Source organism: Trachurus japonicus, chromosome 2 (genome assembly GCF_045865225.1).
Source record: "Trachurus japonicus isolate A0001 chromosome 2, Traja_1.0".
NCBI lineage: Eukaryota > Metazoa > Chordata > Actinopteri > Carangiformes > Carangidae > Trachurus > Trachurus japonicus.
Window position 1 is genome coordinate 4,965,128 of NC_140908.1, and position 58,835 is coordinate 5,023,962.

The 58,835-nt window shown below is 43.7% G+C and overlaps 2 protein-coding genes and 1 long non-coding RNA gene across 6 annotated transcripts; 2 read left to right on the forward strand and 1 right to left on the reverse strand.

Annotated features, from left to right (window-relative positions):
• The first annotated feature begins 15,418 nt into the window (after nucleotides 1–15,418).
• On the forward strand, nucleotides 15,419–27,423 carry mrps9 (mitochondrial ribosomal protein S9). The gene is made up of 11 exons (XM_085796633.1): nucleotides 15,419–15,533; nucleotides 16,676–16,858; nucleotides 20,483–20,545; nucleotides 20,790–20,820; nucleotides 21,197–21,276; nucleotides 23,965–24,050; nucleotides 24,128–24,203; nucleotides 24,298–24,466; nucleotides 25,321–25,429; nucleotides 26,135–26,304; nucleotides 27,053–27,423. Exons 1-11 carry the CDS (start codon nucleotides 15,435–15,437, stop codon nucleotides 27,142–27,144), a joined length of 1,158 nt encoding a protein of 385 aa, XP_085652759.1. The 5' UTR covers nucleotides 15,419–15,434; the 3' UTR covers nucleotides 27,145–27,423.
• A 948-nt stretch (nucleotides 27,424–28,371) lies between these two features.
• On the forward strand, nucleotides 28,372–46,035 carry LOC146990651 (SLAIN motif-containing protein 1-like). 4 transcript variants are annotated; one of them, XM_085796648.1, is made up of 10 exons: nucleotides 28,375–28,997; nucleotides 31,020–31,156; nucleotides 35,376–35,537; nucleotides 35,646–35,765; nucleotides 37,277–37,426; nucleotides 38,771–39,181; nucleotides 41,557–41,568; nucleotides 42,125–42,274; nucleotides 43,863–44,190; nucleotides 44,886–46,035. In XM_085796648.1, the coding sequence occupies exons 1-10, from the start codon at nucleotides 28,570–28,572 to the stop codon at nucleotides 44,959–44,961; spliced, it is 1,974 nt and encodes a 657-aa protein (XP_085652774.1). In that variant the 5' UTR covers nucleotides 28,375–28,569; the 3' UTR covers nucleotides 44,962–46,035. The 4 variants fall into 4 exon arrangements, with proteins under 4 accessions (XP_085652768.1, XP_085652774.1, XP_085652789.1 ...); XM_085796642.1 differs by having other exon boundaries at nucleotides 28,372–28,997; nucleotides 35,376–35,765; XM_085796655.1 differs by lacking the exon at nucleotides 41,557–41,568 and having other exon boundaries at nucleotides 28,378–28,997.
• A 5,620-nt stretch (nucleotides 46,036–51,655) lies between these two features.
• On the reverse strand, nucleotides 51,656–57,608 carry LOC146990652 (uncharacterized). The gene is made up of 3 exons (XR_015037907.1): nucleotides 57,417–57,608; nucleotides 57,247–57,321; nucleotides 51,656–51,807 (listed from the first exon to the last, which is right to left on the reverse strand). It is a non-coding gene; the product is annotated as an uncharacterized LOC146990652 (long non-coding RNA).
• Between the last annotated feature and the right edge of the window lie 1,227 nt (nucleotides 57,609–58,835).

Consider the following 58,835-nt stretch of genomic DNA (forward strand, 5'->3'; position numbering starts at 1 on the left):
TTAATTGTTATTGTTGTCAACAAAGCCAGTTGGCTCATATTTGAGTTAATTTATTTCAATAAATTAGCCAATCAGGAGTGTTTAATATCTGTAACGGCTGCAGCCATTATTATTACTATTATTATTATTATTATTATAGCTAGCTCATTATTAATTATATTTATTTGCATTTACACAGGAGTTTCTGTGGATTTGAGACGTCAGAATATTAAAAAGACATAAAAGCATGCAACACAAATAGTAAATAATGTAAATTAAGAGCTTATCAAGTTGTGGCTGTGGCAGGAAAAGAAAAAGAAGAAGAGGAGGAGGAGGAGGAGGAGGACGTTTTTAAAATATGACGTGACTCTCGGGGGTTTCCTCTCTATAAATTGTGAAGGTCATGGTTTTGTGAGCAGCAGGATGGATAGGTAGAGGAGGGGGGGACTGGAGTCTGAAGGCAGCTCAGCCACACAGAGGTAAATGTGCTTCAGCATCTCATCTGCCTGTCTGCATTTCTAAAGCACTGAAAGCCTCGTGCACTCTCACTCTGTGTGTGTGTGTGTGTGTGTGTGTGTGTGTGTGTGTGTGTGTGTGTGTGTGTGTGTGTGTGTGTGTGTGTGTGTGTTTTTCTCTGCTCCCTTTTCCTATACTGCGCAGTGAACGCCTCTAAAGCGACAACAGGAGTCATTTTTTATCAACTTTACCACACAATTCAAACAGTTATGTATGAAAAACAGGATGTATCTTTATTTCTATATGGACTTTCAAAATAAAGTGAAATTAAACACTTAAAATCAATTTTCAGCCTCAAACTGCGCATGAAAAAGGCCCCAAAAGATGGAAAATAAATTACATTCCTATAGATGATTTTAATGTTTTATTTTAAATGAATGCATAAACAAAACACTGGGTTTATTTTCATTTTGTAGTAACTTCACAGTTTGGCTATTCCCATAATAATCCACATATTTTAATTCTTATGTCTTCGTTGTGAGATGAATCTGTAAGACGAACGAAACGTCTCTAATAATATATATTATTAAGACTTTTTAGATTTATACTTTTAATTCCACACAGTTTGAATCAACGTGTTTTTATTATGGGAACTTCATAATGTGCTCACACTGCTGCGTTGTAATGAGTTGTGTTTTCTACGGGAAGTTTCTTTGGCCGGAGAAATAATAGTGCAGGACTCTGCTGTGGGTCAGCCCCCCTCACACACACACACACACACACACACACACACACACACACACACACACACACTGATGGAAGAAATACAATAAGATAAATCACATAAGCTTCACATTTATTTACTAATTCATTATTTGTGGTCATTTTGTCCGCAGCTCGTGTTAAGTGTAAGCGTGTGTGTGTGTGTGTGTGTGTGTGTGTGTGTGTGTGTGTGTGTGTGTGTGTGTGTGTGTGTGTGTGTGTGTGTGTGTGTGTGTGTGTGTGTGTGTGTGTGTGTGTGTGTCCTCTCGGCCTCTGCTGTGTCCCACTCGTGTTGAGACATTTTCGTGACTGAGGGAAAGTTGCAGCACAGACACAAACACTGACCTCAGATCTGCAGCTGCTGCATCACCATTTCCCTTCATGCCCAGAGCCCAACACGAGTAAACCTCAGAAAACATTAGAGTGTGTGTGTGTGTCTGTGTGTGAGGCCTGTTTGTTTGCAGGAAAACACACAGTTTATTTATGAATGCAACATTTAAAGCAGGTGAATCAAGTGGTTTTTATCTCCTTATTAATCTTATTTACAACATTAAAATCATTAATTGCGTTATTTCTTCATTTATATCTGGATATTTCTGTCCACAGTAAAAACTCCTCTGTAGATATAACCCAGATATTTCCTCCACAGACTCTCTCTGTCTCTGATGAGTCTGTCTCCTCTCCTGACCTTACAGCGCCACCCAGTGGCTGCGCGCGCCGCATCCGCGCCTCCAAAACGCTCCTCCTCATTATCTCCAACCAGAATCAGCGGCCTTAATTAAAGCCACTTTAATAAAGGTGACATTTTCATGTAGGTTTGATTATGGAGATTTAGATTTTTTTTTATTTTTTTTGCAAAAGCTTGTAGTGTTTTCATGAACTTTACACTGAAAAACACAGACATGCACACACTCACAGGAAGTCTCTTCTCCACTTACATGAATGTAGAATGTATATAGGATATATTCTAATGAAGTTGTTGCTCATATTGTCGGTCCCAGTATCAACCATGGCCTGATTTCAACCACAATAACAATATTGTTATTTATCTGAGGAGAAAAAAAACATTGAAAATCAATCAATATGGAAGTTTGTGTTTTCTCTGCAGCACAATTTCATCTTAGCAACAGAGAAGTTGCATATTTAAATAGAAAAAGGCCTTTTAATGTGACGCAGAGAGAGTGTGTGTGTGTGTGTCTCTGTGTGTGTGTGAGAGGAGATGCTGCTCAGATATATTCAGATTGTCTGCTTTGAGTAAATTGTCCCACTTCTTAAGCTGAATAAACCATTTCAAATGCCTTGGATTATCTAAACATGCTTTATTAACATTGACATTTTGGAGCGACTTTAGTTTTTCCAGAGCCACAGTCCTGCTGCAGTCTATTTTTGAACTTGTATTACCACCTTAATTGGTTTCCTGCAGAACTCTGTTGTGCAACTTTACTTTTTTTTCCCCTTTTGCTGTTTTTCTACAGTTTTCTTGTGCAAAATTAAATTCCTCGTCTTTTTTTTTCTCAATGCAGTCTCACACATCCACCTCGTCTCGTTTCAGGGTCAAACACGTGCTCTGCCCACGCTGATGATCCCCCCCTTACCCTATCCTACCCTACCCACCCACCCCTACCCTCCGTGAAAGACGGCCCAGGCCCTGCTTTATTGGTTGCCATGGGAACCAGGAAGCTAGTTAGTGATCTTTCACATCTTCTCCTGCTGTTTATTCGTGTGACATGATGAGAGAGGCATGCTTTTCACTCGGAGCACGCGTCTCTCAGGCGGAGCAGGCATTGTGCAAAAAAAGAAAAGCTGTAACACCCTTTGAGGATTATTCCAAAGCAGGGACCACTCACTCTATTGATGCTGATGGGATCAATAATCACCACCCGTGTCTTAGCCTACATGCTGCAGTTTAGTTGCATTTTTGTTTTTGCATATATTGGTAGTCAGAAGTGAAAGCATCAAAGTTTAGATGCTTTATCCTGACTCATTTGTTCACAATTCATTTTTTCAAGCTGGGTGACTTGAATTGAACAATATAAAGGCTTTTTTTTGCTTTTGTTGATCTCTTATTTTTGAGTTGCAGTAAAAGAAAAGATGCATTTATAATAGAAAAACTCCTACTGAGGCTTCATCAGGACCCAGGGCCACGAGTGGCATCTGCACACAAAGTTATCTTTGAATAGATTGCCCGGGCGAGCATATTAAGTGCAGCCTGTGATGTAAAAGAAAAAAAACTTCTTGGTCTTTACCCATAATCCTCCTCTCTCTCACCCAAGAAATTGAACCCATCTCCACTCCTGCATCCAGCCGGGGCCTTGCGCGTCGTCTCCGAAGCCTCGTGTCAAAAAGCTGGTCAGCATTTCAAAGGAGTCCCAAACATCTCGTCGGAGACTGACGCCCCCACAGCGCTCCGCCGAGCCGCTGCCAACAAGCCCTGTTTATGTTGGCTCCGGAAAAAACCAGCGTACGGTGGGAGAGAGAGAGAAGGGTGCAGGAAGTTGCCAAGTAATTACTTTGCTAACCTCAAAAAAAAAAGTAGAAAAGAAGAAGAGATCCTCCAAAAAGAGGAGCCAGGAGTCTCTGCTCACATCACATGGAGGATGACTTCTCTCCAAACAGAGATAGGCCCAGGCAGATGTTTTTCTACTGCGGGCTTTGAGTTTATTCTTCAGGGGACGTTTTTTGGCATTTAGTGGTTTGCTCTTGAGTTTAGTTTGGTTTCAGGAAGAAGTTAAGTTTTGACATCACCTCTCTGAGATCAGTCAGATCACAGACGGAAAGACGGATGTGTGTTTAGAAGCGCAGGTCTGTGTCTGAATGGATGCTACAGCACACTGCATTTTGTGTGTATGTGTGTTTATGTGTGTGTGTGTGTATGTGTGTTTATGTGTGTGTGTCCTCTCCTGGATCTCCACAGCAGACGGATCGATGGAGACAGGGGTCGGCCGGTCCTCAGGGGTCCGGCGGTGACATCTCCTGCCGCAGCTCGCCACCGGCCGGCCGCCAGCTCGGGTCAGCCGCTACTCTCTCTCTTTCTCTCTCCTCTCTCTCTCTCTGGCAGCAGTTACCAAGGTGACAGCATGTCAGCGCTGCCCCCACGGCGCCGCCGAGGGGAGCGAGCAGGGAGCCCGATGCATCACCACCTCTGATGGGTTTGTCAATACCGCTTAGATCCGGGGGGAGCCGGGGCCGCCGTGACACACACCGGGCCCCCTCCAGGGACACACACACACACACACACACACACACACACACACACACACACACCTTCACCTGCAAACACATTACACACACACAAACATCCACATGTGCATGCACTTTGTGTATCACATAGATTTAGGTTTCAATCATGTTTTATGGCTCATAGAAGAAACACTCAGAGTTATGAATGAACATGAACACAAACTTGTTTTTGTTATTTAAATGACAATAGTGTTCATTTAAAGCAGAAGTAAGCGATCCGGTGGTTTTGGCTAACTTCCTGTCAGCAGATGGAGTTAGCAGTCCCCGCCCTCGTCCCTACGTCACCACATTCACACGCATCCCTTGGCTGCACACACAGAGAGGACTGCCCCTTTATACCGTTCTCTCTCCTCATTGGATAAAGGTTGTAGGATACAAGGAAAGTTTTCTTCTCGGCTTACAGCAGAGCAGAGTGACTGACAGACCCGTGTTTCAGACCAAACACTCTATGTAAGTGATTGCTGTCGGAAGATAGAACTATTTAAGACTTGTATTAACAACCTTCTCAACAAACCTTCTTTACCCAAACCCAACCGTACAGTATTTGACTTCAGAACAGCAACCACACATTAAAAACACACACTTCCGCTGCAGGACACACACATGATCTTATGTTATTGTGTTATTCACACATCAACATATTCATTTTTATTCACAGTGGGTTGCAGCATCGCCACAATATGAATGGATGTATGAGACAAACTGTCTGTGCAGCTTGTTTATATCCACATAAATGTCATTTACACGTCCACACAGTCACTTTTTTTTTGCCATAAAAGCACAAGAGAGACACACGAAACAAATCACATCACATTCCCCGGAGACTTGTAATAATCTTCCCCATAACCGCCACATCTCTAACCCCGAAAACCCTCAACCTGAAATTTAACTGAACCCTCCAGTGTAATAAGTTAAACCAGTAACTCCACCCATAACCATAAGTATGCACATTAAAGGACGCACTGTCGCTGTGAAAATCTTGATGAATTGCACAACGCTGGTGAGAAAACTAAATATAAATATTCATAACATTTGACTTGTATTGGTTGTGTGTTAAAAAAGTCACTGTTGTATTGCATCATGTCCTCTTTCTGTGTGTTTTGATCTGCAGAACGGGTCCATTTCCTGTCCACTAACTAGGACTGAGCCACCAGTGGGTGAACTTCAACTGCTTTTTGGTAAGTCGACACATTCTTGTCCCAACAAAATGAAAGTAAACCTGCAAATAAACACTTTTACTCATTGAATGTGCGCTTTGGCTCAGAAACATGGATCATACACACATAGCTGCATGCACAGGGATAATTAGCTAACACATAAAAGACATGTAGGTTTTCTCGGTAGACACGCGCAGCCATATGCTCCTGACAGACACTGATAGCCGGAGAGGAGGCTGCATGGATGCATGGATTAAGCCGTTGGTGCAGGGAGTGGAGCTGATAAACATTACTGTACTCTGCTGCTGCTGCTGCTGCTGCTGCTGCAGGAGCGAAGGGAAGAGGTGAAGGAAGAGAAAGCACGCTTGGGCCATCTGACTCTGTATCTCATTAACCAGAGTGAGAGAGTGAGGAGGAGGAGGAGGAGGAGGGAGGGGAAGGAGGGGGAGTTGGAAAAGCAGTATCAGCCACGTTTGGCTCAGAGGAGGGCTAACGGTGTAACCATTTCTAGGCGGTGGATTTAATAGATTACTAATGATCGGCCACAGGTATTTTCAAGTTAGACATTACAGGCAGGTGCACCGCAATGAGATCATTTGCTAATCCGTGCAATTTCTCCCTCTCTTGAAAACCCACTTTGATACAGGAATAAGAGCAGGGTACACATGTTTGGATTCAAAGCAGTTAGAGTCTTGAGTGAACGAAGGGGTGAGGAGGGAGGAGGGGGGGAGGAGAGGAGAGGAGAGGAGAGAGGGTTTTACAGCTAATCTGGTGCCGCTATCTCGGTGTGGCGAGGTGCTGTAAGTACAGTCGAGGGAGGTGCGAGGATAGACGGAGCACTCAGGATCCCCGTAGGCTCTATATCCAATCTGACCAATCCTCTTAGCGAGGAGAGAGTTGAGCTCTGCCCTCCCCAGGAAAAAAAAAAAGAAGTCTCCTTTTCATTCAACCTATTATGTCAATGTTTAATGCCTGAGGAGAGGGAGAGGTAGAAAATATTATGACTGTAGCCTCCACAGAGCTTGTTTGCAACTAATACCAGAGTGCCGAACTGCTCCTGTCAATTTCTCATGGTTGTTTTGAGCATCTGCTACAGCCCCCCTCCCTCACCAACCCCACCCCTACATTACACAGTGTGTGTGAGCTCTACAGCAAAGTGAAATGCCTGATTCTGATTTAAATAATCTGTATGTGTGGCGCCGTAACGCTCGCCGCCGCCACAGCAGCAGCAGCAGCAGCAGCAGGGCACAACTTACACATTAGCAAACACAGAGGTTGCTTGCACTCAAACACGGGCGCGCGCCATTCGAATGGCTTCCGCCGCCGTTTAAAAGCTTTGCTCACTGAAATAAAAGTAATTAATTGGTGTTATACACCAAGGACATAATTATCTTTTCCAGTAACTGGCACATATTTAATTACCAGTAATTGTTCCCCTAGCCTTGTTCAAAAGTGTTGCGCGCCAGACAGTTCTGATATATTATACACTAATCCTGCACTTGATACTCAGTCAATTAGGAAATGTGTGTCAAAGACCAAGCATGTAAACAGCATTGCAGAACACACACACACACATCCTTCTGAGACGCCTATGTGGGGCCTTACACACGTACACAATCATCTGCTCTGCACTTTGTTTTCCTCCTCAGGGTAGGACTGTCTACCTATCCCGTTCCTCCCCTAGGTGTTAATGCCTGCCAGATTGGAGGAAAGTAATTTGAGATCGCTTTGCAACAAAAGGCCGCAGATACTGATTAACACGGGGGGCTACTTTCTTCGCCAAGTGGCGCAGTCCCATTTAAAAAAAAAAAAAAAAAAGGGCGTCAGGAGCTAAATTTACTCCCATGTGCCTCGGGGGTGTGTGGGGCCAGAGGCTGCAGTGGGGCCCTTGAACATGAGAACAGGGTTTAATAAGTAAACAGGAGAGGCAGAGAACAGTGCTTCTGATCAGAGCTTATTTGCCCAGCCGAGCCCCCGGTACGCGCTACTAGCTGATTAGCCCTGCCGATTGTACCTTGTAATTGCAGTGCCTTGACCCCCTCTAGGCAAATATTAGATTTTAGTGGTTTAACCTTTCCAGTCGTCAGAGCGGGGTAAATTGCCCAACCAGATGTTAAGGAGCCACAGCAGTAGTCCGCAGCCCTTCTGATCAGCAGGGAGGAAAAAAAAAAAAAAAAAAACTCGCAGATTGAACCTTTTTCTTTTTAATATTGTCTCAATTTCCTCCGGCCTTTTCAAGCTGATTTTTCGCAGCGGTTTTCCCCCCTTTTCCCGGAGAAAGCGGCCCGATCCTTATCCCATCCTCTGATGTCAGGTTACCAACGAGACATATTTAAAATCAGTCCGGTCACAGTCATTAGCGAAGGACAAATGATCAATGAAAAAGATCAATGACAGATATTAACCCAGCAATCAGTCCTTCAGTTCAATCACTCCAGCAATTTGTCAGCTGGTTACCTGCAACACATCCACACAGGACAGGTTCTCCTCAAGTCTTATGGGAGGAAAATGTTTTTAACGACAGGTTTTTTGTGTTTTTACAGTGTTCTGTGCTTTGTTTTATAGTGTTTTGTCTTTGTTTCTTATCTGTCTGCAATTTGAGATTCCCTCTTATGATAAAAAGATGAGATTTGAATCAGAATCTTAACTTATCTCTGTTGTTTTTGCAGTTGGCCATCGTGCAAAAGAAGACTCTTGTTTTGGAGGGAAAACGGTAACTGATACTATTATTATTAATCCTCTTTCCTCATAAAAAATGATCACATTTCAAACAAAATAGTTTGCGACCAGCTGCCAGGACTGTTGTGGTCAAATCTTTTGCATGCAAGTGCTTCACTTTTTCCTTTTTTCGTCATCCGGCACAGCTCGGGGGAAAGATTCCCTCCAGTGAGCTGCTGCTGCTGCTGCTGCTGCTGCTGCGGATGCAGGAGCGACAAATTGCAGACAAAGCAACGGGGCGTAGATGTCGTCGAAAAACGGCCTCGCGTTCCAGCTCCGAGCCGAAACACGAGGTCAAACGAGCGGCAATTATACAATCCTGTTCCTCGGATTAAAAAAAAGAAAAGCATTATTCCCCACCAGATCCCTCTCTGTAATAAGGCAGAGATTGATGTGTGACTGTATGCGAGAGCTCGCTCGAAGCGTCCACCCGGATGAAATGGAAACAATATGAAAACACTCTCTGAAGGGTGGAATTCCTCTCCCCACCCACCCACCCAACCCACCCTGACTTTTCTGATCTTGCTTGGCATTTAAAAAATTCACCCAGATATGTAAATCTCCCTCGACCGCAAAAAACCCAACAGCTGCGCCTGGTTTCAGCCTCTGCGAACCTGTAGGTGTCGGTGCAGCCAGAACAGAAATCTGAGGAGGCCTCTGCACAAATTAACATAAATCTCATCCCCAGCTTTAGAAAATAAACTTCTAATATATAATCTTGTATGTGGTGCAACCTCAGGATTACAATAGGAAAAGTGCGTGTGTTTGTGTGCGTGCCTGGTGGATCTGTGGGCTCTTCAGGAACCCCCCCCCCCCCACTCTCTCTCACAGGCTAAAGCCCATTATGGGAAACACTTTAGGACAAGATGGGATGAGGATGGCGGAGTGGGGCGACGGAAGTTTTTCTTGGGTCATTCCCCGCGGTTTCCAGAGGTCTAGGGTTTCTCCTCTCCCAGTCTCCAGATCCAGGTCCTCTTCCTTCCCCGACAAGCATCTCCAGGCCCCCAGGTTCAGCCCCGCATGTAATAGTTTCCTTCCTCTCCCGCTCCGTCACCTGAAAAAAGAGTCGGATGGAAATGGAAGGAGGAGGAGGGAAAAATAGTCATCTTTTCATCCCGGCGATGGACTGAAGTAACCCCCTTCAGCTGGAGGGGAAACCCAATACTGCCTCCAGCTCGCCCGCCGTCTGAGAGGACGGAGAGGAGAGGGCAAGGGGAAACTGGGGGGGGGGGGCAAGCAAAGTGGTTCCATGTGAGAGATGGAAGTTAAGTCTGGGAAAGACAGGGATCGACACCCTGAACACACCTCCCCTGCCACACACACACTATGAAACATCCAGATACCTCCATACTGCTCGTCTGTACTGACCCAAGTGTCCTGAAGCCGCCACATGGAAAAGCTGTTGGGAAAAAATGTATTTGATCTCTGTTTTAGCCTTCTTGTAGCAGGAGCTCCCAGTGGCTGCACGAGATGTTCTTCCATGTTTACACACATCCAATGGTTAACAACAACGAACAAACATCTCGCAGCAAATCTTGCGCATGCACAAAAATCAACAACTGGAACTCCAAAAGCGTTTTGATGACTCCAAAAATTCTCCAAACTCTTCCTTGGTATGACGGTGAGTAGAAAACTGGTGAATTATCCATTATCGTTTAACCTCAACTTTTAAACCACCGTGGTCAAGAAGCCCTTCAGAAAACCGCAAATGTGAATCAACAATTTTGTGTAGAATGGGAAAATCTACTGACGATACAATCAAAAGGCCCAGAGCATCCATTAAAAAAAAGGAAATGTGAATTTCCACAGTTTCTGTGACACCTGGGCAAAAGCTCCTGAACATCCACTAAACAGTCCTAAGGTGAGAAGACTATGACGTGCACATGGTCTCTTTTATCCTCCTGGTGTTCCTCTACCTTTGAGTCACTGTTGTGTTTCAAAGGTTTTATGCAAACAAACTTTGTTTCTATTCAGACCTGCTTTGTTCGTTTCTATCCAGTTGTTTGTTCTGCGTTGCTCTATTTTATTTCACACAATTCATTTTCCTGTGCAGTATTAAATTTTCATCTGCCCTGTTCTCCTCTGCTCTAGTTTTCTCTCTCTCTCTCTCTCTGTCCTCGTCTGTTCTTCTCTGCACTGTACTACTTTACTTCTTTCTCTGCTGGAGTTCTATACCAGTCTGCACTTTCTCACTCTTTCCTTTGTTTCATCTCTGTAGTTTATTTATGTCTCATTCACTTGTCAGTGTCAGTTCTCTGCACTCTGCTTGATGCATTTTATTCTATTTATTTGCATTGTGTTCACTTCTATTTTGTTCTACCTTTAGCTGCTGTTCCACCGCTTTCTCTTCTGTTTTATTCTAATCCTGTGCCAGTTTTATTCTATTCAGCCCTGTGCAATTGTATTAGCCTCAGTCACAGTCATTTCTCTTCTCCTCTACCTGACTGTTTTTCTGTTTTAATATGAAGCCCCCTCTCACAGCGGCTCCTGAGGCTGCAGCCTGTTCAGGTATAGCTCTCTCCCCCCATGGAGCCATTCTGAGGAGGAGGCCTAATATCTGCAGACATCTATGGCCGCCGCCCAATCTGTTGCACGCTCCATTCATTTCACGCACTGCCAGAAGTGCTTTGTAATTATCCTGATATTGATGAAGGCTGATTCCAGCAGGTAATCGCTGGCAGTTCAGCTGTTTTTACGCATCTCAGCAAAATGTCTCTATCCATTACCAGTGGCAAATTAATTTCCACTCAATGACCGTACTTGTTGATAATCTACAAATCTGTGTGTGCCCGTGTGTGTGTGTGTGTGGTGAGTGAGGTGGGGGGCGAGTGAATGAGCAAATCTTGACGGCACATAACTGGGTTTACCTCACACAAAGATCACTGTGGGTGTCGCACACTGCTGTATAAACTATAACTTTATTAGTGATATTATGACACATGGGTTGTAAATTGATTCAGAGCTGGGAACTGGAATAGAAAATGTGTAGTAGGCATAGAAATAGGAATAGGAATGGGAAGAATTAGAATAGAAATGGGAATACGGATAAGATAAGAAATGGAAATTGTACCAGGAGCTGAAGTAGAAACAGGAATGTGAAGGTAATAATAGCTGGAACCAAAAAGTGGGATAAACTGGAGTAGAAATGGGAATACGAACATGAATGGGCATAAAAATAGGATAAAGTAATATAAATACAAGTTGGATAAAATTGGAAAAAGAAGAAAGAAAACAATATAGATTGTCATGTGAATGCAAATGGAAGGAGGAGGAATAGAAATTGTGATAATTAAATATTGTACATTATGCTTCACTATGAGTGGAGTCCGACCTGGATCCAAACTGTGGACTCTGATTCGAATTGCAGGACCTGAAGACTTGAGCTGTGCAGATGTGATTAACAGGTCGATATGAAAGATTCAGCATCTTATTTTTTCCATTCTCACATTTTTCCTGGATTCGGAGAAACTCAAATCTTAAAGGACGTTAAGCAGGTTTTAAATCTCGTCTGTGTTTCGCACCAGCTCAGCTGTGCGTCAGCTGTTGACATGCAGCACCGGGGTGATATAACATTTAGTGGGTGTTGTGTTGTACAGTACTCTGCAGAATGGGTGGCTTCTGTGGAAATTGAAACCCTGTCAGTGTTGGTGCCTTTGACCTGCAGAGGGAATGGATCCCCCAAAACCAGCAGAGGTAGGACGGCACTTAATCACTGACTGAGCTGAGACACATGCAGGGACAGCACTGCTTCCTTTCTGTCTTTAGAAACAATCTGTCCACTTCCTTATTTGTTAATGTGACCTGAGGCTTTTTATTCTGGATGATCATCAGTGAAAATTTGAATCAATTCAATCAGAAGTGACAGTTTTCATTTCTTTTTTTCACTCGGTGCACATGCTGCTCTGCACACGCCTCTCAGAACAAGATCAACATGTGCACCATAGAAAAACATGCAGCTAAGTACATTACAGATGTGTGATTCATGGTGTAAGTGACCACTTATACTTAAATACAGCATTTCTACAACCTGCTGTGATGCATTGTGGAATATTGAAGATCCTTCCACCACGGCATTAAGGGGGTAAATAAATATGCTTTAAAAGAGTAAATGAGCTTGAGCAAAGTGGCCCTTTGAGTCCCCATGTTTGTGGAGCAACCATAATGGATTCTTTAGAGCCGTGAACGGTTTATAGGCATGACAGCCATGTTTCAGCACGATGGGCTTATCCCTACGCAAGGCGCTAAGGATATTAGGGAATCAGCGTAAAGCAGCATGGAAATGATGACTGGAGCAAAGCCTCAGCTCGCTGGCATTATAAGCCTTCAATTCTCCAGCACTCCATCCCTGGGAAAAGAGGGGGAAGGAGCGGACTTGGCACAGCTCCACAGAGCAATATCCTCCATTATTTCTTGCTCCATCGCTGTTTTAGCCCCACAATTAAAGGGATGTTGCTCAATCTGGGGACGAGGGCAAATTGAGAGGAGGTCAGTTGTCGCCTATTGTGGCGTTTCCTTTTCAAGACGGTGCAGGGATCCCTGCCGTCCTCATGGAGATCTGTTGGAAGAGTTGGATGAGAGCCAGCTCTCTAATGCCTGGCACTGAGCTACAGCCCCATATGAAACACTGATGGCACATGCCATGGAAAAAAAAAACCCACAAGTTTCCCTAAATGAAATCCTTTCACTGCAAATGCACCATTTTCCAAGAGACATTTGCTTCTCATTAATCAGCAAGGTGAATCTTCTCATTAACAAAGTATGGGAATATGAATTGGGGATTGAATTCTCCAGTTTGCAGTCTCCACAGTATCAAGTCTCCACATTAGGGTGTACCTGAGTCCACAGTGAGCTCACCAAATGAATATCTCCACCCAATCCACCCACGGTGGCTCGCCTGTCGAGACGGACCACGGCAGAAGGATGATTAATGTCCCACCCCTCGCCCCCCACTGTGAATTAGAGACCATGGGTCGAAACTATTTTTCTTGGTGAGCAGGAGCACGCTTGTGGCTAAAAACGGGGCAAACACTGTTTATCATCTGCCTGACGACAGCCCTCCTCGGGGCAAATTAACCACGCGGCCATATCGACTGGCACGGGCCGGGAGTCAGTGCCCCTTCACTTTGATTAATCTCCTCGTGTTCCTGTTCCAACTCTATCAAAGTAATCTAAGTGAAGACACACAGCATTGATCTGTAAACACAGCATAGCACTGTACAGAAAACACACACACACACACAGTGGAAGAAAAGCAAGAATTTCTCCTGTCCTGTTTGCAGCAACTATCTGACTAACATCACATGTGCATATTCTTAAATATGGTTTGTATTAGTGATTATTTAGAAAATTAATAATATTGTTTTTCATAAATAAGTCTCAATATTGAACAAAAGAGAGTCCAGTTATTTTTCATCCTATATTAACAGTTTGTAGTCAGATTTTACAGGAATTAACTTTTCATTTTTATATTCTCATCAGACAGAAATTGCATTTATCTAAGCATGATGGTGTTTTTTTATTCAAGCAGACTGTTTTATTTGCTTTCCTATTTAAAGCACATGAGCAAATCTCAGTAAAACAACACTAGACCTCCTGCTCCTCAGCATCAACAATGTGAAAACTGCTTGTACAAAACCATGTGTTGCTGTGTGACGCTCCCACTGGGGGGGACAAAGCTTATTTTCATCCCTATCAATAAAGTTTGGCTTAAGTGGCAGCTTGTGCTCATCTATTCAAGGAATCCACACAAAATGTTGTGTTAATCCAGGCCTGCGCTGCCCAGCACCGACTGCACCGCATATGCAAAACAATCTGTTTTATGTGTGGCCGTGCCAGCATGTTTGGCAGCCGGTGACTGTGCATTTTTTTTTAATTGTGTTATTTCTGACAACTCATGTGGATCCGCTGCTTTAAATCCTGTGGCGTGACATTTACAATGCCCCTCCTTTTGTTTGTGATTTTACATGGAAAACAGATGTTCACATACAGTTTGCATTAAACTGCGTGTCAGGGCCTCACAAGCAGGTCTCTGGGGTCAAAGTGGTTGCAGATAGTTATGTGTGCTTGAATGCAAAAATACTGGCACTGGACAGGGTGTGAAAGCCTGAGATGTCAGAGGAAAAAAGATCAAAGATATAGAAACCAGAATGATCAATCAATTTCTAACAAACTGTCCAGTGATACATTTGTCCTCTTAATAATGTAAATCCCCAACAGTCAACTTTGTTTTTCTGCAAATATTTGATTAAAAAAATTTGACAGGTGTTTTTTTTTTTTTTTTTAACCTGGAGACAAACAAGTTTTCATCAGTCTCAGAACTTTATTGGAACAATGGCTGGTGTTGATTTACGACCTAAAAGAAGGGACATGGGGAACAGTTTTCATGTGCTGCATCGCTGCAGTTTGCTCGTGGCTGCTCCATGTGGCCGGCATGTTTTGAATTTCCATGATCATACGGAACAACACACGTTTCCAATGAGCTGTGGCTTGTGTGATCTGTTGTGGACTGATGTCTAGAAGATTAAAAAAAACTGAAGCAGCCTGTGTAAGTCACTGCATTCAGTGTCTCAGTTGTTTTAAAATGTGTGACCACTGTTGGATTCTTTTATGTTTCGTATGTGTCATTTGTCATTTCAGACAGGTTATGCAATTGTTTGTGTTCTGTTGTCAGGTGGCTTGAATTATGCACTTTATTCTCCACATTTCTTTGTTCCCCCCCCCTAATGCTGCAAATTTGAAGACAAAACAATGTTATCATCTCATTGTATCTCCTGGAAATCATTTACTGACAAAGAAAAAAGAATACAAATTTTAAAAATATCCCTCATAGTCTAATATAAGCCAGGTTTTCATTAAAGATTTTGAAAACAAAGCCAAAATAGATCTGATATGAAACTTACAAAGACCTCTATTAATAATTAGTCAAAGTATGCTTCTGTGTTTTCGAAATATTCATTGTAATAATTATTGTATTATAAAGCACAAAATCTGTGTGTTTTAAACATGGATGTATTACATTATCTCATAATAGATGCATCGTTTTAAATTATTTAAAAATAAGTCATGTCGCTTGTCTGTGACGTGCAACTACTTCCGCCGCCGACGTCATCGCCGTCAGAAAACATGGCGGCGTCCTGTGTGCGGACCGTGGGCTCGCTCCTCGGTAAATGTGGGAATAGCTGCTCCGGTGTAAACACAGTCACGTGGCAGCTGAGCCGACAGGTACAGTGGATTATTATCGTTAATAAATCAATCGATCACGTAATGAAAACAGCTGTGGACACGTTATCGATCAATCACAGGCTCAAATCGCAGGCGTCCTTGAGCCAGCAGCTTGTGTTAGCCGACACTAGCAGGACAGATACTGAAACCCGGCTTTGTCAGCGGTGTATAACCTTTATTAATAGTCTGATCGATTATAGATCAACTTGATCTGTATTTATTTCATCCTTAGGACAGTTCGGCTGGAGGTTTTTGGTCTTTGTTGCTTCAGATGTTTAAGCAGGATGTCTGTAGTTAAGCTAACCGGACACATAACAACCGCTCCTCTCCTCTTCCTTCTCCTCTCCTCCTCCCCATCCCCATCCTCCTCTCCTCTTCCTTCTCCTCTCCTCCTCCCCATCCTCCTCCTACTTCTTCTCTCCTCTCCTCCTCCCCACCCTCCTCCTCTCCTCTTCCTCCTCCCTTCTCCTCTCCTCCTCCATCTCCTCTCATCTTCCTCCTCCCTTCTCCTCTCCTCCTCTTCTCCCCCTCCTTCTTCTCTCCTCTTCCTTCTCCTCTCCTCCTCCCCATCCTCCTCCTCCTCTCCTCCTCTCCTCCCCATCCTCCTCCTCCTCCTTCTCTCCTCTTCCTTCTCCTCTCCTCTCCTCCTCCCCATCCTCCTCCTCCTCCTTCTTCTCTCCTCTTCCTTCTCCTCTCCTCTCCTCCTTCCCATCCCCCCTACTCCTCCTCCTTCTCCTCTCCTCTTCCTTCTCCTCTCCTCCTCCTCTCCTCTCCTCTCCTCATCCCCATCCTCCTCCTCGACTCCTCCTTCTCCTCTCCTCTTCCTCCTTCTCTCCTCTCCTCCTCCCCATCCTCCTCCTCGACTCCTCCTTCTTCTCTCCTCCTCCTCCTCCTCCTCCTCCTCTCCTCTTCCTTCTCCTTCTCCTCTCCTCTCCTCATCCTCTCCTCCTCCTTCTTCTCTCCTCTTCCTTCTCCTCTCCTCATCCCCATCCTCCTCCTCCTCTCCTCCTCCTCCACCTCCTCCTCCTCTCCTCCTCCTCCTCCTCCTCTCCTCTCCTCCTCCTCCTCCTCCTCCTCCTCTCCTCCTCCTCCTCCTCCTCTCCTCCTCCTCTCCTCCTCCTCCTCCTCCTCCTCCTCCTCAGGTCCTGAGGAGACAGCTATGTGTGAGCTCCGTCCTCCTCAGGAAGAACCTGGCGGCCGCGGGGCCTCAGAAGTTCACGGTGGAGTTCATAGAGAAGCAGGTGGAGGAGTTCGACATCGGGAAGCGTCACCTGGCCAACATGATGGGAGAAGACCCCGAGACCTTCACCCAGGACGACGTAGATGTGAGTCAGTGGGGAAAAGTCTCGTTTCCATTGATTATTGACTGTTTATTAAAAGTTTGATCGGCTGCAGGAAGAGTTCAGGACCTTTTCAGGGAACTGTCTGCTGGTTAGACTTTGTTTTGTAGAGGTTAGTTTAGTACTATTTTACATTAATGCTCTTTACTGAAATGTTGCAGTGTGTTTCATTACACTGGTTCAGACTCAGACAACGTTATCGTCTATTGAACTTCAATAAAACAGAAAATTATCTTTGGCGCCACTGGCATGGGTTACAAAACATACATGCAAACAGTAGACAAACACACGAATTAGTGCATCATGTATGGTCAACATAAAAATATATAGAAAAAAGGTGCTCAGAAGGTTCAAAACATGTGACGAAGGTGCTCTTTGGTGGGAACATTGGTCAAAAAAGGAAAATCCAAGGCACTCTTCTTCAATTAATATAAAAACTCAAATGTTTTTTCGATATAGCCATTGTATAAATAAAGGTTTTTTATATTATTGAAGAAGAGTGCCTTGGATTTTCCTTTTTTGATAAAAAAAAAATTATATATGTATATACAGTATATAATAAGTGCTCTAAACACGTTTACTTGGTATTTATATCATATCATTTTAGGTTATGTAAGCTGCTGGACAATTAGAATTTCCCTCCAGGGGATGAATAAAGTATTTTTCTTCCTCTTCTTCTAAAGCAGAGCAAGTTATATAGTCAGTTCTAGCTCTCGTCTTAAAAACCTTTAAAAGTTCAAACATTTCAGGTGTGTGTATGTGTCTTTGTGTGTGTATTTCCCATGATAAGATTGTAATAATAACAGAATAAGCATAGCAACAGCCTCATAAACTCACAGAGAGTCACACAGTTGCAACACACCACCTCTAATGTTTCTGTATAATATTTTACTGTTAATCCGCACTAGATTTGCAAATGTGGACTCATCCGCCGCTGAAAATAGTCCCTGAACAAACATCACTGCTGAGACAGTAATGAGTGTTTTGTATGTGTGTGTATATGTCCAGCCTGGAGGATCTGTTGGTTTCGGTTCTTCCTGGTATTTGTAGTTTTTCTCGGCCGTGTGTCTGTTTGCCTCAGTCCACAAAATAAAAAGCTCCTCGGTCGGCAGTTGTTGTTGACAAGTGGGGAATTTGTGCTCGACAGCTCCTCGGGGATATTCAGTCTCTCTGCAGGGAGGCGCAGGTCGTTTCTGGAGTGTAAACACACACAGCTCTGCAGTCGTCACACAACTTTATTTTGTTTTTGATTTTGATTTTATTTTGTACTATTTTGACAAAAGACTCCAATCCACAAGCCACTTTGAACAGAGCCGCAGCCTCCACCTCTGTGTCGTTTGAAGGCTCCGCTCTCTCCACATCATCATCATCATCATCATCATTAGCACCGGTGGAGGTGGGGGGAGTGGGGGGGTTAATTCGCTGCGTCAGGGACATTAGCAACACCCTCAAACACACACACACATGCTGCCTATTTGAGATTTTTGGCAAATAGCGTTCGCCCTCGCCACTCCAGCCACTTAGTCTGATTTCCCAGCCCCCCCTCCCTCCTCGCTTGGCTCCCCAGCGTCCCTCACATGTAATGAAGACAGCAGACGGTGGCGGGCTGTGAAAGCTAAAGTGACGGCGAGCACCCAAACCCCCCCCGACTTAGAAAGAGGGAGATTTTTGTGCGGCCTGGAGGAGAGTCCAGTCTGCTCAGGTGTGACGGTGACAAAGACCCAGGAAAAATCAAAGCGATGTTTACAGCTGGGGGGTTAATTTAACTCTGGATGCTTGCCACACACACACACACACTAACACACACAGCACTTTGTGACACGTTTGACCTTTGAAAACTTTTGTTCTGACTCAAAGCTGCATCATCTGCTGCTGCCACACGATGACTTTTAATCTCCCGGCTGCCTCCATTCAAACTAATGCCACATCTTGTGCTGCACATTTCTATGAAACGTGCTTTATAAATAAAGATTGATTTGATTTAATTTGATGTAAGTACAGATTGGCTGCAGCTTCAGCTTCTCAAACACCGTCATTTTCTCTGCTGTGAGCTGAATTATTCTTTTGTAGGAGCAGAACAAAACATTTAGGGAGTTGTCTAGTTGTCAGTTGCAGGTTTTTGTTCCTATTGTCTTTGTTTATACGCAGTGTTGAGGATCCAGTTGGGTGTGTTATTGGGATTTTTTAAATTTAAATATGCACAAATATATATATTGATAACCTCAGGACAGACTACTGAATAAACATAGAAACTAATGAGAGCTAAAAATATTCATTGTTAATTAGTTTGTCAGTTAGTATTTTTATTGACTGATCGATCAGTTTGTTTATGGATAAAACAGTTAGGGATAGTTCAACATTTTTGGCAAATTGGCCCATTGCCATAATCCCTATAGTCATAGCAGTAGGTTCGTTACCTTTAATTGTCGGCGCAAGCTGTTTTTAGAACGGCGGAGCAGAGCCGTGAGCTGCTCAGAGCTACGCTACGGAGGCTCATGGGATTTCTTGGTTTTCCCTCATCAAATACACAATCCAACAACTCCAAAACGCTCTGGTGGACAAGTTGTGACCTGCACATTCACCACGCTATGAGATAATAACACAACGTTACCAGACAGAGTTGTTTTAGAGGGAAATTCATGCAAAACCGCTGATGTGCGTTGCCTTCAGGGACAGTTTTTCGGCAAACAGTCTCTGTATTTTATGGCAATGGGCCAATTTGCCAAAATGTTGAACTATCCCTTTAACAATGAATCACGTCTATCACTGAGACACTGGATCTGCTTGTTCTGTACCGTTCTGTGTCGGTTTCACTGTCTTCTCCTCCCTCCTCTGTCACTCCATCTCTCCGCCATATTGTCCCGAAGCTCAGGGGACACACAGGTGTGTCTTCATCTGTTCTGCCTGTCTCTCCCGTTTCCTCCTCTCTCTTTATCCTTTACCTTCTCCTCCATTGCCCCCCCCCCCCACACACACACACACGTATCCAGTCCTTTTCTCTCTGCTTTCCGTCGTTTTGACAACCTTAAAGGCAGCAACCTGCTCCCTCCGCGCAGCACCTGCTGCCTCACTAATTGAAGCGACAGAGAGGAGTAAAAAAGAAGAAGAGGAGGAGGAGGAGGAGGAGAGATGGTGGGATGGAGGACGGAGAGAGAGAGAGATGAACAGACTGTCTTGATGAGTGTGGCGGGGCCAACACACTTCCTGTCTCCCTCTCCACACACACACACACACACTGGCGGTGCCATCTGTAGCCCTGCTAATAACACTGAGAGGATGAACTTGGAGTGAACTGTTGGACGTCCACAGTGTCCTCTGCTCGCTGTCAACAAAGACAAAAACTTGTGCCTTTTTCTGCTTGTTTTCTCCTCTAACTCTACCGCCACACACACACACACACACACACACACACACACACACACACGCTCTCCCCTTTCCTTGAACCCTGTGGCGGCAGCTTGCGCCTCCTCTCCTCTGTCAGGCCGCTGTGACCTCTGTGGTGGTGGACGTGTCAGCGTTGTGTCAGTGGATCTATCAAGCTGCCATCTCTGCTTCTACTCTTTCTTTTATTTATTAATTTCTCTCTCTCTCTTTCTCTTTCGTCCACAGAGGAGCATCGCCTACCTGTTCCCCTCCGGCCTGTTTGACAAGAAAGCCCAGCCTCTCATGAAGGTACATGTGTGTGTGTGTGTGTGTAATTTTTTAGAAGTCAACTTTATTTTTATTGACCTTTGGTTTCATTTTCTTTGTATCTTAAAAAATAAACCACAACCATTCACTCATCACCTGTGAAGTGTTGGTTTATATAATTTAAAATCAAAATGGCCAGCTAATAAAAATTAAATCTGTAGATGGGTTTATAGATGAAATGAATGAAATGTGAAAGTAACTCGATTTATTTCCGGTTCTTTTGCAGCATCCGGACGAAATATTCCCAAAACAGAGAGGTAGGTGATGCTGTGATCACACAGGTGCATCTCAATAAATAAGAATATCATGGGGAAAAAAGTGTATTGATGTCAGTAGTTCAATTAAAAAAAGTGAAACTAACACGTTATATAGATCCATTACACAGAATGAAACATTTCATGTCTTTATTTCTTTCTTTTTTGTTATTTCTAATGATTAAAATTCAGTATCTCAAAAATGTAAGTATTTCCATCTTGGTTGGGGCTATTTGACTTCAACTAGTGGAAATGGACTTTTCCATAAGAATTCCAATTTATTGAGATGCACCTGTAGATGATAGATTATAGATTTGAATTGAATGGTGGCAGTAAATGAGTGAGCTGCCTCTAGTCTGAACTGATGGTGTTTTTACAGCCGTGCAGTGGGGAGCAGACGGCCGGCCGTTCCACTTCCTGTTCTACACCGGCAAACAGTCGTACTACTCCCTGATGCACGTGAGTTACCTGAGGTGAAGGTGAATCTTCATCCGGCTCTAAATCCTCACCTCTTCCTCACTTCCCTCGGGTCATATCCCATTCAGAGAGAGAGAGAGAGAGTTAAATGGATAGTAGCATTTTTTTTAAAGTGGGGTTGTATGATCTACAAATAGCCCCTAAGTACTTTAATTGCAGTAGAAGACTCTCTGCTCTCCTCCCGTTAGCAACGCCAGCCCATAGCCCTGCCCAGAGATTTACAATATACATTGTTGTGAATGGACCCAAAGAAACGGCCTATTTTCACGGCCTAAAAGAGGTTTTACGTGAAAAAAAACACAGATTATAATTTTTTCCAGCCCTTCAAAGTGCAGGAAAAACGCAGTTTTTATTTGGAGCTAACCAACTCACGTATCCCTCCGCCCAGGGTTAGCGCCGGCCGATCAGCAGTTGGTTAGGTCCAAATAAAAACTGCGTTTTTCCTGCACTTCGAGGGGCTGGAAAAAATTATATTATAGCGAACAATGGAACTGTGTATTTTTTTTTCAGGTAAAACCTCTTTTAGGCCACGAAAATAGGCCGTTTCTTTGGGTCCATTCACAACAATGTATGTTGTAAATCTCTGGGCAGGGCTATGGGCTGGCGTTGCTAACGGGAGGAGTGTAGAGAGTCTTCTACTGCAATTAAAGTACTTAGGGGCTATTTGGAGATCATACAACCCCACTTTAAAAAAAATGCTACTATCCCTTTAAGAGACCACATCACATCTTCTCCTCCACGCAGCTGAATAGACAGAGGTGAACCTGAGCTGCAGAGGAGCTGAGGTTTATTCTCATTGTCTCGGACTCGATGTAGTTTCTTTTTCTTTTTTTTATATGATATGATAAAAACTAAGAAGGAAATTCAAAGCGGGCCAACAGGGGGCAGCACCGGTCTCACTCTGCCTTTTAGAGGCGGTTATAGAAACAGGAAAAGAACAGATGATGATGAACCATCAGAGGTGTTTCTCCTCCTCCTCCTCCCGTCTGTGGCCGGCCGCCGACCTTGTTCAAAGACGCTCCACAGACAATAGACGTGTCTGTATCTGAAACACAGACAGACGCACCGTAGCTGGATATTGGTCACACACACACACACACACACACTGTTGTGCCCTGCAGCCACAGCCTGGGCCCCCTGCTGCTGGTTTAAATAGGTATGTCAGACAGTCTGAGAGCAGGAGCTGCCTGTCTGCATGATCGCAGCCTCAATCACACTCCTCCTTCTCCTGCTTCCTCCCTTGTTTCCTCCTCCACCCTCTCTCCCTCTCTCTCTCTCTCTCTCTCTCTCTCTCTCTCTCTGATTGAAAGAAGGAGTGCAGCAGCAGCAGCAGCAGCTCCAGCTCAGACTTCTCTCTCCTCTCCTCTCCTCCTTTTCATCCGGCCGAATTATTTCTGCCCATTGTAGAGCCCAGTGTTTGCAAACGTGTAACGCAAGCCCCTTATCCAACCCCCCCGACCCCTCCCACCCTCCTCCTCCTCCTCCTCCTCCCCCCCCTTCGTCCTCCAGCTCTCTCTTTTTTCTCTGATTTTCTATTACGTGTTTTTTTTTTTTTTTTTTTTGCAAAGAAAATTGGTTTTTGCTTGATGTTTGCTTTTTTGGTTGCCCCCCCCCCCCTTCTCTCCCCTCTCCTCTCCTCCCACCCCCACCCCCACCTCCTCCTCCCCCTCCCCCCCACACCCCTCTGTCGCTGGTCGGAGTGGCAGCGGATTAGGTACACTCTATCAAGAAGGAATTAAACAAACATCTGGTGAATAATTGACGGGGAAATGAGTTCTCACTGAGGCGCAGGGCGGCCGGGGGGGGGTCTGCCTCGGGGACGTGACCAGCATGCCCCCCCCCCCTACCACCATCACCACCTCCACCTCCATCAACCCCCACCAAACTTGAACATTTGTTCACAATCGCACCTTGATTTTCTATTGGCTTTGATGGAGACTCATTTTTCTATTAACTCCTGTAAAAACTAAAAAAGTAAAAAAAAAAAAATAATTGTAAAAAAAAAATAATAATTTTGATCCAAAACGTTAGAAAAGGTTTAAAAATTGCAGCTGGCTGTGGGGAATAATTTGACAGGCCACGTGCAGTACCGTCTTCGTCCACCAGTGGGCTGCTCCTGTTCAGGTTCACACACGGAATAAAAACTACTAAATAAAATTGACTCCAGACAACAAGCACCTGCTAATGTGAGGATTGTTTTGGTAACCCTGTAATTTACAGGCTGTTAATTACGTAATAATGGCAAGAAATAGCAATTGATTGCGTCATAAGGTCTAGAAATAGCCTAGAAATAACAGTCAATTTCATAGTTGTCAAGAAATATAGCCAATAACTACTGATTGCATAGAAATAGCCCAGAAATAATGGTCAATTGCAAGGACTTGGTGGAGAAAAATTCTGGCCTTTCCCAAAAAATTCAAAGCATGAAAAGCATGGGTAATCTTTTACCTTTATGAAAAACATGGCATTACTATGAAATTACTGTTATTTCGAGGGTATTTCTTGATATTACTCTGCAATTAATTGTTATTTCTTGGCTATTTCTTTACATTATCACGTAATTAACGGCCTGTAAATTGAAGGGTTACCATTGTTTTTTATTTTTCATACTGGCACGTCTTATCGCTGACGTTTCACATTGTTGCTGTCGTTGTTTTTGGTGAATTTCAGGAGCTGTACGACAAAATCCAAAAGCTGGAGAAGCACCAGGACCGTCTGAGGGCCAAAGGACTTTACTCCGAGAGTCCCAAACAGATGTAGGTAGAGTTTTTTTTTGTTTTATTTATTTTTTTGTCAGTTGGGAGTGATAACAAGGTGATCTGTGTCCCTGCAGCTCTCTGGGAATGAGCCGCTGGCTGACGAAGGAGGAGGTGGAGGCGGTGCTGGTGGAGACCATCTCCACCCACGATGTAAGAGCCGACTGCGTCTCCTCCTCTTCCTCTTCCTCCTCCTCTTCCTCTTCCTCTCCTTCACCGACACCGATGTTGTGTTTCTCCTCCTCAGTACGGTCACCTGGTCCAGCTGATGGAGCGGCTGCTGTCCATGCCCTACTGCGCCGTGGAGGAGGAGTTTGTGCTGCGTTACCGCCGGCAACTGGAGGCGCAGGCCAGCAGGCAGGCGGTGCCGACGCTGGAGAGGGACGACAGGGGCGTGGCCTTCAGCACGGCAGAGGGTGGGGAGACACAACCTGCTACATGTTCATTTGTTTCAAGTCCAGACTTTTTTTTTTTTTAAACTTTATTGACTGTTTTGTTTTAACACACATTTATACAACATGTCTCTTTTTCTTTAGTTTGTTTGCAGTTATGATCAGGATGTGTCCTTCCTTTCCTCAAATTATGCATTGAAACGGCCCTTTACTCATTTTTCAAGTAGTAAAATGTACTGGTTAAAGGGATAGTTCAACATTTTGGCAAATTGGTCCATTGCCATAATCCCTATAGTCATAGCAGTAGGTTCGTTACCTTTAATTGTCGGTGCAAGCTATTTTTAGAACGGCCGAGCAGAGCTGTGAGCTGCTCAGAGCTACGCTATGGAGGCTCATTATGGGATTTCTCGGTTTCCCTCATCAAACTCATCAAATACACAACACACAACAACTCCAAAACGCTCTGGTGGACAAGTTGTGACCTGCACATTCACCACGCTATGAGATAATAACACAACGTTACCAGACAGAGTTGTTTTAGAGGTAAAGTCAGAGACTGCTTGATGAAAGACTGCTCCCGAAGGAAACTCACATCAGCGTTTTTGCATGAATTTACCTCGAAAACAACTCTTGTTCTAAAAATAGCTTGCACCGACAATTAAGGTAACAATCAGCCAATTCGCCAAAATGTTGAACTATCCCTTTAAGGTCAAATCTTAAAAATGTGACATTTTGAGGCAGAAAACCCCTGATTCCAAGTTTTATCTTCAATCTTGTCAACAAAACACAACTCGTTTAGGTTTAAAAGAGTGTTGTTTTGGTATTTTGATGAGAAAAAGGAGGTAAAGTTGTGTTTGTGTGTGTTTTTTCTCTCCCAGGCCGTAGGAAGACGTCCACCTCCTCCGTCGTCCTCCGAGACTGCGGCTCGGGACGCGTCACCGTCAACGGACAGGACTACCTGCACTTCTTCACGGTGCTGCAGGACAGGTGAGTGGGACGGCGGCTTCACACACGGACGCCGCTTCCTTTAAGAACGATGCACGACATGACACATCGAACCCCCCATCCCCCTCTGCTGAGAGAAAAAAAAAATTAAGAAGCAGCTTTTTCACTCTTCACAGCATCGCCTGTTTTTTTTATTTTTTTATTTATCTCCTTGTAGTAAGTTAATTACACAGTTGAGTGCTTGTGTGTGTGTGGATGTCCAGGGCTGGTGTTGTCATGCAGTGTGAGGATGGGCTGTAATTGGAGCAGAGAGGTGACAATTGACTTTGTCAGCAGCCATAGGCCATTCAGCCCGAGACGCCATCCAGAACACAGACACTTTCTCTTTCACACACACTCACACACACACACAGACACACTCTACCTTATCCCATTCCTGCTGAGTCAGAAGTTACTCTGTAATATGTGGCGGTGAGATTGTAAGAGAAAGCTTTTCAGTGGCTGGGATCCTCTCTGCTTGTCTGAAAACTCACCCAACCAGACATTAAATTAGCTAAGCCTCTGCTGTTGATACCACTATCTGTAAAATAGCACACACTCCTGCTCTGCCTATTCAACCACTCCTCATTCTTTCACCTCCTTTTTTTTGCTCTCCATTATCTCCTGGTCATTTTCTTCTCCTCCTCCTCCTCCTTCTTCTCCTCCTTCTCCTTCTTCTCCTTCTTCTTCTTTCTCTCCGCCCTTCAGAGAGCAGCTGATGTTCCCGCTCCAGTTCATGGCCGTGCTGGGACGCTTCGACCTGCAGTGCACGGTGAGCGGCGGCGGGCGGTCCGGCCAGGCGGGGGCGCTGCGGCTCGCCATCTCCCGCGCCCTCCTCAGCTTCCTGTCCGACGGAGACATGGAGAAAATGAGACAAGGTGGGGGTTCCTGAGTGAATATTAATGTCTTTAATAATATAATCAAATCGTTTCGCCAAAATTCTTACTGTTTTGCGTATCCCTTTATTTTACAGGCTGCTAATTACATGATAATGTGAATAAATAGCCAAGAAATAACAATTGTTTGCATTGTAATGGCAAGAAATTGCCTAGAAACTGTCAATTTCTTAGTCATGTCATGTTTTTCTTAAAAGCAAAAGATTACACATGCTTTTCATGCTTTGAATTTGCAAGTCCTTGCAATTGACTGTTATTTCTGGGGTTTTTCTACACAATCAATAGTTATTTCTTGGCTCTATTTCTCTACATTACTATGAAATTATATATTTTTAGGCTATTTCTAGACATTATGACGTAATTAATTGTTATTTCTTGGCTATTTCTTGACATTATCACGTAATTAGCAACCTGTAAATTAAAGGTTTACCCTGTTTTGCAATGAATTTTTCAGCCTCATCTTTGTAGTCACAAGCCACGCCCACAGGAAATGATTGCTGTTGTTCTGATGCATTTTGTCAAGTTCAGGCTGAGGTGAAGCTTGTTTGGGGGAAAAAAAGGGATGGAGCTGAAACCTCAGGAGGCGTCAAAATGTTGCTCCTGTGCACAAAGGAATAAATAAAACTCTTAACAGTTCAAAATGCAGTTGAACAAAATATAGAAACAATAAATATCTAAGATGAGTTGCTCCTTCATCCATCCATTTCATTTCTTCTTTATCATTTTCCAGCTGGGCTGCTGACCCCCGACCCCAGAGTGAGGGAGAGGAAGAAGCCGGGACAGGAGGGAGCGAGGAAGAAGTTCACCTGGAAGAAACGCTGAGGAGGAAGAGGAGGAGGAGGAGGAGGAAGAGGAGGAGGAGGAAGAGGAGGAGGGATGAACTCACCTGAACTCAGATGTGAAGCGTTGCCGTGGCTCCCGTACGAACTGACGTCATGTCGTCTGTGTGGAGCCTCTTTGTGCTCTCCATGTTTTCAGGCCGCTGCTGCAGCGAGCGTCCTCAGCCACCAGATGGAGCCGTCTGTCCACAGATCAATGGGAAAGGAGCAATGTGATTATCAGTATATTAAGTCAATAAATTAAGTTTTTCATATAAACAAACACTTTCTGTGCATCTTGTTCTCTTTGGTTCTTGTTATGGTTGTGATAGATAACTAAATGTAACCACTGGACTTGTTGCTGCTCAATTTTGCTGCATTTTAGTTTCATTTTTTAGATATTTATTAATAACTTTGGTTTAATTCAGGCTGCACATGAGCAAAGTTGTCCAAATGTGATTAACATGGCACGATTTAGAAAAAGCATTTGCAGCACATTCAGATATATAATACGAGCCCTATATTACCCATAATGCAACCAACAGCCAGATTAATCACCCTGGGGCTGCGGTGTAGAAATCTGCTGCTCATATCGAGCTCCACTAAACATGGCAGTGTTATAATTTCCCCAGGCACCAAACTCACCAGAGCTGACCCTGATTAGTTGATTATTGGCAGAAAATTCACTGGGAACAATTTTGATAAATGATTAGTATTTTTTTTTTTTACTGGACAGTCTGAATATTCCCTTTTCCTTGTTTCCAGATGTGACATGTTTATATTCTGTACTGTACTGTCCTACACTGGATGTCATTGGAAATATCTGAGCAGGTTTTCCACTTGGTTGTCATGAACACCTTCGATCACAAGGTGTCGCCACATGAACATGAATGTGAAACAGGTGAGTTTCTGCTCATTTCTAACGCACCTGTTTCTATTAGAGAATAATCAGGTCATGGATCGCAGCGCAAGTGATGAATAAAGAATAAAGTGGTAAATAAACAGTTAAATGAAATTGTTTAGAATAAAACAGTGGGCTATGTATATTATTGATGGATTAAGTGGGGTTTTATTTTTTATTTTTAGTTTAAAGTCTAAATATAAAACCCTACACTTGTTTTTGATAGTAATCCATGATTGATCGTGTGACAGAGCTATAGGTCCACTCCACCTGTGATCAGCTGGCTCTTGGAGAGAAGAGGTGGAGGCAGCGGGTGGAGAGGTGGAGTCACGCATCCTCCCATTGGCTGCCGGTCCAGACAGGCGTACGAGACAGATTACTACAGCCGAATCCAGAGAGCCGTGTGCGGGCTGATCAGCAGCAGCAGCAGCAGCTTGGAGTCGGCTCTACCTGTCCTCCATTTGGGATCTAAACGTGGAGGCGGCGGGCGGTGCTGGTGGTGCTGGTGGCTGATTATCTTTGGTCCACATGGAGGCAGCGGTGCTCAACCCCGCGATCATGACGGAGGTGGACTGCAACAGCAACACCCTGAACGCCGAGCTGGAGGTGAAGAAGCTGCAGGAGCTGGTGCGCAAGCTGGAGCGGCAGAACGAGCAGCTGCGGACTCGAACCGTCACCGGTGGTGGTGGTGGTGGTGGTGGTGGTGGTGGTGGCTACTGTCTGCCCAGCCCGGTGCCCACCCTGCTGTGCCAGTCGTCCTTGAGGTCGTTCCTGTCTCTGGAGGAGCCTTTCGAGTATTTCCACCCGCACGGCGCCGGGGATGGAGCGGCTGCTGCGGGGGAGGAGGAGGAGGAGGAGGAGGAGGAGGAGGACCGATCCGAGCCGTCGGTCCTGGACGAGCTGGAGCTGCTGGACCTGGACTCCCTGTGCAGCCCGGATGAGTCTGATGAAACATGGTAACTGTCTTTCATATTCTAGTCTTTCTTTAAACCCTCGACCATGTGTTGCTTTGCAGCAGCAGCAGCAGCAGGTCTAAGCTGGGAGTCTTGCACGCAAAGGCCACATGGAGAATTTGGATTTTCGTATTGTCTGTGAATGTGGCATCAGCAGCAGTGTGTCCAAAACAAAGACACACACCTGGGAGGGGAACTCTGGACTTCTGTGCATGCACTGCAAAAACTCAAAATCTTTCCAAGAATATTTTCTTGTCAAAATGTCTAATTTCTAGTCAAAACTAATCTCTTTCCCCTTAAAATAAGACTCATCACCTAAAGATTAACTTGTTTTCAGATCATTTTCACTTGTTTCAAACAAATTTTCACTTGAAATAAGTAGAAACATTTGCCAGTGAAAGCAAGTTTTTGTGCTTGTAATAAGAAAGAAAAAATTGCTCCACTATCAGATGCTAGGAATAAGTAAAAAGTGTCTAAAAACAAGCAACTTTTTAGTCTCATTTTCAGTATACTTAGATTGTTTTGACTAGAAATAAAACAAATATTCTTGGTAAGATTTTGAGTTTTTGCAGTGTGAGCTGTCTTTTGCTGGATGTTTTAAACCGTAGTGCCTTCTGCCCACAGGGAATCAAACCCTGAACGCTCTGTATCTGTGCAATCTATTGTTATATTTCCTATTATTATTATTATTATTATTAGCCTATCAGATTTTCTTATGTCTTTCAAAGCCTGTGCAGAAAACCCTTCATCTTATTTGTTTGTCTTCTTGCAAGATGTGGGGGTGTAAAAAGCAGACATCTGAGGCGGTTGCTAAGAGACCGGATCAAATTCAGGAAGTGAAATTGTGCAGATTTTGTTTTTTGTTGCAACATCCAGAGTGAAGTGGTCATCCTGTGCAAACACTCAGGAAACTTCAGTCTGATCCTCCTCCTGTGTATTCATCTTTTATTTGGTGTGTGTGTGTGTGTGTGTGTGTAGCAGGCAGTCTTTATTTATCTCCTCCCTGTGTCGAGAATAGTAACTTCAGTGTGTGTGTGTGTGTGTGTGTGTGTGTGTGTGTGTGTGTGTGTGTTTCTGTCCCCTCCAGGTCAGACTCTCACCTGAGAGTCAGTGCAGGTTTTTAATCTATAATTCAGCTCCTCCGTGCTGCCTGCAGAGAGCATGCAGGGCTGTGGAGGAGGAATCCGTCGCTGTCACAATAATCTGATCCGCTCCATCTGAACAGAGCTGCTCCCCATCTGAAAAGCTTAACGTCGCCTCCAGTCGTGGGTGGGGAGGTGGTGGTGGGGGGTGGGAATCGATGAGTTGGTGGCACAGAGGAAAAGATGGAGTCGTGATCTGTCAGGGAGATCCAGGGCCGGCCCAAGCCTCCATGGGGCCCTAAGCTAAATCTTTATTTTGGTGCCCCCTCTATTACTGCCAATAATTTAATTTTTTACTCTGTCATTACGAATCATCATATCCTAGCAGGTTTTTACCTATTTTATCTATGGTTTTTATTCTGAAGGCACCAAATTCAGCTAAAAGTGCAGCCCGGGGTTGATTTACATTTCATCTTCAAATTGATGTAGTACTGGGATACTGAATGTCACCTATAGGTCGACTAAAAGTAACAAAATAAACCAACAGACACTGCATTTACTGTAAACACATCATCTTCTTTTTTAAATTTTTCGTTTTAAATATAGGCTACTGCAACAGAAATGTGCAACAACAATTTGAAATGCAACAATAATTTAATACGTTTTTTGTAATTACGCCGTGTCTCTCTAAGGATCGACAAAAGTTACGCACTACAATTTTAAAAAGTTACTTGCCTTTTGGGGCCCCCCAATAGTCACGGGGCCCCAAGCAGGTGCTTAGTTCGCTTATGCCTTGGGCCGGCTCTGGGGAGATCTGCAAAGGAGCTGAAAACACATTGGAAAGAGAGGATGTTGTTGATGTTGCACTTCTTCCTCCTCTCTGGTCTTTTCCTTCTTCTTTTTGTTTGACAAATGTTTGACTCTCTGCGTCGTCTCTCTCCAGGTTGTACACGTCTTCGAAATCCCCAGAGTTCACAGACGGCCTCCTCACGCCTCTGCAGTGGTGCCGGCAGGGTCTGGACTCTCCCAAGTCGGAGGTGGAGGCCGCCAGGCGATCGCTGTCCCTCCGACTGGAACAAGGTAACGGGTCCAGAGGGTTGTTTATCTGCAGATGCATCAAGAAGAAACCACATTGGTGTCACAGCTGTCCTTGTTGGGTTGTTAAATCAAAAACACTCACACGTTAACTTGGATTTGAAAATTCTTGTATGAGTTCAGTCTATAAAAGTGCGACAGGCTGCAAACAGAAAGATATCAGCATCCTTTCCAAGAATGTGCAGGATAATGAAATTAAAAAGTCAATAATGCATCCTGCAGCAACAGCCCCAAAAGACCAGAATGCAATGCACATGCACTAAATCTAAGAATAGGTGAGCTGTGAAAGCAGAAGTAGACACACAGAAACAGGTTCAGATAAGTTAAGATGATGTTTAATCTGTCACATTAAGATCTTCACTAAGTAGCCCCCTAACTAGCCCCTAAGTACTTTAATTGCAGTAGCAGACTCTCTGCACTCCTCCCGTTAGCAACGCCAGCCCATAGCCCTGCCCAGAGATTTACAACATACATTGTTGTAAATGGACCCAAAGAAACGGCCTATTTTCGCGGCCTAAAAGAGGTTTTACCTGAAAAAAAAATACACAGTTCCATTGTTTGCTATAATTTTTTTCCAGCCCTTCAAAGTGCAGGAAAAACACAGTTTTTAATTGGAGCTAACCAACTGCTGATCGGCGGGCGCTAACCCTGGGCGGAGGGATACGTAAGTTGGTTACTTAGGTCCAAATAAAAACTGCGTTTTTCCTGCACTTTGAAGGGCTGGAAAAAATTATATTATAGCAAACAATGGAACTGTGTAATTTTTTTCATGTAAAACCTCTTTTAGGCCGTGAAAATAGGCCGTTTCTTTGGGTCTCTTCACAACACTGTATGTTGTAAATCTCTGGGCAGGGCTATGGGCTGGCGTTGCTAACGGGAGGAGTGTAGAGAGTCTGCTACTGCAATTAAAGTACTTAGGGGCTATTTGTAGATCATACAACCCCACTTTTAAAAAATGCTACTATCCCTTTAAGATCTAACTGTTTGTTTCTCATGCACCACCACATCAGAGGTGGATTTTTTTTAAAGTTTTGAGTTTCCTCGCTCACTCTCACTCACTCCAGCGGAGGCGGAGTCTGCAGATTAGCTGGCAGGGTGCTGGGCATCTCCTCCAGGCTATTTGAAACTGGTGTAAGCAGCTTTTAGGTGTCTCGCCAAAAAACACAGCTCACACACACACACACGCTCACTTTAACGGTCTTACACAACAACAACACACCACCTCTTCCAGGAAGAAGCGTTAAATTGTTACTTGTCTGGACTGGGGAACGGTCCGACACTTAAATTTACAGGACTTGGCAGAGATTCAGGGAGAGGGAGTCACAGTGACTTTGAATATGAAGTTTCAAAGTGTGAGAAGGTGAAAGGTGGTTCCAGTTCAGTCTGCAGCAGCGATATTCAACTATTTGGCCAGTAAAATAATGATGGGCAATATTTTTAAGCAGTAAATGTCAGTAAAACTAGAGATATTAACCACATGATCACTCCTGACATCTAAAACGTTTCAAGATTCAATACTTTTTTGCCATATCGACATGCCGATTGGAATTTGTTTCAGTGTATTTTATTTAACTCGTTTAATGGACTTGGTTTTATCCTATTTTATGTCTATCCATAATGTGAGTGTTTCCTTGTGAAGCCCACTAAGGCACCTGTCATGGGGTTAGCAGCAGTTCACATGCATGTTAAAAGTGCAGCATAAAATGAAATTTGATTATTGTAAGAATAATAACAACATTCTTTTCTTTTCTTTTCTTTTTTTAAACTTAGTTTTTATTTCAGTTTCATTCAAAAGCATACATACAGAATCATATTCATCATATGATCTGCCGTTTTCTCAGATTTTCAAGACAAGGTAGTGCTTATAGGGACATGATAACATAAGAAACAGAGACTGTAACAACAGAAAGATAAAAAGCAAAGCAAAATAGAATAAAAAATATCAAATGTATAGTGGGTCCTTACTGTTATAGTATACCTATGACAGGACAGGGCTCCACCTTTTAATGAATATGGCTTTTTGAACTCTCAGGGAGTTTGTTATCTGTTCCATTTGATATATTTCTTTTTTTTTAACACATTTAATTGCTATTTATGGGAGATTTCAGTTTTTACCAAATACTTCTGTAAGTGTTTGTGTTTTCTTTTTTTAAAGTAAGTTATCAGGGAGGATTTGCCAGGAACAGCTCACACACAAACACCTTGACTCCTTCTTCACACCATCGGCCAATCGGAGGCTTAAGTGGAGCTGTTGGTCAGTGGGAGTGTGTTGCTGGGAAGTGGGACGTCTGGCTGCCCTCAGGTGCTTCTCTTCGGGATGAAGCTGGATCACCTTCGTCGTCACTACGCTGACTAATGGGGATGAGCAGCAGCGCGGTGCAGCTCGCCTCACGCACGCCGTTAATCCCGCTCGCCTTAAGCTCATCCAGGGTCACGTGACCCTGCCAGTTCAAAAACACACCGGAGAAAGTGAAGCAGGATGGAGAGTGACCGCACTTGAGAAAGTCCATGAGGTGCCGTTTGAGCCGTCTCTTTCTCTCTCGCATCCGGCGTTGTCATGGTTACCCTCGGGCGCCTGAATGCTGAATCAATTGACTCATTTTAAAAATAGGTTTCCATGTCTGTCGTGTCGTGTTGTGTATTGACATTAGTCTGGCAACCTAGAAACGCAGATGAATCCTCCTCCTCTGATCAGAGCTCAGTGTAGTTGTGTCATGAGGAAACAATGGTTTGTTGTTGGTCTATTGTGTTTTCGCCCGGTGCAAGGGTTGATGGGAAATCCCTGAGAGATGCAGTCACATCCTCCTCCTCCTCCTCCTCTTCTTCCTTCTCTGTATGTTTCTTGTGCATGTGGCCTCCTGCTTTGTATCTGCCTCTCCCTCCTTCTGCCCCTCTGTGTGGGTATCTGGGTCACGGAGCTCGACCTGCGGCTGGTCTCAGGTCTGTGAAGTTGCTCCAGCTGTGCGGCTTGTTGCATCAGAGAGAGAGAGACGCCACCACCGCCGCCGACCGCTGCGGAGGCGTCCTCCTCCTCGCTCTCTCCATCCCGCCTGTGAAAATGGAGAGCCGTTGTTGCTATGGAAACCGTTTACATGAAAGGGAGAAGTACCCGTGCTTCATCAGAGCTGCAGCAGGTCTTACAGTAGATTCACACTGACAGATAACGCAGAGAAATCCTCCATCCTCCAGCTTTGGGTGGATGCAGCCTTCAATAACACACGCACACATGCACACGGCGCGCACAGACACACACACACACACACACACACAGTTAAATAAGACGCACAATGCAGCACATTTTATTCATCTTTGTTCTCCTCTTCAAACCAGTCTAAGTTTCTTCTCTGCCTCTATGAATAGAAACTAAGGTGTGTGTGTTTGTCTGTGTGTGTGTGTCTGTCTGTGTGTGTGAGCGGCTCTGTTGTGTTGAATAAAAGCTTTGTCCTCGGTGCCGAGCACATGTACAGCTGCTGAATAGAGCAGTGACAGACAGTGACAGACACAGCGGCGGTGAGGTAACAGCCTCCCCTCTCAAAAAGATGTGTGTGTGGGTGTGTGTGTGTGTGTGCCCACATGTGTGTGTCTGTTGTGTCTATCTTTGTGTTTCCTTCTGCTATTTCTGTGAGGACTGGTCTCAGTTCTGTGAAATGTGTGTCTGATGGTAAATTTATATGAACATCTATAGTTAACGGTGCATTTAATCTGGGACTATTTTCAACAGTGGATCAATACACATTTGGTTCACTAGTGAGTATTTAAAGGGATAGTTCAACATTTTTGGCAAATTGGCCCATTGCCATAATCCCTATAGTCATAACAGTAGGTTTGTTCCTTTAATTGTCGGTGCAAGCTGTTTTTAGAACGGCGGAGCAGAGCCGCAAGCTGCTCAGAGCTACGCTACGGAGGCTCATGGGATTTCTTGGTTTCCCTCATCAAACTCATCAAATACACAATCCAACAACTCCACAACGCTCTGGTGGACAAGTTGTGACCTGCACATTCACCACGTCAATAACTCTGTCTCGTTACGTTACGTTATTATCTCATAGTATGGTGAACTAAGCCTTTAAGGCAGCAGGAGTATGGGTAATGTAGTTAAAATGGGATTAATATATTTTTTGTGATGATGACGATGATGTTAATTCAAATATCCCTCCTCTCCTTGTTCCCTTCCTCTCCTCTCTCCTCTCTCCTCCATCCTCAGTCTCCAGGTGGCGTAGCTCCGTGTCCAGCCCCTCCCCTCCCTCCTCCTCCTCCTCCCCCGGCCTCCTCCCCCCTCTGAGTCGAGTGGCCGGAGTCTCCCCCATCAGCGCCTCCTCCCCCTCGGCCAAGCCCTGCTCCACCCCGCAGTCGTCCGAAAGACACGGTAACCAGACGTCCGTCACAGTTCACCTTCTCGCTTTTTTTCACATTTTTTTTACTCAGCACTTCCCTCCTTCCTCTCCTCCCCTCTCCTCTCCTCTCCTCCCCTCAGCTCCATCCTTCTCCTCCCCGCTCCACCCCGTCCTCCTCCGGACGCTGAGTCCCGTAGGGAAGGAGCTCTCCCCTGTAGCCGAGAGGAGTCCCACGTTCCTCCCTCACCCCGCCAGCAGAAGTAAGACCACCCCGTTAAAACCATCTCCGCTCCTTTTCTTGCCTCATGTGCAGCACAACACTCACACAGCTTATACAGGGCCGTGAAAAAGTATTTGCCCCCTTCCTGATTCATTACTTTTTGCATATTTGTCACACTTGTATGTTTAAGATCACCAAACAAATTTTAATGAGACAAAGATAACCCAAAAAAAACATAAAAGGCAGTTTTTAAATGATGATTTTATTCAGTGAGTGAAAAAAGCTAAACTTACCTGCCCCCCCTTGTTGAATCATAATTAAACCAAACCCTTTAACTGAGCCTTTATCAACCAATGGAGAAATCCAAGAGCGTGTGACCTTGGATATTTGATATATTTGATGTAAAGGAAGGAAGGACAAAGGGAAAGATGGGAAGAAAGAAGGAAGGGAAACAGGAAGGAAAGATAGAAGGAGGGAAGAGATTGGGTCAATTGGGTCAAAAATGAAGGAAGAAGTAAGGACGAAAGGAAGGAAGGAAAAAAGGATTGTGGAAAGAAAGATGGAGGGAGGGAACAGATTCGTTCAAGGAAGGAAGTAAGGGAGGGAAGGAAAAAGGATTGTGGAAAGAAGGAAAGGAAAAGAGAGGGAAAGAAGGAGAGATGGAGGAAGGGAACAGATTGGGTCAATTTGACCCAGAAGGACAACAGGAGGGTTAAAAACTGCGTTTTATATTTACTTGGGTTATCTTTGTCTAATATTAAAAATAGTTTGATGATCTTAAACATTAAAGTGTGATAAACATGAAACAAAATAAGAAATCAGGAAGAGGGCAAATGCTTTTTCACAGCACTGTAGATAAAGTGAATACTTCATTATATTCATGTGCAGGTTGAGACTCTCACAGCTCCAAGCTTCACTGTTGTTATGTTATGTTCGAGGCTGGAGAGTGTGACAGATTCAAGTGCATTATTAGTGATGGAAAAAACTAATGTTCCAGACACAGCACAGGGCAAAAGCTGCAGGGGACGGGAGAGTTTTGGAGCCCCGTTCAGCCCTGAAGGGACCGGGCCGGTTTCCCTCAGCAGAAAACTTCCTGCCACAGACTTTTCCAAAACAGTAACACGGCTTTTTAAACCGAGTCCCATAAAAGGCATCAACAGTTTTCTTAAAGTCCCAGAGGAGAACGAAGGTCCTCAGTCTCCTCATTCTCATTAGAATAATACCCCTGACACAGAAAGGATTATTTTAGAGAGCGGTCGCACCGAGCAGGTATCAGGAATATCATTAACTGTGGAGAGGTTGGTGTAACCTCGCCGATAATATTTCTGCTTAATAGGCTCTAATTCTCCGAGCCAAGTACGACCCTCCATTAGCGCGGATCCTTCATCTCTATGTAGAGCACACTCGGCTGACTCCAGGGTGCGTTCCTCATTACCCAGCCACCGAGAACTGACGCTGTCACTTGTGTAACACTGCAGTCGTGTCAGGTCTGAGCCGAGGGAAGCGGCGGTGATGAGTTGTTCTATTTGACCTTTTTTTTTTTTTTTTTAGGCCGTGGCTTCCTGCGCTCGGCCCTCAGCCCCCAGTCGTCCATGGACAGCGACATTGGCGCTTCGGAGGCCGAGGACGACTCCATCGCCCTGGGATACAAGCTGCAGGACCTCACGGACGTCCAGGTCATGGCCCGGCTGCAGGAAGAGAGTGAGTCATTTTACTCAAACTGCAGCTCTGCGGTTGTTTGGCAAAACCCATTGAGATACAACACATCTAATGACAGTGTTTCTGTCTGAAGAACAGCTCTTGGTCTATAATTAAACCTGTAAATTACAGGGAAGTCAGACCAGTGCATGTTGACTCTGTTGTGTTCTTTATTTTAGGCCACTGGTTCACAAACACCAAAGATTATGAAGTGAGACTTATTATATATTAGACATATTATACTGAACATCCTTACAATGTTATAATGTCACATGTCACATGCTGAACCTCTGCAAAGTTGCACAACATGAGCGGCCGTAACCCACCGCCGAAATTTCACATGGTTTCCAGTCACTCTGAGAGATCTGGGTGAGATTTGTGCAAAACCTGACGTCAGGTTTTACTGTCCAAGTAGGACAAAATACCCAAACTGTGAGGCAGAGACGCGAGCTGCTTAGCAAAAAGGTCCCCTGTCCCTCATCAAACTCATCAAATACACAATCCAACAACTCTAAAACGCTCTGGTGGACAAGTTGTGACCTGCACATTCACCACACTATGAGATAATAATGTAACATTATGAGTGGGAGTTGTTTTGGAGGCAATTGCAAAGCCAGAACTACATTCCGGGCTGCTGGGCTGAGTGATTTCAAGAATGTAGTGCCGGCTATGCATTTGCCTCAAAAACAACTTTGTCTCGTAACATTGCATTATTATTTCATAGCGTGGTGAATGTGCAGGTCATAATGTTTTGGAGTTGGGTTGTGTATTTGACGAGGGACTCCATCATGTTCACCGAGCAGCTCACGCCTCCCTCCCCCCCACGGATCTCAAAAAACCATGCAAGGATAATTAAAGGTAATCAACCAACTCTCGACTAGCTATAGGGATTATGGCAATAGACGAAATTGCCAAAATGTTGAACTATCCCTTTAAAGAGCTCCTGTTTTGGGAGTGTTTTTTTATAGGAGAAGGCAAAAAGAGAAAACAATACATATTATGATGAATCTCTGTTTTAAATCCAAACACTGGCCTTGATCTGAGAGTGTGATGGTGAAGATGGTTTATTGTTGTGGCTCTGGATGATGATGTCGCTGTTGTGTGGTTGTGTGGTTGTGTGGTTGTGCCAGTTCACTTCGTCTGCTGACCATCTGTCTCTATTGTTCCCTCCTCTCTAATGTTTTAACATATGGCCCCCAGATCTCAGAGCTCATCGCTACTTCAGCTTCATTAACCCCAGGAGGTGATGACTGAGTGTGTGTGTGTTTGCTCTGGCTGTGTGTGTGTGTGTGTGTGTCTGTGTGTGTGTGTGTTTTGCCTGCTGGTCCTCACATCTCGCTCCCCCAGGTCTAAGGCAGGACTACGCCAGCACGTCGTCGTCCATCCTGGCCAACCGGCGCAGCCAGAGCTTCAGCTTCCAGCTCAGCCAGCTCAGCGCCGGCCCCGGCCTGGAGGAGGAGGAAGAAGAGGAGGAGGACGACGAAGACTACGGCCTCCTGCCGCCGCCGCAGCCGCGCCTCACCCGCCTTCCTCACTCCCACACCTTCTCCAGCATGCGAGACTGGCGAAGAAGCACCTGCTCACTGTCCACCCCTCCTTCCACCCCCTCCACCCCGCCGTACCCTTCCGCTGGGTTCGCCTTGCAGCCTCAGCCCCAGGCCCAGCCTCAGGGACTGGGACTGGGCCTCGGCCTCGGACTGGGACTGGGACTGGGCAGCCTGTGCGCTTCCGAGCAACAGGGCTTCAGACCAGGATCAGGTGAGGAAAAAAGACCGATGTCGGTTTATAAACCGTCTTTGTCAATACTAATAGAGAGCCTAAGAGGAAGCAGGAAGTAACGGTCACCATGGGGCCTCAACTCGGAAAAAGTCTCCATGTAAGTGAACGAGAGTCAAAGTTTTATTTTGTGATCCGATTGAATTGTAGCCTGATGCATCAGCCGCTTATTTCATTACATTTCAAAAAGCGTCTGAACACGAGCCATAGGGATTCGTTTGCTTCCGGGAGGCGGTTGCTTACATTTGCTTCAACTAATCGCTGCTGCTTGGTGGTCACGTGTGCTATACACCGGTTAAGCTCATAGGTTAATCTTGAGCGCTTGAGTTCAACGTCATCGCCTTCACTTACCCGTCTGTTCGCTGATTGGTCCGTCCGCTCTGGCGGACGGAGCAAACCGAAACGCATTGCTAGTGTCCTGACTACATTGTTGAGGCAAATGAAATTTGCCGGAACCAGTAGGCGGCGCTAGCCTGGCTAATTGAATTGTGCCATGAGAAAAAAATATGACCTCTACCTGTTTAAAACATCACGTTTCATGCCGAGAAATCAGCAGTTTGTTGTAAAACTATTGTAGAATAAAATTCAGAAGAATCCGTAACCAGAAAGACTACAAATCGTGTAGGTGACGTCACACACCAAATGCCGCCCTTTCCCGTGTCAGTTGGTGACGTATTTTTTGTGGGACACCAGATCTGTAGTCCGTAGAGCAGTCTTCACACAAAATACATTCTTCCGTTGCCGTTTTACCAAAGACGGTTTATAAACCAAGACCTTCCATGACGAGTCAGCTTCCTGTATGATGTCACTAGGCTTCTGCACGGCCACGCCCCTTTAGGGAGACCAGAGGCAGCATCTAGTGTATTGACTCCAATGGGAAAATTGAACGTGAACAACGATTATGGTCGTTTCTTTCACCCCACAGTCACTAGAGTAAATTTTGGACTCATTTTTCAAAAGCCACATCTCTTCTGAACAGTTTGACACGAAAATGGCAATTTTCAGACAGACACATCAGGAGAAAATCCACTTTGTTCAAGACCTGTCTCTGTCTCTACGACACAGATCTCCTAGGCAACGTCAAACAAACGGCCACGAATGATTTAAATTATTTTTGTCATGCTAAATATTACTGTTAGTAGTGTAAATATTTAATGTTATCATATGAAAATATAAACATCTCACTTTCATCTACCTACAAATTGTATAAATCCACACACACGTTCACAGACGAGGTGGTGACGGTTGGCCACGCCCATTTAGAGAGACAGGAAGTGTATACCATTTCATATCATTGGAGCAGCCGCTCATGGAGTATCTTTCCATTTTTTGAATATCTTTGGTCCGTAGAGCAGTCTTCACACAAAATACATTCTTCCGTTGCCGTTTTATGATACACTGCTGATTTCGACATTACTTCCTGCTTCTGCTTAGGCTCTCTATAACAAAATGACATTTTAAAGGAAGCCGCTATTCAATGTGGAAAAAAAGCGAAAAGCTGCACATTTACCCACGGTTAGCAGATTTATAAAAAATGATATGATCCACATTCTCTTTGATGTTCTATCTAGTATCCATTGTTTTGTGTTTCTTTCCTTAAAGGGATAGTTCAACCTTTTAGCAAATTGGCCCATTGCCATAATCCCTATAGTCATAGCAGTAGGTTTGTTACCTTTAATTGTCGGTGCAAGCTGTTTTTAGAATGGCGGAGCAGAGCCGCGAGCTGCTCAGAGCTATGATACAGAGGCTCATGGGATTCCTTGGTTTCCCTCATCAAACTCATCAAATACACAAATGTTGAACTATCCCTTTAAAGCAACACTGTAGTTTCTCAACCTTAAAATAATGTTTCTAAACTCAACCAAGTGTTGGAAAAACAATTAATAGGATGAATGGTGCCGCCGCTGCAACATGAGCATGAGTCCCAGCACATGACAGGGAGACCGGGCTTGAGCTTAATGTTGCACAAAATCCGACACCCCTTGCAACTCTTGAAATTCTACAACACCGGCCCAATATTTAGGCTTTCCGTGTTCAGAAACTACATAGTGTTGCTTTCAAGAGCCTACAAACTTAATTTCTCAATCATTCTTACTCCGACAATGTCATATATGAACACAAGTTTACAATATTAGTTTTATTTAAGTTTAATTAGGATCAACATTCTTATCACATCTTATCTTGACCACATCTTCATAATTCCTCCACTGAGCCGTCATGTCTTTGCTGTGACCAGCACTAATGAGTTATCTCTGTGTCTATGTTTTGTATGTTACATCTTTTATGTGCGTACTTGTTCACATATTTGTGTGTTGTTGGTTTGAACTGTTTTGGGGAAACTTCACCGTGGCGTCCAGCCGAATTTGAGAGTAAGTCGTTTTCCACTTAGTGACACTAAATTTAATGTTTATATAATGTGAAGTGAGTATTAAAGTTTATTTTATACTGAGTATTAATCCAAGTTTTGGATTGACTAAACAGAGACGTATCCCACCTTCGCTCATTGATCAGATGGATTTATTGTCCATGCCCCGGACTGACCCACACTGATGCTCTAACCACTTAATAATAACTCTGTGTAAGCCGCTTGTACAACTGGACTTAGAGCTCTAAGACGGGTGTGTTTCCGTTCTGAGGCCGAGACGAGAGAGAGAGTTTGATGGGATTAGAGTTAGGGGAGTATATCAAGCAACTGTTGTACAGTGAAAGGGATCACAGCCAGATTTAGGTGCCTTCTCAAGAATAGGCACAGTAAAAGAACAAAACACAAACGTATGTGATACTATAATTGTATTAATTTGCTCTTCTCCTTCTCTAACCCTCTGTGCTTTGGGACAGTAAGATGATTGTTTGAGATTGTTTGAACCTGCAGCTTTAAACATCCTTTCTCTTTTCTCTGTTGTGTTTTTTGTTGCCTTCTGCCAGATAAACTGCGGAGGAGCATGCCTAACCTTGTCCGAGCTCCCAGCATGCCAAGTGTGCCCATTCCCACCAATCCTAGCGCTTCCCCTTCTTTGCTTCGTAACAGCCAGAGCTTTGATTCGTCCAGCGGGCTCGCTCGCCTGCATTCCTCCAGTAAGTCACTACTAACATTTGAAAAACTCAATTTTTTCCGACTTCAAAGCGTTCGAGATGCCAGAATAACCAATAACATGACGGACCGGTACAAACTTTGCATTCAAAGTGCTTCATGTAAGGCACAAAAACAATTTAAAAAAAAGAAGTATTTTAAAATAAAGAAATAGATCAGTAAAAATTGAAGAGAAATTACTAGCCTACATGAATTTACTGCATTCCACATCAGTAGGTAATCTGTAGGTGTAAGTAAATATTGTGTATTTCATAACGTTTTAAAGTAGAAGTAAGCGATCCGGTGGTTTTGGCTAACTTCCTGTCAGCAGATGGAGTTAGCAGTCCCCGCCCTCGTCCCTACGTCACCACATTCACACGCATCCCTTGGCTGCACACACAGAGAGGACCGCCCCTTTATGCCGTTCTCTCTCCTCATTGGATAAAGGTTGTAGGATACAAGGAAAGTTTTCTCCTCGGCTTACAGCAGAGCAGAGTGACTGACAGACCCGTGTTTCAGACCAAACACTCTATATAAGTGATTGCTGTCAGAAGATAGAACTATTTAAGACTTATATTAACACAAACATTCCGCTTACTTCTGCGTTCGCTCGTCCCCTTCTGTGTTTGTCTGCTGTGACTGTGACCGGTACGTAGCCTACTGTAAACAGCTCCGTGTGTTTTTATTAATATTTTAATCAAAATTGGAAGAAAAACTTAACATAATACGTTTTGGATTTGATTAGAAATAGGAAGTAGTGGAGCTGTGCATAGAGCCTATACATCAAATTCAATATAGCCAGGCCAATAAAAAAAAAACAAAAAAAAAAAAACAGTTGTACAATTTAAATTTTGAAATAAATAAATTATAAGCATAACTTAATATGACCAAGGCACCTAAAAGCAAAAACACAGCAGTTTTCATCAATTTACAAGCAAGTTGGCAACACACATACATTGGAGTGAATGGGTTTCTTGGGCGGATTTGCAATACCCATATCCTGCCACTAGGGGGAGAATAAAGTGACCACGGGAGTCTATGGTGGTGTCGCTACTCTCTTTTCCAGTGCTCTAGCTTTAAAGGTTATAGCTACAACTTTTTCATCAAAAGGATTAATTAAAAAAAAATAATGCATCCACAAAATGTCTAGGGGGTGCAGAATAAAAGTATTAATTTTACTGAATTTTTAAAAAAATAGTATATGAATAATTGTTTAATACATTTTTGCGGGTCCGAAATATATAAATATTTACATCTGGTTACATTGGCAACGTCGGCATGGAATGATCTCTGTGGCAACAGCATTAGAATGTTGATGTCATGTGTAACTGCTGTAACTGGCAACCAGTAAAACGGAAGGTTGGAGCAAGAGCAGAGAGCGAGAGAGTTCTACACCTACTGGCCAGGAGGAATTAAACTTGTAGCTATCACCTTTAATGTAGCCTATTTAATGCATTTTAATCGAAGTAGGAGGTCGGAAAACCAGAGTTCCGAGCTGTCTGGAACGTAGCTTAACTTCACTGTTATGAACTTTAAAATGTGCAGAAACAGGATGTGATTAATTTTGGTTTTCTTTTCTGACCCTTGCTCCAGTTCCCTCCCCTGGCCAACTTCAAAACAGGGTCCAGAGCGTCGGGAATTTCTCCTCCTTGTCACGGCAACCCCTGAAGGCCACGGCCTACGTCAGTCCCACCATCAAGGGTTCGGTCTCCATGCCGACCTCGGTCAGCCTCCAGTCTCTGAACAGCAGCGGCGGCGGCGGCGGTGGGGCAAATGCTGGCGTCGGCAGCGGGATCCCTATGCTCAGTAAACCGGCCACGTCGGCCCCGGCAACGCCCCGCAGCAGCCTGCCCCGCCCCGCCTCCTTTGTGGCCACCACCAGCTCCACCCCCCGCAGCAAAGTGGCCCAACCGACGCGAAGGTGAACTGCTTATCTTATTCCACATAAACAGTCAGTATGTTCACATGACAGTTAAAAATAACCAACTATGGCCTTAAAGCAGAAGTAAGCGATCCTGTGGTTTTGGCTAACTTCCTGTCAGCAGATGGAGTTAGCAGTCCCCGCCCTCGTCCCTACGTCACCACATTCACGCGCATCCCTTGGCTGCACACACAGAGAGGACCGCCCCTTTGAGACAAACTGTTTGTAAAAATGGGCTATACAAATAAAATTGCCTTGCCTTACCTTGCCTTGCCTTAATCTGGCTGTCATTGTCAGGTAAAAAGAAATACATTTTAAAAAACAATTTTGTTTAATTGGCTCTATGCACAGCTCCACTACTTCCTGATCTTAAGCCAGCTCCTTTATTTCCTGTCTTACATTATTGGACAAACTGATTAATCCAGGTGTGTCTGACCATTGTTGTGAGGTTAGACACACCTGGATTAGTCAGTTTGTCCAATAATGTAAGACAGGAAATAAAGGAGCTGGCTAAAGATCAGGAAGTAGTGGAGCTGTGCATAAAGCCTATAATGTCACCGTATTCAACTATTCGATTTTCCCTGTTGCATGTAAACTGGCACAAGGACAGAACTCCGATGAGTCGTCCATTTTTTTGTTGTTGCATCTTTATAATATCCTGTTTTAAATGTGCCTCTTTGTTTCTGTTTCCTCAGTTTACTGACGCCTCCAAAGAGCTTGTCCACCCTCAGTGCCCTTCGTGACAGCACCTGGAGAGACGGCTGCTACTGAGCGCCGGGTGAGCCGGGTGGTGCAGCGGTGTGGCCCCGCTGGCTGGGGCGACCCGCTGACGCCTCATCATCAACTGTTGTCATGGTGACAACGTGACTGGATATGACCTAACTGTAACTGTCGAGACCTTAAATCTGAGATCCTGCATAGAATAGTCCGAAGCCCCCACAGTCGAGGGGCTTCTCTTGCCATCCGATCACAGTTCTATGCAGAGTTTCTTCGTGGGAAGGCGGGTTGTTTTTTATCCTGGATTGGAGTGTATATGCATGTTCAGCTTCACACTCCTCAAAACGACTTTTGATCCGTGCCAAGGTGGGATTTATTCCCGGTTGCTCATGTGCAATAAACTGCTGGCTGTAGGGCACCAGTAATACTAACCTGCTAAAGAGGGCTGCCAGTTTTTATGAATGATGAGCCTCACGATACTGTATTTGTTTATATATTTATTTTAGGTAAGACATTTTTTGACTAATCAGGTGTTTTCCCTCTGGCAACAAGCGCCAACGATGCTGCTAAAATGAAATCAGTTCCTCGTAGTTTGGGCACATTTGGTGTGATTTTTACAAGCAAGACAAGTATGTATTCGTGTACAAAGCTAACTATTAAGTGTGCATACATAATATAAATATATATATTGATGCAATATTATTGACTTTTAAATGTGAATCCTGACCAAAATGAAAATGTCTGAATGTGTTTACAAAATTGTCTCACTATGGCATCACAAATCTTTGTGCATATTAACACTTTAAAATACTTCAACCACCTATAAAGGGAAAAACTGTTCTTGTTGCACTTTGTATAAATCTCTGAATTTACTGATATTTTTACTTTCTGTTTACTAATGTTTGCACTTCTTTTACATTTGGGGGTTTAAAAAAAAACAGCTGTTGGTTAAATGTTGTTTGACAGATTTCACAGTTCTACACGGCATAATGTAGCACCCTTTGTTTGTAAAATTTGACTTATTGTGATTTTAAACGACCGTTAACATGGCACATTCCACAAAACCGTGACACTTTTGTTACTGTAATAGACTGAATGAATGAAAGGTTTTAATAAAACACTGAATTACACATGTCCTTTCGTCTAGCGTTTTACATTGAGATGTGTATATCTTGGTAATTTATCATAAGATAAATGTAAGCCAAGAGATAATATTCAACAAGTTGGACTTGCTGTGACTGTCATTGGAAAGCTCAGACTGTTAGGATTCTGGAGGATCCTCAGAAAAAGTCTTAAGTGAAGAATCAAAGTTCTCCAGCAAACCTATGAATATCTATCCAGGCATAGTGCTCAGGCTTTTGACCACCTGTGTAAATGCCAGTGAATTACTGCCATCTAGTGGCCGGTTTTCTTGTTGGGGGAGAAGGGTATAAAAGGGAGGAGACCATTGCCACCTGTAAACTCCACTCACTAAGTGAGATTGCCGTCGAGATAGTAGATAGTATGTAGGTAACATGGTCGTAGAAGAGATGGTTAAACCTTGAACCCACACCGTTCAACTCCAACACCAGTACCTCTCAACTATCTTTTTTTAAAGTATAATAATAATAATAATAATAATAATAATAATAATAATAATAATAATAACAATAATTACAATTATATATTTTTATTATTTATATTATTATATTATAATTATTGTTTTTATTATTATTATTATTATTATTATACCTACTTTTAAAAAAGATAGTTGAGAGGTACTGGTGTTGGAGGTTTAACTAACGACCATGTTACCTAGTGCTGTTATCTTCTGGCAATCTCACCTTAGTGCTATTCTCTACATACTATCTATTGGAGTTGAAGGTATCTACTACGACTACTTACTATGACTATCTTCCGTCTATTAGTATCAAACATGTTAACAGGTCTAAAAAACTCCCTTGTCTGTGGGTTTGATAGGCAATAAATTGATGTCCAGCATCTGCTTGAAGGACATAGTCGACTGTCATAGATTGTCTTTGGTGAAATGTCTCATGTGTTTACAAAATTGACTTCATCTTATGAGGCTGGAACACAGGTGAAGTCCAGCATCCTATTGAAACACACTGTCAGAAACAAAGGAAAAGTAAAGTAGCCTATCTCTGACTGAATAGCTTAGGTGTTGGAGATCGTGATGTGAAGACAACGGGTCTGGGTGTGTCTCATAGTAACATTATAGGGGAGAGTGGGGTAAGTAGTGCCAATTTTTACTTAAATTGGCTTTAAAGCAAGGGGATTATAATAATGCCCCCAACTAATATATGTACATATAGTTTAGGATGTTGTGCATCACTGGAAACAATCACTTTGAATCTTAAATAAACTGATTCAGAAATATAGCTTTAGAAAAAAAAAGTGGTTTTGTGGCACAACTTGCCCCCGGTGCGGGGTAAGTTGTGCGATTAGAGAGAATACACTGGGGTAAATTGTGCCATTGATAATTGAAGTAAATCAGATCATTTTAATCTCACAAATGATAATGCTATATAAAAGCAAGACATTTAATACAAAATTAAAGCCAGAAGCGGCGATGATCGGGCCCTCGCTTGTCCCCATGCAGTCGCGGAGGCCTGAGGCACACTGGGGGCTGTGGCGCAAAGAAACGCAATGTTTTGTTCATCCACCAGGCTACGAGCACAACCAGACTGGGCAGGTGTGTTCAGGGGCGGTCCCTCATCACACATGTTAAGTTTCAAGCAAATCAGTGCCCACTGCCATGTTTCTCCTATACACAGACAGCACTGCCACTGGCACAACTTAACCCAGGCCCTTTGGCACAAATTACCCCAAGCCCAGCATTTTGAGAAAAAAGGATTCCCCAGCTGTTTTGAGCTGGCATCATGCTAACTGTATAGACTCATGGTGTAGCTTAATAAAGCACTAAAACATGTGTGAACTGTTTTCAAAGTTATCTATAATTGTTCAAACACGGCAATCAAAAAACCTTGATCATAGAAATGTTACTTTGGAGGGCAAAAACTTGTTTTTTGAACATAAATGTGCTTTCCTCTCAAGCCATGTGTCTCCCTTCTTGATAGGATGAGTGAAATGGATGCCCCTTCAAAAATATGTGGTCACATGACCAACTTATTCTATGGTTTTCTAGATAACAGGGGTGGAACTACTTGCCCCATGGCACAAATTACCCCACTCTTCCCTATTTGTTTCTGTTCCAATCATAGACTGTATAAAAAAGATTTCCAATTCATTTATGCTGTTTTTATTCATGTGATTGTCCCTGGTCCACTCAGCTGGCTGATCAACTCCTCCTCCTCCTCTTCACCTCCAGGCGGCGCTGTCAAAGCTGCAGCCTCCAGCCACTTCCGCTTCACTTCCTGGAGTAAAGAGACAACAGACAACCTGAAGATCACCTGAGTCTACCAGAACTTCGCTCCAAGTCTCTGTAAGTGCGATAAAACTTTCACTAAACTGACGAGCAAAGTTTGTGAAGAAGCTGTTGAAGCTGCAGAGACGTGATGACGTAGAAAGAGACGTTTGAATCCGCTCCGTGTGTCCATGGTAACAGAGACAGCAGCTAGCTCAGCGGCTAACAGCTAACTGGTACTAGCAGGTGAAACAGGAAGTGTGTGTGTGATACTAAAACTAACACTGAGTGTTTTCATGTCAGGAATAAGATTTAATTTCTAGACTTTTTAGATCAGTGTCTAATGAGAAATGATTGATTTGATTAGAAACATGTTGAAATGTCCTCAGAATGAACCAGACACTGTGTAACTAGTCTGTCATTTAACTTCATGTATGGAAACAAAACACAGGTCATATGTTTGATACAGGTATGTGTGTGTGACTATATAATGAAGCCGTCTTGTTAATCCTAAGAGACACACAACAGTCCACCACAGAGCCCAGTTCACTGACAAAAGACAAGTGTAAAGTGTCTAGAGGTTTATTGACATAAATGTAGAAAAGAAGCAGGAGAGTAAATGAAGACAGAGACGCAGCAGTCGTTTTAAGATTAAGATTAAGATGCTTTTATTGTCATTGTATATCATACAACTGAGTCTGCCAGAGGGGAGGGTGTCAAAGATCCTGGGTGTGTCATGTCAGACCTAATTTTTTCGGCTCGGTTCCTCAGCCGGGCCGAGTAGATCTGTTCCAGGGGTGGGAGGGGGGCGCCGATGACCTTTTGAGCTGTTCTGGTTATACGCTGCAGATCTCTCCTTTCCTCCATGGTGCAGCTGGAGAACCACACTGTGCATCCATAGCTTAACACACTCTGTATGGTGCACTGATAGAAGTCGGTGAGGAGTTTCTGTGGTAGTCCAGTTTTCTTGAGGGTGCGCAGGAAGAAAAGTCTCTGCTGGGCCTTTTTCACCAGCTTTTTGGTGTTTACTTTCCATGTCAGGTCCCTTGAGAGATGAACACCCAGATACCTGAAGCTCCCCACCTGTTCAACTTCTTCTCCATTGATCACCAGACTGGCATGTGTTACTGTTCTGTTGTTTTTCCTGCAGTCCACAACCAGCCTGGACCTCTTCTCTATAGGCTGCCTCATTGTTGTTAGTTATCAACCCCACCACTGCTGTGTCATCTGCAAATTTGTATATGTAATTTGTTTTATGGATTGAAGTGCAGTCATATGTGAAAAGTGAGTACAAGAGTGGACTGAGAACACAGCCTTGGGGGGTGCCTGTGTTGAGGATGGTGGTGGAGGAGATGAGGTCTCCAAGTCTCACCTGTTGGGGTCTGTTGGAAAGGAAGCTCTTTATCCAGCTGCAGAGATGGTTGTCCAGGCCTAGTGAACAGCTCGTTGACCAGCTTGCACGGGTTGATCGTATTAAATGCGGAGCTGAAATCAACAAACAACATCCTCACATAGGTGTTGGAATTCTCCAGATGTGTGAGGGCAGTGCGGAGCAGAAGTGATATGGCGTCCTCTGTGCATCTGTTGGTCCTATAGGCGAACTGGTACGAGTCCAGGTCAGCAGGGATGGAGGCCTTGATATATTTCATTAGTGGCCACAGAAGTGGATCATGTGTTTACAGATTATCTCACTTTGTAGTAAAAGAGTAAAAACTACAGCCCCTTCATGTAAAACTCTTTATTTTTAACACAACAATATTTACATCAATACTTTTTCTCCAGCTAACAGTGTTTCATATTTTTTTATCTGTATAGTGTCAGTGTGAGAATTATAATAAGAAAGTGTTTGTCAACTTTATTAATGTTTAAAATGTAAACTGGTTTTCTGTGATAAAAACTAACCTGGTGTAATTCTATACTTTGACCAGCAGATGGCGCCAAATCAGCAGCTGGAGCCAGGAGTGACCACCTCAATGTTTCTGGAGAAAACTCAATGTAAGTGTGATTTGTAGCTGAAGTGTTGCAGCGCAAACATTTCTAAATGTCAGGATGTAAATGTTTTTTGTGTATGTGTTGTCCCAGGTGGAGAGTCAGAGGTGTTTGTGAAGATCCATTGGTCGAGCACAGGTGTGTGCACTCCGGTCTGATGAGCAGCTGCAGCGACCAGAGGAGCAGAGTCCTACAAAGAGTCATTCAGCCTTTGAGCAGCAAGAAGATGCGACTTAGCCAACGCGAGACGGCGCCCGTGCAACTCTTAGCTCTTTGACTTCAGGTTTGGTTTTATTCATTTGATGTTTGACTCTAATCTTTGTCTCTTGTGTAGGTGTTGAACCCTGAGCTGACTGGCTACAGCTGCCATGTGCTTGTACTGCTGCCACCTCTACTTGGTAAGAAACACTCAAGGAATACACAGAGAAACCTTTATTTACTTCACAACACACATAGTCACAGTTGCCTCCATCTTGTTCAGTCTGAAAGACAAAGGACACATTCAACATGAGGTAGTCCTGTCTAACACTGCTTGTCCATGTTGTTTCAGGAGCTGCTGTCCACCAGAACTTCACCACCTGGTTCAAAGAAGACAAAGATTCAACAGTGTTAAATTTATTGTGTGGAAATGTTTGTCAGCCATGATCCAGACAGGGTAAGTCAGCCATCTTGTAGACCAGGCCATGTGGCTGCAGGTGTTTGCTCCAACAACCAGAGTACTTGACTGATAGACTCAGTTATTGAGCTGATCAAAGTACTCTGGTTGTTGGAACAAACACCTGCAGCCACATGGCCTGGTCTACAAAATGGCTGACTTACCCTGTCAAGCACATGCAAACACAAACTGGCTCAAGGTTAAACACAATGTAAAGTTGTTTTGAAAATGAAATAAAGTAGAAAATAAAAACCAAACCTTAAGTCAAAGGTCTCAGTCACATCTTCCTGCTGCCGCTCCAAAGGCTGAATGACTATTTGTAGGACACTGCTCCTCTGGTCGCTGCGGCTGCTCATCAGACCGGAGTGCAGACACCTGTGCTCGGCCAATGGAGAAGCAGCTCCGCCTTCCTGGAGGACGTCACCTCGTTAAGCACCAGATTGGAGACATGTGGAGTAAATGAGTCCTTGTGACAGTCAGATACGTTCAAGAAATACATAAGCAAGTAAACAATAAAATAAGCAATAGACAGACAGACACACAAGTTGTGGTAGTAAAAAAAATCTGAATCAAAACCAGCATCTGCTACATACATGAAGGTAAAACAGATACAACATGCATACGTATACATACTACACAAATACATACACTAGTTTGTATGTGTAGAGATGTTGACCATAGCTATAGTATGTACAATTACAATTAGCTGGTCGTATATAAACCTACTGATACACACATGGCTACACATCAATGAGGTCCCAAAGGGAACCCCAGAAAAACAAACTAGCATTAATCACAAATAAAGAAATGCTCTTACTGCTGTGCAGACAGTCAGTCAGCTCCTCCTGCTTCATCTTCAGTGTGATGTTCACAAACACCTCTGACTCTCCACCTGGGACAACACATACACAAAAAACATTTAGTCACACTCATCCTGACATTTAGAAATGTTTGAGCTGCAACACTTCAGCTACAAATCACACTTACATTGTGTTTTCTCCACAAACATTAGGGTGGCTCACTCCTGGCTTCAGCTGCTGGTTTGGCGCCATCTGCTGGTCAAAGTATAGAATTACACCAGGTTAGTTTTAAATCACAGAAAACCTGCAGTTTACATTTTAAACATTAATAAAGTTGACAAAACAATTCCTATTAATAATCGTATTCATTCTCACAACGACACTATCCAGATAAAAAATATGAAACACTGTTAGCTGGAGAAAAGTATTGATGCAAATATTGTTGTGTTAAAAATAAAGACTTTTACATGAAAGAGCTGTAGTTTTTACTCTTTTACTACAAAGTGAAAACATGGAGGCTGCTGCTGAGTCTCTGTCTGTCTTCATTTACTCTCCTGCTTCTTTTCTACATTTATGTCAATAAACCTCTGGAAACTTTACACTTGTCTTTTGTCAGTGAACTGGGCTCTGTGGTGGACTGTTGTGTGTCTCTTAGGGACAAACAAGACTAAGGCTTCATAATTGTCATTGAACTCGTAAAAGTGTGGAGAGTGCTGGATCCCGATATGAGGGGGCATATGCTGAGGGGGCATATGCTGGGGGGGTATATGCTGCCCCCCCACTCCCCCCGGAGCTCCAGTCGTGGTCCATCTCTCCACATACAAACATATGGATCACGGATCATGGTCGGGGGGGGGGGGGGGGGGTGGTTTGGGGGGAGAGACGCGTTGAAACTCGTAAAAGTACATGGGATCCTGTTGGGTCATATGGATCATCGGGTTTGCAGCGGCGGCGGCGGGGACGTCGTTTCGGAGGGGGGGGGTGCGGTTACGAGTTTCAACGCTTCTCTCCCGACCATGATCCGTGATCCATATGTTTGTATGTGTAGAGATGGACCACGACTGGAGCTCGGGGGTGGGGGGCAGCTGGCTCCGCAGTGGCGGCTGCAGGGATGTTGCTCCCCGATCCATGTGGGATCCGCTGCAGGAGCTCGGAGGCCGCTGTGAGCTGCCTGCTCACGATCAGCACTCCCAGTTTTTTTTTTTTTTTTCCCATCACTCGCTTGTGGTGTAATGGAGTTTCTCCTTGCCTGTCAACGCAGTGTTCGCTGGTTCGCGACCACGCAGTTTTCATCATCATCATCATCCTCATCCTGCTCCAAAACAATCTTATCAACAAAGACCAACCAAACATGTCAATGAAGGAGACTGTCATAATTATTCACTTATTCAACACAGCTGACAGCTTTTGTTATGTATGTTGTTGTGCAGCCGTACTTGTCAGTACAAGTTCCAACACATCTGGTCTCAGATCTAGCGCTGGTGTAGTGGATCTCGTTTTGGCTATGGACTCAAGAGATTGTTGGTTCGAGTCCAGGTGTTGGCTTCTTGGTTTTCTCCTTAAGTTTCTTTGTATGTGCTGCTTTGACGATGTCAAATACACTATGACCAATGTCTGTGGCACACCAATTAATGGTTGAGTGTGTTGCGCTGCCGCTTTGGGTGCAACAGATCATGGGTTCGATCCCCAGGGGAGACAGTGAGAGGTTTTCTCATTAAGTTTCTTTGTAGCTGCTCTGACATTGCCAAATACACTATGACCAGTGAATTGTCTCGGGCTCGGTGGTCGAGTGTGTTGCGTTACCGCTTTGGGTAGCGAAGGCCACGGGTTCGAGCCCCAGTGGGAGCAGTCCCCTCCCCTCCCCTCCCCACCACCATGACGATGGGTACCAAGCCCCAACGGTGGGACAGAAGAAGGCCGGACAAGGGCGTTACCGACTAATGACCGACCTGACCGGACCCAACTGGTCCCGACCCGACTTATGTGTCGTTCGTCTCGTTTGTCTCTGTTCTCGTTCGTCTCTGTGTTGTGTTGTTCGTCCGTCTGAATGAATGTGGGTATATAGGTCATAAAATAGGAACTAAAAGTAGAGAAATAAAAGTAATGATAAGTAACTAAAAGTAATGTAGGTAAATAAAAAAAAACTAAAGTAAGAACTATTATTGAGTATTATTGTATTTTTAAGTAATAAAGTAAATAAAATCCCACTTATTTACTCACTTCTCATGCATCTCTTTAACTGGCCTTCTTCTTCTCTCACTGTCCCCCCTGGGGATCGAACCCGTGGTCTGCTGAACTCAAAGCGGCAGCGCAACCCACTGTACCATTAATCGGTGTGCCAGAGACATTGGTCATAGTGTATTTGACCTCGTCAAAGCAGCACATACAAAGAAACTTAAGGAGAAGACCAAGAAGCCAACACCAGGGATCGAACCAGCGATCTAACCAGCGATCTCTTGAGTCCATAGCCAGAGCAAGATCCACTACACCAGCGGTGGATCTGAGAGTTGCTGTGTTGGAACTTGTACTGACTCGTACAAAGCAGCACATACAAAGAAACTTAAGGAGAAGACCAAGAAGCCAACACCAGGACTCGAACCCACTATGTCAGAGTCCAAAGCCAGGAAGATATCCACTACACCAGCGGTGGATCTGAGACCAGATGTGTTACTGACTCGTACTGTGACACAGATTGAATGTTGAGCTGAAGAGATGACGTCCTCCAGGAAGGCGGAGCTGCTTCTCCATTGGCCGAGCACAGGTGTCTGCACTCCCGTCCTGACGATCAACTGCAGCAACCAGAGGAGCACTGTCCTACAAATAGTCATTCTGCACTGGAGCGTCAGCGGAAGCGTCATGGAATGCGACTTTGCTCGAAGAACAGGCATCTTACACTTAAGGTTTTTATTCATTTGATAGTGTTTGTTTCACTCTATCTTTGTCTCTTTTGCAGGTTTTCAACCCTGAGCTGACTGGCTACCATGTGCTTCTACTACTGCCACCTCTACTTGGTAAGAAACACCAATCCACACAGCAATCTTTTACTTACTTCCACAAGACACATAGTCACAGAGTTACTCCATCTTGTTCAGTCTGAAAGACAAAGGACACATTCAACATGAGTTGCAGGCGGAAGCGTCAGGGTATGCGACTTTGATCAAAGACCAGGCATCTTACATCTTTTAGTAAGGTTTTTATTCATTTGATAGTGTTTGTTTTACTTTATCTTTGTCTCTTTTGCAGGTTTTCAACCCTGAGCTGACTGGCTACCATGTGCTTCTACTACTGCCACCTACTTGGTAAGAAACACTCAAGGCATACTGTTGAATACACACAGCAATCTTTACTTACTTCCACAAGACACATACCTCCATCTTGTTCAGTCTGAAAGACAAAGGACACATTCAGCATGAGCTGCAGGTAGTCCTGTCTAACACTGCTTGTCCATGTTCTCTCTTTCAGGAGCTGCTGTCCACCTTGAGTCCAGAAGAACTTCACCACCTGTTCAAAGAAGACATTGAAGACTCAACAATGTTAATCGTGTGGAAATGCTTGAGATCCATCTCTGGTTTGTGCCATGTGCTTCACTGGGTAAGTCAGCCATCTTGTAGACCAGGCCATGTGGCTGCAGGTGTTTGTTTCAACCAAGAGCACTTTTGACTGAGTCAAGTCTGGTGTACTGCTGCTTGGTTGGAACAAACACCTGCAGCCACATGGCCTGGTCTACAAGCATCAGGGAATGCGACTTTGCTTAAAGAACAGGCATCTTTTACTCAGGTTTTTATTCATTTGATAGTGTTTGTTTCACTCATCTTTGTCTGGTTTTCAACCCTGAACTGACTGGCTACCTTGTGTTTCTACTACTGCCACCTCTACTTGGTAAGAAACACTCAAAGCATACACAGAAATCTTTACTTACTTCCCCATGCACATAGTCACACAGTTACTCCATCTTGTTCAGTCTTAAAGACAAAGGACACATTCAACTTGAGTTGCAGGCGGAAGCGTCAGGGAATGCGACTTTGCTCAAAGACCAGGCCTCTTACACTTAAGGTTTTTATTCATTTAATAGTGTTTGTTTCACTCTATTTGTCTCTTTGCAGGTTTTCAACCCTGATCTGACTGGCTACCATGTGCTTCTACTCTGCCACCTCTACTTGGTAAGAAACACCAATCCACACAGCAATCTTTTACTTACTTCCACAAGACACATAGTCACACAGTTACCTCCATCTTGTTCAGTCTGAAAGACAAAGGACACATGCAGCATGAGTTGCAGGTAGTCCTGTCTAACACTGCTTGTCCATGTTCTCTCTTTCAGGAGCTGCTGTCCACCTTGAGTCCAGAAGAACTTCACCACCTGTTCAAAGAAGACATTGAAGACTCAACAATGATCATGTGGACATGCTTGAGATCCATCCCTGGTTTGTGCCATGTGCTTCACTGGGTAAGTCGGCCATCTTGTAGACCAGGCCATGTGGCTGCAGGTGTTTGTTTCAACCAAGAGCACTTAACTGATGTAGTGCTGCTTGGTTGAAACAAACACCTGCAGCCACATGGCCTGGTCTACAAGATGGCCGACTTGCTCAGTGAAGCACATGGCACAAACCATGATGGGATCAAGGTTAAACAATGTAAAGTTGTTTGTAAATGAAAAAAGTACAAAATAAAAATTTAAAGTTTTGTATCTTATAATATAGCTTGTTTTTCTGTGGTTCACCTAATTAGTGTGTATATAGGTGGGGTTCACCTCATTAGTATAGGTATATGGCCTTTGTAACTGTACGTACTAAAGCTATGGTCAACAATACATGTTTAAAGTTTTGTATCTACAATTTATTGCATCTTGCCTTATTGTTATACTGTCACAGACTCATTTACTCATAATTTGACACAACGAGGTGATGTCCTCCGGCCATGGAGCACAGATCTTACTTCAGCTTACTTATTTTCATTTCCAAACAACTTTACATTGTTTAACCTTGATCCCATCCCTGGTTTGTGCCATGTGCTTCACTGGGTAAGTCGGCCATCTTGTAGACAACACCAACCAAGCAGCAGTACACCAGACTTGACTCAGTCAAAGTGCTCTTGAAACAAACACCTGCAGCCACATGGCCTGGTCTACAAGATGGCCGACTCACCCAGTAAAGCACATGGCACAAACCAGGGTTGGGATCAAGGTTAAACGATAAGTTGTTTGGAAATGAAAATAAGTACAAAATAAAAACCAAACCTGAAGTAAAGACGTAAGATCTGTGCTCCATGGCCCTCCTGGAGGACATCACCTCGTTGGAGTGTCAAAGGAGACATCTTGAGTAAATGAGTCTGTGACAGTCAAATACATAAACAATAAAACAAGCAATAAATTGTTTATATATAAAAAGATACAAAACTTTAAATTTAAAACATGTATTGTTGACCATAACTTTAGTATGTAAGTTACAATCAGGTCATATACAAACCTATATATACACTAAGGTGAACCCCAGAAAAACAAACTAGCATTAATGACAAAGAAATGCTCTTACTGCTGTGCAGACAGTCAGTCAGCTCCTCCTGCTTCATCTTCAGTGTGATGTTCACAAACACCTCTGACTCTCCACCTGGGACAACACATACACAAAAAACATTTAGTCACACTCATCCTGACATTTAGAAATGTTTGAGCTGCAACACTTCAGCTACAAATCACACTTACATTGTGTTTTCTCCACAAACATTGAGGTGGCTCACTCCTGGCTCCAGATGGTGGTTTGGCGCCATCTGCTGGTCAAAGCATAGAATTACACCAGGTTAGTTTTAAATGACAGAAAACCAGTTTACATTGAAAACATGAATAAAGTTGACAAACACTTTCTTATTATAATTTGCACACTGACACTATGCGGATAAAAAACAAATATTAAAGATTGTGGGCTGGAGAAAAAAAAATGCAGCAAATATTGCGTTAAAAATAAAGGGTTTTACATAAAGTGGCTGCAGTTTTTACTTTTTACTACAGTGTAAAACAACAACAACAACAACAACAACACACAATCTAGTTCTGGTAGATAACTAGAGTGTTGACCCATTCTGTGGCCAGTGGCCACTCCAAAACAAAAAGCACATAGCAACCACTAACAGCTAACTGGTACTAGCACAGATATATATACGTGCTAGTAGTAGGGAGGTTAAGCCCAAAAAATAGGCCTTTGACTTGAAGTCATGATGCAAAGGTCCCCTTTGGCATGGAAGTACCTTAGGGTCATACATATAAATCTATCCTAAGACACAAGTGAGATCACACTTTGTATCTGAAATAAAACACATTTTTAAAATGCCTTTTTTTTAATTGAGAAAACGCATGTTGTCCATTTAGAATGTCCATATAAACTCAGGCAGATCCCCTAATGTAATGCCTTCAGCTCCTGGATGTGATCTACAGCTTCTGAGACAACATGCAGCTGCTTGTGTGACAGGATATTGTAAAAACATTAATAAAACTATACTGATACTGATTTGTTGAACATTAGACTGAGTGCAACAAATATAGCCTACAAGTAGTTAAATAATAAGATGTAATTCATATCACCGTAGTGTCAGGAAAGACCAATTAGCCAAATATTGTGTTGGTCAAAATATAGGCCTACCTATAACTAGTTACTGCTTGTGTATGTTGATTTAAAAAAGTAGAATTTACATGTATGACCCATTCTGGGTCATATTAGAAGTCAAAATTAAAGTCAAAGGAAAAATGTTATTACTGTTCTCAAATGTAAAAATGGGTCACATTGGACCCTGTACATCATTTAAGGCTTATATAACCTGATACTGAAATCATTTTACATTGTGCTCCTAAAGTAAATGTTAGTGTAGAGCGCAATGTTCAGCTTTTATGTACATATAGGGAAGTTTAGGTTTGCAGCTCCCACATAAAGCATATGATTAGGACTGACTTATTTCACCTGCGCAGTATAGCTGGCTAAGATCCTCTCTTAGAGTAATGTTGAGAAACTGGTAAGCTTTATTATTTTGGTAGATTTTTACTTTTGTGAAAGCTTGTTAATGCTCATCTTATCAATCTCATGATGTTACAGTATCTTTATTTCTTATTTTAAATGAGCCATAATGTAATGTC

Bases quoted from the DNA above. Each gene is read 5' to 3' on its own strand.
- mrps9 (XM_085796633.1), top strand. From the start codon at position 15,435: ATGGCGGCGTCCTGTGTGCGGACCGTGGGCTCGCTCCTCGGTAAATGT. The intron at 20,546-20,789 runs GTACATGTGTGT...GTTCTTTTGCAG, and splicing joins AAGCCCAGCCTCTCATGAAG to CATCCGGACGAAATATTCCC. The intron at 24,467-25,320 runs GTGGGGAGACAC...TTTCTCTCCCAG, and splicing joins GGCCTTCAGCACGGCAGAGG to GCCGTAGGAAGACGTCCACC.
- LOC146990651 (XM_085796642.1), top strand. From the start codon at position 28,570: ATGGAGGCAGCGGTGCTCAACCCCGCGATCATGACGGAGGTGGACTGC. The intron at 42,275-43,862 runs GTAAGTCACTAC...CCCTTGCTCCAG, and splicing joins CGCTCGCCTGCATTCCTCCA to TTCCCTCCCCTGGCCAACTT. The intron at 44,191-44,885 runs GTGAACTGCTTA...CTGTTTCCTCAG, and splicing joins GTGGCCCAACCGACGCGAAG to TTTACTGACGCCTCCAAAGA.